This window comes from Homo sapiens, chromosome X, assembly GCF_000001405.40.
Source record: "Homo sapiens chromosome X, GRCh38.p14 Primary Assembly".
Classification (NCBI taxonomy): Eukaryota; Metazoa; Chordata; class Mammalia; order Primates; family Hominidae; genus Homo; species Homo sapiens.
In genome coordinates, this window is record NC_000023.11 from 89,135,125 (window position 1) to 89,207,213 (window position 72,089).

At 34.8% G+C, this 72,089-nt stretch overlaps 2 annotated features.

Moving 5' to 3' along the window:
* Positions 28,314–28,881: an enhancer, noted in NCBI's record as "H3K27ac-H3K4me1 hESC enhancer chrX:88418438-88419005 (GRCh37/hg19 assembly coordinates)". NCBI's record gives its function as "activates a minimal SCP1, AML or CMV promoter by ChIP-STARR-seq in primed H9 embryonic stem cells {active_cell/tissue: H9 hESC(primed)}" and the evidence as "EXISTENCE:reporter gene assay evidence [ECO:0000049][PMID:30033119]".
* Positions 28,882–29,448: an enhancer, noted in NCBI's record as "H3K27ac-H3K4me1 hESC enhancer chrX:88419006-88419572 (GRCh37/hg19 assembly coordinates)". NCBI's record gives its function as "activates a minimal SCP1, AML or CMV promoter by ChIP-STARR-seq in primed H9 embryonic stem cells {active_cell/tissue: H9 hESC(primed)}" and the evidence as "EXISTENCE:reporter gene assay evidence [ECO:0000049][PMID:30033119]".

Genomic DNA, 72,089 nt, shown 5'->3' on the forward strand with positions numbered 1-72,089 from the left:
AACTTAATTTGGCTGAAGTTTTTCTTTTATTACATAGAAACAAATCTATTAGAGTTTACACATGCTAGGGGCCACCTGTATAACCAGATATCTGAATTAACTTCCACGTAGAATACAATGTTTATGAAAGTATAAGTAATACAAACAGGCTGATTTTACAGATAGATGCACATATAGGTAGATGTAGATATATAGATATGTACTTAAAATTCAATATAAGCAGTGGCAATTGTTTAGCACTTTGACCAACAAATGCTTTTCTCTGGAAGTGTTGTTTATTGTAGACATCGTTCAGAATTGTCTTCACATGATAATAACTAAAAGCTGTTTGAATTTTAATTAGCTTTGTTTTTCCTTTATAATTATTTATAATAAACTCCCTTAGTACTTGTGTCCAGTTCAATAATTCCCACTACCATTGGTATGCCATTAGTTTGTGCAAATTTTTCTTGTGGCTATTATTATGTAACAAAACGTCTCTTTTCTTTCTTTCTCCTTCCTTCCTTTCTCTTTCCTTTTGTTTTCTTTCTTTCTTTCCTTCTTTTTTTCTTTCTTTCTCTTTCTCTCTTCCTCTCTTCCTTCTTTCCTTTCTTTCTTCCACTACTTTTTTTTCCTCTCCTAAGGATATGTTTCAGCATGTTCAAGCCCCTGATATGTCCTACAGTAAATAAACCTATTTAACTTTACATAACCAAGCTAGTTAGCACGTATTACAATACTAAACACCTGTCATGTAAAATATGATATTTGATTTCCCCAGTAACTCAATTAGTTAGATACACTATTGTTACTGATATTTTACTGATGAGTAAATTAAACATTATTGACATTAAAATTTCAAAGATTAAACATCTAGCAATTGTTTTAAATCTAGCAATTTATTTACTTTGTTAAACACTAGCCATTTCTTTCCACCACCCACAGCAGATCTGTGAAGAATCTGTGCATATCAGAGGTTAACCATGATTGAAGAGACACTGAAATCATTGTGGAAACATGATATTAGAAATAAACACTTGCATTAAAATTTCTGGAAAAGTGAAATTATAGAAGAGGGATAAAATCACTATCGATAATAATAACCATAATATAACCATAATAATCACATAACTATAATAATCACACCACATAATAAGTAGTGATCTGAGTAGGCAGATCACAGATTGCAAGAAAAGCCCGGAGATTATATGTGCCTGGCTACTGAACTCAATTCAGGAAGAAGGAGCTCTGTGGAGAAGTCTCTTGAAGAAATTGCCTCTAAGGGTCATAGTAAGTAAGTAAGGTGAGGTAGTCAAGTCCTTGGTGGCACCATTCATGAAAGGATGATACAAAATTTGAGAAGATACACCAGAAAATGGAGACCGCTAGACGTAAGTTTCCATTTATCACTTTGTCATTTTTCCAGTATTTTCAAAATATTGGTTTCTTCTTCTTTCCTGCTTTTCAAATCTCATAAAAGATCTGTTTTTGGCTAACTCTAACCTGATAAATTTTTGCAATGTGAATCTAAGACACATAGTTCCTAGCTTAGCCAAGTTGACAAAGTACAGTCTAGTATAACCCTGTGGAATGATTTTCCATGGAACATTTGTTTAAGGGAAGGTACAGTATCACAAATGTCAATTTTATATATTGTTTTTTAAAATGTTTTTCAAATCACAGACTTTATTCTAGGTCCTATCAGGTAAGTGCATTGAAATGAGCATCTTAGCAATGAGTAAACGTAAATGCTTATCCAACATCTACATTTCAATTATATTTAGTTTATTTTGTTCAAAATTTACATTATTTTTATTGATATGATGAAAACATCATTGCTTGAGGAAAATTTATCCTGAAATTAATGCGAACTGCTAGCATTTATGATTACAATAGAGAAACTAATACAGTGTAACAAAAATGGCATTTTTAACAGTTGAAATTAGTATCACGGAGAGAATATGACTAGAATAAAATTATATGTAGAATGAGAGACTATATCTAGAATGAAGAACTCAGATTAAATCAGACTTTTTTCTGTTTATCTTACAATAAAATTATCTAAAAAGATTACTCATTTTTTAAAATAATTATTGTATTTTATAGGAGAACTTACATGCTACAATAATATTTATGAACTGGCACATTCATAAGGGCCTCCAGACATATACACAAATATCATAGGTCTACTGGAATTGCTACATCTTTACTTTGAGTATGAAAGTGCCACATAGAAAGCAATAGATATCTAAACTAGACCAAAATTCTAATTTGAAATTCTAAACATATATAAAAAAATACTATGTTTTCTTGGTACAATCAATTTCCTATTTTCCTATATATCTAGAATACCATCCCATGAATGGACTTGTGATGCTGAAATAATTTCCACTTGATCAAAATTGATATGATGTACCAAGAACTATAACTGTGAGGTTTGAAAGTGAAGATAATTTATGATATAAAAGTACATATGTTAAAAACATTTTATCCATATAATGTCAGAAACAATGACTCAACATTTCTTATTAAGAAAAATATTGTATGTTTAAATGGTATGTCTAGCTCATGCCTGTTCTGACATTTTAGTTTGGAAATGCATAACTTGTTTGATTTCACAGGCTCACTTCAGGACAGGACAACAATTTGCCTCAGCATGAATCGTGCCTGAGTCTCACTTGCATGATGTTTAGAGGAGACTTTGGACTTCTAAGTTGGTGTTAGAACAAGATTCTTCAGACTATTCAGATGGAATCAGTGTATTTTGTGTGTGAAAAGGACATGAGTTTTGTGAGACAAGGGGCACACTGCTATAGTTTGAATGTTTGTCCTTCCAAAACACATGTTGAAAGTTAAGTGTCCTTGTAACAATATTAAGAATTACGGCCTTTAGGAGGTGAATGACCCATAAGGGCTCCACTTTCATGAATAGTTTAATGCCATTATTGCAGGAGTGGGTTCACTGCAAAAAGACAAGTTCAGCCCCTTTTACTCTCTCTTGCCCTCTCTTTGCCCTTTTGCAATGTGATACCTTTGTTCATGTTATGTTTGACACATCAGAAAGGCTCTTGCCAGATATCAGGACTTAGATCATCGACTTCCCAGCATCTGGAATGGTAAGAAATAAATTTTTGTTCATTATAAATTACCTACTCTCAGGTATTCAGTTACAGCTGCACAAAACATACATGATAAAAACCAACAGTAGGTTCTAAATTCACAAAAAATTAATCCATTCCATAAAATGATATCTCACATTGGTTCAGATAACAAAATTTTTCCGTTGTTTTTACACCTGTAATTTTCAAACAGCACTATGATTCAAAACATATTTTTCTTCAAGCCAACAAATAATTCAGTCTCTTTCAATTGACACAAGTGGGGGTATTTTTACAAAATAAAGAATGATGAACCGTGGGTCTGTAAATATAATCTACATGGAAACAACAGGTGGTGGTGGGATATGAAAAATTAATGTCTTTATTTTTATCTTCTTTACAGGTAGTTTTGCAAGGAAAGGAAAAGTTATCATTAAAAACTACTAAATGGAATGACACTTTTGTTCCACCAAGTATATTATTACACAGATCTCAACTATTACACGCTAAATATAATAAACTTCTAACATTCACGTGTTCACCATTTTTTCTCAATCACTTATAAAACATCCATATCTTTTATATATAGCTTTCTTATAGCTACCACTGTAAGCAAAGCATAAGCATTAAATTACTTTTATAATATAAATATTTATTTATATTTTATACATATTATATACATAGTATATTTTATAATAACGTAGCTCTTCATATTTATGCCTGTTATCAGGCTTGGGCATTTTGGAACTCTATAAAAAAATTCCTAGCCCAATAAAACTTTAGCATCTACTTATGGTCACATATTTTCATTACTGTTCAGTCAACAATGATTTTTCAAACCCTTTAAGCAAATAACAATTGTACACACCTGGAAGTCTGTGGCCTTTGTTCTCAATAATATTAAAATTCATTAAGGAAGAAAAGACAAGGAAATAAAATGATCTACATTTAAAAATTAATTGATTGCTCATAAAAGTGAATAGAAAGAGTGGGTTAGTAAGCATGCTTAAGGAATAAAGATTAAGATGAGAATTAATCACACATGTTTTGAAGGATGTATCACTTCTATTATTTAAAAGGGAATAAATTGGTATCTAAAGAACAGGTGTGTGGTGATTTTACTTTCAACTTGAATTGCCAGACTGTTCATGGCCTGAGATTCACTGGTGTGTGGATTTGTCTGGGGAAATGTTAGAAAAAATGGTGGATAGAGTTTTCTGGAAGTCCACTTGACTAGAGGTGCTAAAAAGTATCCTGAGATATATATTGACAGAAAAGTAGCTAGATATGACTATCCTGACCAAATACCAAGCCTTTATTATGAGAATTGGTGGGGGAGCATTATACAAACATCATATTATTTACAGTTGAGCTTAATTTATCTTCCCAGTTATCCATTGGACTAAAGGATGAATCATCTAGAGAGTAAGGAGACTCTAAGCCAAAACTGATAGTCATCTACCACTAATTGTTCTATGAAATACTGTGATACAAGCAAAAATGCTTTGATATCACTCTAACACTTCTAATGTGAAAGGAGAATAAAAACTATTTTTCCCTATTGCAACATGGAACACTGCAGGATTTCCATCTTGTGGACTCTGTTACTTCAGAAGCAGCAGGAGATAATGATGACCAGCAGATATATAGTCATTAAGAATGAGTTGAGTAGGAATAATACTCCATGGAAATAAACATTCTCATGTGCATATTAGATAATGCTGCAGACCCCATAAATAAACTGGGGCAATTCTGTGATTACTATTAATAATATCCTGTTTGAATGCATGAGGTAAAAAACCAATAAAATTTTGTTTACTGCTCTTACTATAACCCTTAATAATATATATATAGGTTGCTGAGGTCTAGGAAAAATTTGATTACACAGGAATAAAAAACATTTTAGTTACCACAATTTTGTTTGTGTAAATGTTGTTGTGTATGAGACAGAATGAGTACAAGCAAGCACAAAATTAAACTTTAAAAAAATTGTATGCTAGGGCCTAAAAGAAATTTAAAAAGAAAAAGGCAGAATCTGGAACCAGATTCTCTAAGGCCCAAAGTGTGGTTCTCCAGCCAGCAGTATTAGCATAACATGGAAGTTTGTTAGAAATATAAAATCCCAGGTTTAATGCCCAAACTCCTAAATTAGGATCTGTATGTTTTCAAGATCTCCAGGTGATTTATGTGCTCATTATAGATTGAAAAACACTATGAAAGCATTATACCTATTGCCACAAATTTGTGTTTAATATAAGTATTATGAATTTAATGTCAGAATTAGGAAAGGTGTAGTCATCATGTCAAAGAAGTGAAGAATAAGTGAAAGTACTCAGAGATACTATGAAAGAGATAGAAGTCAGTCAATTTTAGAGAAGAAAATGTGGTATACAAATGTCAGATGAATGGTGCATATATTAATGTTTATTCACTACTCAGTCAATTTGTAATAATCTGAAATATATGTGCCATAATTACTATGGGTAATTTCTGTGACAAGTTTTGACAAAACTACAAGAGATTGGTGGAAATATAGCTAAGCTTAATTGGGGACCACTGAGTCACTGATTATAAATGACTGATCTGGAAAAAGATAACTCCCTCCAAACAGGAAACCTAATTCAGACAAGCTTCTTTGGATTTCCCAGTAAGTTTGGTCTATATGACGTTTTAGCCTTCAGGGCATAAAAGTTCTTTGCATTTACATTCCTCAGAAGAGTTGTTTCACAAAAACTTTAGCAACTTACTCTCAGTTATTTTCGTTATTTGTACTCTTTCAGGAAACTACATCCACTATCTTTGGAGGGGAAGGAGTATGCACACACATACACACACACACACACACACACACATACGGGATTCAGATACGATACTTCATTCATCTCTTATAAACTTTCCAAACATCATTTGCATGCTGAACTTACTTGAAGAGTGAAATATCTTTTTACAAAATGACAGAATAGGCTATTTCAATTATCTCTAAAGCCTGTCAGGAAATTACAGCTTAGCCACATTCTGTCTTACTTCTCCTCCATAGGAATATGACAGTTTTAAATAGCTAAATCTCTTGAATTGTATTGCTGTTAAATGTAATTTAGCTATTTACTGCCTTTTCCAGAGATTTAGTTGATGTTTTATTAAATTCACTGATTAGCATATGTTTTATGGTTGCCGAAATATAGTCATAAATAATCAGAGAAGAGCTCTAAAATAATGATGAAACATACCTGTCTCCAGCTTTTGGAAACTTTGTCATACCAATGACTAGAAACTAAAAAAAAATTCATACTTCTTTTTGCTTCAACTGTTAAAAAGTTTTATTTACAATAAAGAGAACACTTTCATTTCATTCGAGAAGAATAATTTTACAGTCCACATAGCTGAACAGAAAAGGATTTCCTTATAAAGATTTGCCCAAGGTGATTGCAAAGACGAGAAGACAAGGTTTTTATGTAAAAAAACTATATATTTGTTTGTTATGAGTTTCTGCTTATTATAATCACAGTACAGTATTACATATTTCAGTCTTTATCATTTATAGTACCCTCAAATAAAAAGGTTTCTTAATTTCTTATACTTATTTAGATCTGAAAATGATTTCAGCAGAGAGCCTTTGCCTTTATACCACTAAAAAAGGAAAAATAAAATTTTGAGAGTATAAAAATTTGTTTGAACTAAACTTTGAAATTAAATTTAAGTAAGAAGCTATTCCTTCAGTGTAAGGGAAAAGCACTTTCTCAATCAAAGTAATTACTTTGCATTTTTATCCCTTGTTGGGAACACCTTTAAAAAATAAAAGTTTAATACATTTTACATTAGAGTTGAAATAAATATGGTGTATTTTTAGATGATATCGAATAATAATTAAATCATTATCTCTCAGTTTTAAACCCACCTTTTTATATTTGTATTCTGATGTTGTAACTGGGATTCTACAAACCACCTTTCTTTACTGGCAGGTGACTTCTTTATAGTCACTGCCAATAGGAAGTGAGAGAGACAGAGAGCAATAGAGTTGCAGGAGAGGGGTGTGGGGAGAGAAGGGAGACTAAATTACTGAAGGAGAAAAATGGTTCACATTGTTTTGCCTCATAATATCACAGCAATGTTTTCACCCTGACAATGACATTGGTTATAACATCAATTGGTTCCAAGTTGCTGTTTTCACATATCTATGACCAGGCTAACTAGGTATTTCAGAGGTACCAGCACTCATTGAGGCTGTTTGATCCTAACTTTGTGAGGGCACTCCTCCAACCTTCTAGCTTTTAATAATGTAAGTCTCTTCATTTTGTTCCCTGAGATCTAGATCTAGGAGTTGCTTCCTGAAGCTACTACTTCTGTGATACTTCATAGTCCTTCCTTTACCTTTACAGTTTTATAATACCTGGTTAACATATTTTATATTATATTATCTCTCTAAAATAATTGGTATAGTATGTGTGTACTGATTAGATTCAACCAACATATAGAGCCTGTATTCCAGTATCTAGTCCCTTTTGATAGCTCAAATCAAAATGTTTGTTACTCAATAGAATTTAAACTTTCAAGTATTTGTTGAGTTAGTTATCTTAGCAAGATATTATGCTAGTTAATAGAGAAATTAAAATCTTCAATCAACTAATGATTTTCTGGTAAAAGCAACACTATACCACAGCAGTTATCATTACCAACTTTGGAATCCAAGAAGCTTTGGTTTATTCTCATTTCTACCACATATTTTCTGCATTATAATTTTGAGTCCCTAACATTTTTTTTAAAAGATGAGTGAGAATATTTAGTAATATATAACTAAAGCATAGAAACATTTTGGGATGTCTAAAGAAAAGAAAGATCCATAGTAATATGGATTATTGACTCTAAGTCTTCACTTCTCCATAATGGGATTAAACATTTATGCCATTTGACATATAACTTTACAGTGTTCTCCCATTGTGGGGGAAGAATACTTCCCCAGCTCATTTATATTGGGCAACGCTAAGCAACTTGCATTGGTCAATAAAATGTTAGCATATAGGACAAAATCCTTACATATGCTAGCATAGTTTGACATGGCTTCTTGTATTCTTTTCCTTCACCATGACAAGAATATGTCATCAGTAGGTGTTGGTTTAAGAAGGCTAGGAAACATTTATTGCAGACCTGAATTCAATCTACAACCTGATTCCAACCCCAATGGTTCTATAGCACTAAGCATTCTGTCTAGACTGAAGAAGAGTTACCCAGTTGAGCTTAGCCTGGATCAGCCGAACAAGAGAACTATAAGAACAAATATTTGTTGTAGCAAGCCACTAAATTGGGGGATGCTTTGTTTCACAGCATTGTTTCAGAAATAGATGACTAAGGAAATCATCATGAGTTGGTGGGTTGGCGATTTTAGAAATATTACATGAGATAAAACTTAAATAGCCAGTAAATTTTGAACATGATTCATACTATATTTAAGGGTGTGTGTGTATGTGTTTGTGTGTGAGTGTGTGTGTGTGTGTGTATTTTCAATGTCTCCAATCAGGCAACAATCCTCCTTTAATGGAGGGACTGTTTCTTACTCCTGGATTTTTTAATAAACTGTTAACTAGGAATTATAAGAGGTGAATTTCAGTATCCATTTTCCCACTGACTAATCGACAAACCTTACGATTTTAAGCAAATAATCACTCTGGGCTTATATGACCACATAATCTGTACAGCCATTATCCCCACATCAGTTTATTTTTCTTTCCTTATTTTTAAGTAAATGTTTTAGAAGAACTATTATTTTTCTAGTAAATTTTGCTTGCAAATTTAATGCTGAATAGGAAAACAACATGGTTTCTGATTAAAACAGAGGTGGTAACCAGTAGCAACAGAGACACAGTTTTCAGAAATGACACTCATGTATTTCATTACATAAGCATAAATAGAGCCAGGAAAGATGAAACAAGACAGAGTAGGCAATCCACACCTACATTCTGTGGTTTAATTGATGCTACCAATCCCTCATTTCCTCTAAGAAGCCCTCTTCCATGTTTATTCTGGATCTTAACTTCCCACTATGAATATAACAAGGCTGACTTTCCAGAAAAGCCATGTTAAAAATAGGATAATTATCTTAATTGTGGTACTAATGATTAAAGCATAATACTGGCGGGCAACGATAAAAACCACATGATTATCTCAATAGATGCACAAAAGACCTTCAACAAAATTCAACAGCACTTCATGCTAAAAAGTATGAATAAACTAGGTATTGATGGAATGTATCTCAAAATAATAAGAGCTATTTATGACAAACCCACACCCAATATCATACTGAATAGGCAAAAACTAGAAGAATTCCCTTTGAAAACTGGCACAAGACAAGGATGACCTCTCTTGTCACTCCCATTTGACATAGTATTAGAAGTTCTGACCAGGGCAATCAGGCAAGAGAAAGAAATAAAAGGTATTCAAATAGGAAAAGAGGAAGTCAAATTGTCTCTGTTTGCAGATGACATGATTGTATATTTAGAAAACCCCATCATCTCAGCCCAAAATCTCCTTAAGCTGATAAGCAACTTCAGCAAAGTCTCAGGATACAAAATCAATGTGCAAAAATCACAAGCTTTCCTATACACCAATAACACAGTGAGACAAATCATGAGTGAACTCCAATTTGCAATTGCTACAAAGAGAATAAAATTCCTAGGAATACAACTTACAAGGGATTTGAAGGACCTCTTCAAGGAGAACGACAAACCACTGCTCAATGAAATAAGAGAGGACACAAACAAATGGAAAAACATTCCAGGCTCATGAAAGGGAAGAATCAATATCGTGAAAATGGCTATACTGCCCAAAGTAATTTATAGATTCAATGCTATCCCCATCATGCTACCATTACCTTTCTTCACAGAATTGGAAAAATCTACTTTAAATTTCACATGGAAGCAAAAAAGGGCCCACCTTGCCAAGACAATCCTAAGCAAAAAGAACAAAGCTGGAGACATCACGCTACCTGACTTCAAACTATACTACAAGGCTATAGTAACCAAAACAGCATGTTACTGGTAACAAAACAGATACGTAGACCAATGGAATGGAACAGAGGCCTCAGAAATGACACCACACATCTACAATCATCTGACAAACCTGAGAAAAACAAGCAATGGGGAAAGGATTCCCTATTTAATAAATGGTGTTGGGAAAACTGGCTAGCCATATGCAGAAAGCTGAAACTGAATCTCTTCCTTACACCTTATACAAAAATTAACTCAAGATGGATTAAAGGCTTACATGTAAGACCTAAAACCATAAAAACCCTAAAAGAAAACCTAGGCAATACCATACAGGACATAGGCATGGGCAAAGACTTCATGACTAAAACACCAAAAGCAATGGGACCAAATCCAAAATTGACAAATGAGATCTAATTAAACTAAAGAGCTTCTGCACAGCAAAAAGAAACTATCATCAGAGGGAACAGGAAACCTACAGAATGGGAGAAAATTTTTGCAATCTATCCAGCTGACAAAGGACTAATACCCAGAATCTACAAGGAGCTTAAACAAATTTACAAGAAAAAAACAAACCACCCCATTAAAATGTGAGTGAAGGATTTGAACAGGCACTTCTCAAAAGAAGACTTTTATGCAGCCAACAAACATGAGACAGTGCTCATCATCACTGGTCATTAGAGAAATGCAAACCAAAACCACAATGAGATACCATCTCACACCAGTTAGAATGGCGATCATTAAAAAGTCAGGAAACAACAGATACTGGAGAGGATGTGGAGAAATAGGAGCACTTTTACACTGTTTGTGGGAGTATAAATTAGTTCAACCATTGTGGAAGACAGTGTGGTGATTCCTCAAGGATCTAGAACTAGAAATACCATTTGAGCAAGCAATCCCATTACGGGGTATATACCCAAAGGGTTATAAATCATTCTACTATAAAGACACATGCACACATATGTTTATTGCAGCACTGTCACCATAGCAAAGACTTGGCACCAACCCAAATGCCCATCAATGATAGACTGGATAAAGAAAATGTGGCACATATACACCATGGAATACTATGCAGCCATAAAAAAGGATGAGTTCATGTCCTTTGTAGGGACATGGATGAAGCTGGAAACCATAATTCTCAGCAAACTAACACAGGAACAGAAAACCAAACACCACATGTTTTCACTCATAAGTGGGAGTTGAACAATGAGAACACATGGACACAGGGAGGGGAACATCACACACCAGAGCCTGTCAGGGGGTGGGGGGCTGGGGGAGAGATAGCATTAAGAGAAAAACCTAATGTAGATTATGGGTTGGTGAATGCAGCAAACCACCATGGCACATGCATACCTATGTAACAAACCTGCACATTCTGCACATGTACCCCAGAACTTAAAGTATAATTTTAAAAAGTATTAAAAAAAGCATAATATTAAGTTAAACCACATGAGATTGCTGGGTTTTTCATTCAATATATGTTTTTACCTTATGAATGTAAAGAAAAAATAAGTGACATTTTGGACGTGCATAATATGTAGGGAAAAGACATTTAGAATATAAAATCTTGATTTTGAGTATCATAAGACAAGTCCTTGGAGGAACTGATATAAAAAAATGGGCTTAAACATCAGATTTTGAAGAAATCACAATAGTATAAGTGAGCTTTATTGTTTCAGAAAATATTACTTTCAATTGAGAAAAGAAGTAGAAAGGAAGTTCATTCTTTTTTTAGTTAGTAAGTATCCTTGACAAAAGGTGCTATGCTCTTCCACTCTTCAGATGATGGGATGATAGAGGAGCATTAGAAATTACCAACCAAACTGTGAAATTTTATGGTAGAATAAAACTGGGTCTTATTTTTAAGTAAAGCCTATGAGAGTTGTCAAGTCACATAGTGTATCCTGGTGCACAGCAGAACAAAAAATAAACAAAGTAGAAATATGTTGTTGGCTTTGTTTAGGATGAGATGGCTTGAGAAAAAAAATTGTCCTGAATCTGCAAAATGAATATCTAGTATTTCATGTGTTATACAGCAGAAGTGTGGAAATTACTTTAAAAAGGAGAAAGAAAAAGAATATATTTGCAGATATATTCAAGTATTTTACTGGAGATGTGAGAAAAACATGGGGTTCCAGGAAACATTTCCATAAAAATAGTTGACTGTACATAATTATTTATTCCAGTCTGCTAAATGTCACTATTGATGTCTTAATATTTTGTTAGAATTCTTAAAATTTTTATGGATTCTAAGATTCCCTTTTTTTCACATTTTTACATATCTAAACTTTGGATGTATCTTACAATCAAAGACATTTTACAATTGTTTTTCAAGTGGCAACTCTAATACAGTAGTCATTTCCTGAACTTGTGATCACATCAGAAGGATTAGCATCACCAACATGTGCAGAGTAGATGTCAGAGGCTGAGAGCCCATAGTGGAGTGTTTAGTTTAACCCCTATGAGACAAAGGATTGTAGGAAGAGAGTAGAAGAGTTGGTGCATCACATGTGTTTAACATTTCTAAAGTGAGAATCAAAGTGATCTAACTGCACATAATTTCAAAGCTAGCATAACAGCCCAACATTAATTAATGTGGTTATTTTATAAATTCTTCTAAGAAATGTTGCATTAACCAAACACTTGATAGCAAAAATATTATATTAAAAAACATAGATTTTGATGACTCCAGGATGAAATGTTAATGAGAAGAGTGGTACCGTGTGATATAAAGTATCTTTAGAATTACTATAATCAAAATATTAATTTTCTAACTCTAAAGGCACATGCCCACATATGTTCATCATAGCACTTTTCACTATAGCAAAAATATGGAATCAACCTAAATGCTTATCAATGGTAGACTGAATAAAGAAAACGTGGTCCACATATGCCATGGAATACTATGCAGTCATAAGTAAGAATGAGATAATATCTTTTACAGCAGCGTGGATGGAGCTGGAGGCCATTATTCTAAGTAAACTAACATACTAACAGAAAACAAATAACGTATTCTCTCACTTATAAGCAGAAACTAAACATTGAGTACATATGGACACAAATAATTGAGTATATATGGACACAAAGAATGAAAGACACAGGGGCCTACTTGGGGGTTGAGGGTAAGCGGAGGATGAGGACTGAAAACCTGCTTACTGCGGACTACACTTATTATCTGAGTGACAAAAACCTTTTGCCATCAGCTGAAGATTCCTGAGACCCTCACCAGAAGCAGATGCTGATGCCATGTTTTTTGTACAGCCTGCAGAGCCATAAGGCAAATAAATATCCTTTCTTTATAAATTACCCAGCCTCAGGTATTATTTCATAGCCATACAAATGGACCAAAGCAAGAGGTGAATTGGTATAGTGGGCAAATTAAATGTGTGGAGAAGCCAAAAATCACCATTAAAACTGATGTGTGTGTATGTATGTATGTGTGTGTTTATATTTGTGTGTGTTTGATTAAATGACTCAATTATGCTTCATAGAGTGTTTACATTTTCAGTTCTTTTTCATTTCTCACTTAGGAATATATAAAACTGACTTTAGTCTCATAAGTAATGTTCAATCATTGCTCATTGTGTAGATAAACTGTGAATGTCCTGATGAAAGTGAAGTCTTTGTTTACATGTATCCTTCTACCCTTTCTGAAAAACAATATGGAAGATGTATGAACTTCTATAATTTCCACAGGACCCTACATGTAGTAAGCACTGGAAAATTATTTGTTGAATAGCAAAGTGTATTTCTAAATTAAAGTTTCTTTTGAGCAGTTAGGTTTTTTGGATAACTCTTTCAATTTTTCATTCACCTGGAATGTAAGACATTCACAATATTTTGCATTAATAACCTCATATGCTGGGTTCATACATAGAATATAGCTATTCTTCTTTATTCTTTAGTATCTGTGAAATCTTTTTATTGGAATGAGGTGGACTCACTAATCGATTTCAGAGAGGTGGGGGTTTTTATTCTACTAGAAACTTTCTTTAAGACAGCACTTTTCTCGGGACAGTTGTTTTATTATTTATTTGGCAACACTTAAATGGTATTACTATGTAAATATTAATAAAATCTCATCACTGTGTTTTGGTTTGAAGTGAATGAGTGAATATTAATGTAATAACTGAGGTTTATAAAATAATTGGGGACATTTTTATGTAATTACACTAACTGCAAACACCAAATAAGATTAAACTTCATTACTACACCCTAGGGGTTAGTTCCAGATGGGGCACATAAAACTGAGACCACTGTTTTCACTGCTTTGGGGAATCGGGATTAAAGTATACAACATTTGGCGAACATGTCTTACAGCTTATGTGTTTTAAATTACTGAATGATTTCCAAAAGAAACTAAGATACTAGAACTAAATTTTGATCTTATTGGTGAACGGTAAAATAGCATTTAATGGGCAGAATGTCATAACTAATAAGTCATATGATTGTTGTGGCATTAGTATGGGAATCTTAGATAATATTTCCTGTTAAATGATAGTGAAATATCTATTGCTGTGCAGTGTATTTTAGAATTAATTTTACCTAAACTCTTACTAATCCACTATCCTTTTCAAGACCCCACCCCTGCACCAGATTTCATACAGCATGATATGCGCATTTAATTAGTGGAGCTGGTGTTGGAATGCAGGTATCTTTTGTGTTTCAGGATATCCAAGTATCAAAGGAGCGATCTAGAACGTGAGTCCTCTGCATTTAAAATATAAATTAAAATAACTGTCAAACTAAAAATTTAGGAGCAGGCCAGGTGTGTAGTGACTGCTTCCTGTAATCCCAAAACTTTGGGAGGTCCACATGGGTAGATTGCTTGAGCCCAGGAGTGAAACCCCATCTCTATACAAAATACAAAAACTGTGCAGGCTTGGTGGCCCCTACCTGTAGTCCCAACTACTCAGGAGGCGGAGGTGGGAGGATCACTTGAGCCAGGGAGTTGGAGGTTGCAGTGAGTTGAGATCTCACCACTGCACTCCTGCCTGGGCAACAGAGCGAGACCCTGTCTCAAAATAAATAAAGTTCAGTATAGGGCCATTGCTACTTAGCTGTTCATAATAAAAATAATACATTCATTGTTGAAAATATAGATTTTTAAAAAAGTAAAATTAGCTATTTAATGTTTTAAATGTTGCTGCATTTATTTCAAGGTATAATGGAAGAATCAAAAATGGGTGCAAATAAAACGAAATGAATGAGAGTGTCTTAAAAATAAGTTCAGTCTTTGGTAGCACATGCATAATGCCAACCGAAAATACTGCAAAATCAGAGACAGAGAGAGGATAAAAAATAGTTAAATGATTTAGAGTTGGCATTTGGTAGCATGAGGATTACTTCTTTTCTTCCCTTTACTCTAGTGAACTACTACTCTGATATATCCAGGCACGGCCTGACATTTAGTTCAATTCTGAGTAAGTAAAGGAAAATGGAAAAAGAATAATTTGGTAGAAATGGTGAAAAGTTACACAGTATAAAGACAAAATCAGTAACAGTTTCTAAAGGTATTTACAGAAAATGTTACAGGCTTTTGGTAAAACACGCTTTACAAGTTAATGCTGTTATATATTTGTGTGTTTATTTATTTACTATCCCATATAATACAGCAAGGACTAAAGTATGGAAGCAACAGGAAGGTAAATTTAACTATGTCTATTAATTAGGAATTGCATTTAGCAGTTGTTAAGAGAGACCAATATATAGAGGGATAAAAATTAGAGTGGATGGCATTCTCTTTGTAAAAGATATTTGAAAACAGGCAAACCAGTGCTAGTACATAGGCTTCATAAAATCATTTGGGCCAGTTTCTTTCAGCTCCAACACACAGTTTTCATCCTTTAATTTAGGGTACAATGTGACCCTGCATGGGTGTGCCACCAGGACAGTTGCAGAGGACCATCAACTCAGAATGACCCTGTACTTGAGATTGAATGCACTGAGGTTGCTGGCTTAAAATTCTTAATATTTTAACCTTTGTATTTATTTTTTTCTAAGTTAAGACTAATGGGATATTGGAGTATGTGCCCATATGTTGGAATATTGGCCTGTAAGCAATCATAGCTATTGCCTTCTCCCTGGCTTCTGAGGACAACTTATCAGCCTCTCTTTCCCTGCCCTTGCCTCACTACTGTGCTGCTCTGTGCCCAGGTGGTGTATGGGATGCTGGGGATAGGCCCCAACATCTGGCCTTAAATTGGCCCCTAAGCTGGCCATAAATAAAATCTCTGCAGCACTGTGACATGTTCGTGATGGCCATGACGCCCACGATGAAGGTTGTGGGTTTCCTGGAATGAGAGCAAGGAACACCTAGCCCACCGAGGGTGGAAAACCACTTAAAGGCGTTCCTGAACCACAAACAATAGCATGAGCAATCTGTGCCTTAAGGACATGTTCCTGCTGCAGATAACTAGCCAGAGCCCATCCCTTTGTTGTGGCCTACACTTTGTTTCCCGTAAGGAATACTTTTAGTTAATCTATACTTTATAGAAACAATGTTTATCACTGGCTTGCTGTCAATAAATATGTGTGTAAATCTCTGTTCGATGCTCTGAGCTCTGAAGGCTGCGAGTCCCCTGATTTCCCACTCCACACACTATATTTCTGTGTGTATGTGTCTTTAATTCCTCTAGCACCACGGGTTAGGGTCTCCACAACTGAGCTAGTCTCAGCAATGGCATGCATTGGTGGGGGAAGGCCCATGTTCTTCCATTGCCCTCCATCCCAGGTGGGGGGCTTAGTAAGAGTTTGGAAAATTTTGAGGTTGAGTTTGCACCCCATGGCATCTCAGGGAGAGAAAAAACAGCAACCATCTCAACACTAGGCTGACAGCTCAACAGGCAACTCACTGGGGACTTCTTGCCTCCTCACATACCAGGTTCCAATCACAACCAGCAGGGAGGTTGCAATCCTTTGGAAGTTGCTCATCTCCCATAAGTTAGGATGGTGGGTCCATGAAAAAGGAAGATTGACTTCCTCACCCTCAATCAGGGCTCTGCATTTTTGTTTTGTACTGGACCCTGAAAAAATTATGCAGCTACCCCTGATTTAGGCATTATGTTAACAAGGAAGAAGAAGAAACTGAATATTGCATAATCTACTAGCAGTCTCCAGTGCAACACAAAAAAAAAGATGTATAAAAATTACAGCTGTCTGAAAAGTAGTGAGATTTCTGGGGAAGTAGTAGTGAGTTTTGTGCTCACTGTATGCAAACAGAGCAACTGTAACTTATACAATTGTTGTACAGTCAAGATAAAAAACAATGAGAGGTTATAGTAGTTGAGCTCTAATATCCTTTTACTTCTGAGTTTCTATGATTTTAGGTGAGAAATATAAGGTTGGTAGATCTGATTAATTTTATCTCAATTTGTCTTACAGATGTTGGAGTTGGATGTTATAGGACTTTGTATATTAGCTATATGATGTTTTAAAAAGTAATACATATATCAGTATAATATTAATTTCTTAATTCCAAGAAATGTGCTTCAATAAAAAGACCCCTATTGTTACTTACATGTGAAAAAAATATGTACAGATTTCCATGTATTATCCAAGAATAAGGAAATAATTATCTAAATATTTGTTTAAATATTGTATAAAATATTGAGTATTATTAAAATATTTATATATATAAATATTCATTATATTTAGTTTGACATAGCTCCATATAGTCAGAATGTCTCACATCCTTCCAATCTTATTAACTTAAATGCCTCAAAAGTTAAGTGTACTTTATGATTCTCCTATGTGATCCATCTATTAGAACAATCTAAATTCTATTTATATAAGTAAAAGCGTGTGTAACATATCATTTAATTTCAAGTCTATAGTCTTAAGAGTAAAGAGAGGTTGGGATTGTGGGGTTGCTCAACAGTATTCTCTCATTAAACTTCTCAGATGTCAAAGTAAAGTAAAAGGTTATGTTAAACTACTCATTATTCATAAGTAGAATATAGTTATACACTGGGAAGTGTCTTTCTCTAGGTTAGAAAGTTTAACAGCATCTGCTCCCGGCTTGATAATGAACACTTTGTCAAGGCCAGAGAATAGTTTTTATATAATAACAGAAGAAAATCACTCTGCATTGGTCCTTGCAAACTATAATCAACACAAAATAGTTATAGAAATATGACTTACCTTTCATGCTTCTGTATGTATGATGTTTTAGGGGAATAAATCTTAGAAGAACATAGGAATATTTTGATTCCCATAAAGATCTTACTAAACAGTTTAACTGTATATTGTTATCAGATGGAATTTCTGTGATTGCTATTCTATAACATAATTATATACCAGAACACCTGGATCCAAAAACAATTTTACATCTATTACCTAACTTTATGTAATGAAAGTGTGCAGAAATGAGTAGTAAAATTCTGCATAATATTCCTGTTTTTGATTGTCTTTTGCAATAGACCAGTTCCACACAATAGCAATTGACTAAAAAAATTGCCTTAGTGTGAGCATAACCTGAGTACCATGGGCAGTTTCAGGCTAATTCAATAATAGCACGATAACAGCTATAATATAATTAAAAGGTAGAATTATAGAAACTTTATATGAATATTCATGGCCTTTTAATGACAACTCTAGTTATCATTTTTTGTCTTAACAGACTGTCCTTGTTTTCTTTGATCTTCTTTTATGAACTCTTCTTGTTCTCAAATTTTTTTATTGAAGTGTAACATACATTCGGAAAAGTGCATGAGTGATGACTATACAGCTCAATGAATGTTTAGAAAGTGAACACATCTGTGAAACAACCATCCATGCCAAGAAATATGCACTACCCCAGGAGTCTCTCTCAACCTCCCTTCCAAACACTTTTCATCCCACACACAAGGGTAAGCATTATCCTGACTATCATGGCCCTTTGATTTTTCCAACTTTTGAACTTTAAATACACAATCATGCAGTATGCACTCTTGTTTCTGGCTTTAATTAAATATTATATTGTTGAGATTCATCCATGTTGCAGGATTTATTTTATTTTCATCATTGTATATTCTACTGTATGGGTATACTTTCATCTATATATCCAGTCTTTTTGTTGGACATTTCAATTGTATCTATTTTCTGTCAATTGTGAACAGTGCTGATGTAAAAATTCTTGTATATCACTTTTAGTACACATATGCATGTACATATATTGGGTTTAAACCTGGGAGTGGATTTGTTGTATTATAGGGTGTGCATGCACTCAACTTCAGTAGGCCTTACCCAGCATTTTTCCAAAGTCATTGTGTCACTTGACACTTTAAGCCAGCAGTATATGAGTGGTTCAGTTATTACTTCACATCCTCGACACCATTTGATATTATTATCTGTGTTTTTCATTTAACCAAGTAACAGTATCTCATTATAATTCAAATTTTAGTTTCCCTAATGAGAACATCCTCATATATGTTTTTTGGCATTGGAGATTTTCTTTTGTGAAATATTATAATTTTGGCTCTCCCTTTTTTATTTTTGTAAATTACATTTCTGTTATTTTCTTATTGATTTGTAGACAGTCATATATTTTGGATGTAAATATTTTGTCACATATGTGTATTGCAGTAGTCACATATATATCACATATTTGTATTGCAGTAGATTTGTCAGTAGTTTCATGGTGTTTTTGATTAATAAAATTCTTAAGAAGAATTGTAAAGCACTGCTGGGTTTTGTAAAATTATAGAATAATTTTTTCCAGAGGAAAAAATGTGTTGCTCAGAACTCTTTTTCTCACTAGAAACCTTATTCTGTCAAAGCTTTCATTTTTAATAATTTCTAGTTTTAATTTATTACAAACACATTATTATATTTCTTCTCTAAGACAGATAAATTGAAACAAAAGCTTTCTGACATAAAAACCAGGTAAGTATCTTTTTAAATTTTTTTGGATTAACTGCCAATTTTACTAAGGCTCCTAATGATTTACCAATGAAATTAATCATAGTGGTGCATGGAGATAGTCCTCCTCCTTTTTTCAGTGACAATTGATGCTTGTACTATATTTATGCAGCAGCAACTGACAAGAAATATTCTAAAATTTTGTCTTCTGAGAATACATTTTAGATGCTCAGACTTAGTATATATGTCCTGGAGACAGTTTTATGGTAGGTTTTTTCTTTTTTGTTTTTGAAAAAATAAGAGGATTTTAAAATGTCACCATAGTAGGTATACTTATGTACATTATTAACAACTCATTCAAGTAAAGTTTAAAAATAAATAGAAGTTGGGCTTCAAGTTTCAATGTAATCACTAAGCGCTTGATTCTAACAAATCCTCACTTCACAAATACTAGCAAATAGAAGTTTAAGATGAACGACACGGTCTAACATTTGGGTTTTTTAATCTACATCTCACCAATTTAACTAATTTACCTCGATTAAAAATATCAATTATTCAAATGTCAAGTAGAGGTAATCTAAAAGAACATTTAAAAATCTGAAAAGTATAACACAACTAAAGGCATCAATACAATTAATTATAATGATAGGCTCAGTGATAATGAATAGTCAGGATCCAGTCCATGGACCAATTGCCTGGCCTTGACCTAGAAAATAAAAGTCTCTAGAGGTTGAACCATTCAGGGAGAGTAGTCGAGGGCCCTCCTGAATGGCATGTCAGGATGCCCAAGGACACCAAAATCCCTATAAAGGCTAAGTCTGGCTGTCTTAATGCCAGAAATAAAATCCAACACATAAACTTTACCTATTTTCTCGTAAATGCTAGTTCTCTTACTGCACACCTTTTCTGATTTTGAATCCAAGCAATACATCATATTTTCTGCAAAAATAAACATAGTACATTTAGAAAATATGTTAACATTTTAGCAAAAGATGGCAAACAACATTCAATAGTGATACAATAAATCACTATTGAAACATACTCCATGTGAGAGGGGAACAACACACACTGGGGCTTATGTGGGGGTGGTGGTTGGGAGGAGGGAGAGAATCAGGAAAAATAACTAATGGGTACAAGAGCTAATCCCTGGGTGATGAAATAATCTGTACAACAAACCCCCATGACACAAGTATACCTATGTAACCAACCTGCACATACACCCCTGAACTTAAATAAAAGTTAAAAAGAAGAAACATACTCCATGTGGCTTAGTTAGACATAGTAAACATTAAAGTAATAATTGAACAATTAGCCACCAAATTTGATTAATATGAACAGCCATATCTTATACTTCAAGCTAAAAATGAAAAATAAAACTAGCAACTGGAAGCTTCACTAACTACTATCACTATATAAATACAGCCAGTATCTTTACAGATAATATGTGGAGAATATTAAAATTTTGGATACTTCTGTAACTTGCAATAGAGAGGAGGGCTAATAAAGTTTGGTTATTTTTTGCTTTTTCAGGTTACTGTCTACAGTGACCAAAATGTTCACATAAATGCCTACCTCTTGTTTAATATTGGCTACTTCTATTTGACTGCAAAGTAGTGTTTGACTAAATATTGTTGTAAGCTTGGATTGCCAGATAAAATACATGACTCCTGATTATATTTGAATCTTAAGTAAACAATAAATACTTTAACATAAATATATCCTATGTAATATTGGGACATACTTATACAAAAAATTATTATTCATCTGAAATTTAAATTTATCTGTCCTGTGTTTTTATTTGCTAAATCTGGCAGCCCTATTTTAGCGGAGATTTTCATTGGTCTATTCATGAGGATGATACATTGCAATGATTAGTAAAGGCAAAGTATAGGCAGAAAAAAAACATGGACTAGGATGTTAGCAGTTCTGAGTTTGTATCTAGTCTTAATCACTGTGATATTAGGCAAATTGTCTAACCTCCTAAACCTTCACTCCTAATCTATAAAATAAAGTTAATAGACTTTGCAATATCTACCTCAAGTTCTTGTGGAGCACAAATAAGTTAATATATAAGAAACCTAAATTGAAAACTAAAGTGAAAAAACATCAATGAGTATAAGGCACTACAGTCTCTTTTTGTAGTTCAGCTACTATGAACTATTTATGTTTTAATGAACCTAGAGTGAATATGTATCATGCTGTTTTTTGTAAAGATTCAATATTTGTCTTTTTGCTTAATTATATAGATATGTAGCCTAAATACCACTGAACAAATCTAATATTTTATTACATCAATATTTTGCCAAGTAAAATGCCTTTTCTTTCTTTTACCACCAGCACCACTATCATTAGTACAGTGTCTTATTTTTGTCACTTTATCACACAATATCTTATGCCACCTAAACAAAACAGTTACCATAATTTTGATCTACATACATACATATTTACATATACAAATGTGTGCATATAATATCTACATGTGTGCATTTATACACATACATACATATATGTGCATCTTTATGTGCACATATACATACATGTGCATATATACACACATATATATATGTGTGTTTGCCCCCATGTTTCTAGTGTTGAATCCTCAATAAAATTTCTATAACAAATACTGGTCACCTACATGTATTTATTTACCTTTAAATTTTTAGTTGACATGTGAAAGTTACATGTATTTATGGAATAGAAGGTGATATCTCAATGCATATATACAATGTGTAATGATAAAATAAGGGTAATTAGCATACCATTACTTCAAATATTTATTATTTGTTTGTGTTGGGAACATTCAAAATCCTTTCTTCTACCTATCTGGAAATATAAAATAAAGCATTGTTAACTATACTCACAAGATAGTGCTATAGAACACTAGAATTGATTTTTCCTATCTAGCTGTAACCTTGTATTCATTAACCAAACTCTCCCTAGCCTCTTCTTCATGCTCCTCTTCTCAGTCTCTAATAACCACAGTCCTACTCTCCTCTTATATATGCTCAACTTATCATTCACATATTACTGAAAATATGTGGTATTTACCCTTCCGTGTCTGACTTATTTCACTTAACATTATATTCTCCAGGTTTATCCATATTGCTGCCAATGACAGAAATTCATTCTGTTTTATGGCTGAATAGTATTTTGTTGTGTATATATATCACATTTTCTATATCCATTCATATGTTGATGGACACTTAGATTCATATCTTGACTATAGTGAATAATGCTGCAATAAACATGGAGGTACAAATATCTCTTCGAGATACTGATTTCTTTTCCTTTGGATAAATACCCAGTAGTGGGATTGCTGGATCATATGGTAGTTCTATTTTCATTTTATTGAGAACATTTCATAATGTGTTTTATAGTGGCTGTACTAATTTGCATTTCCACCAACAGTTTAAAAGAGTTCCCTTTTCTCTGCATCTTCACCTTCACTTTTGTCTTTTTGATAATGGCCATTCTAACTAGGGTGAGATCATATCTCATTGTGCTTTTGATTTGCTTTGCTTTAATGATTAGTGATGTTGAGCATTATATCATATAGCTGTTGGTCACTAGTATGTCTTCCTTTGAGTAATGTCTATTCAGGTCCTTTGCCCTTTTTTTAATAAAATTACTTGATTTTTTGCTATTGTTTGAGCTTCTTGTATATTTGAGATATTAGTCATTGTCAGAAGAATAGTTTGCAAATACTTTCTATCATTCTACAGGTAGTCTCTTTATTCTGTTGATTGTTTCCCTTGCTGTAAAGATTTTTAATTTGAAATATTTGATTTGTCTATTTTTGTTTCTGTTGCTCATGCTTTTGAAGTCTTATCCATAAAATATTTGCCCAGACCTATGTCCTGAAGTGTTCCCCCTATGTTTTCTTCAATAGTTTTCTAACTTTGTTTCTTATATTTAAGTCTTTAATACATTTTGAGTTGATTTTTGTATATGGTGAGAGATAGGGGTTCACATTTATTCTCCTGCATCTGATTATCCAGTTTTCCAAGCACTGTTTATTGAAAATAGTGGCCTTTCTCCAATGTATGTGATTGATGACTGTATTCAAGATCAGTTAGTTGTAAATATGTGGATTTATTTCTATATGCTCTGCATTAGTCCGTTTTTATGCTACTGAAAAAGACATACCTGAGACGGAGAAGAAAAAGAGGTTTAATTCATTTACGGTTCCACATGGCTGGGGAGGCCTCACAATCATGGTGGAAGGCGAGGAAGAGAAAATTACATATTACATGGATGGCAGCAGGCAAAGAGTGAGAGATCTTGCACAGGGGAACTCCTCTTTTTAAAACCATCTGATCTCATGAGACTTATTCACTATCACAAGAACAGCACAAGAAAGACCTTTCGCCATGATTCAGTTACCTCCCACTGTGTTCCTCCCAAAAAATGTGGGAATTGTGGGAGTTACAATTCAAGATGAGATTTGGGTGTGGACATAACCAAACTGTATGATGCTCCATTGGTCTATGGGTCTATTTTTAAAACAAAACCATGGCGTTTTGGTTACTATAACCTTGTAATATGGTTTAAAGTCAGTTAGTGTGCTGCCTCCAGCTTTGTTTTTTTTGCTCCAGATTGCTTCAGGTATATGGGCTCATTTTTTGTTCTAAAGAATTTTGGAGATTATTTTATCTGTTTCTGTAAAGAATGTTACTGGTATTTTAATGGGGATTTTATTGAATTTGTATATTGCTTTGTGTAAAATGTTCCTTTTAAGAATATTAATTCTTCCAGTCCATGAAAATAGGATGTCTATTCATTTTTGGTGTGTCTAATCTTCAATTTTCATTTTCATCAGTGTTTTTTAGTTTTCATTGGAGAGATCTTACATGCCATTAGCTAATTTCATTTCTAGGCATAATGTATTTTTTATAGCTATTAAAATCATATTGCTTTCTTGATTTCCTTGTCAGTTAGTTTGATATTGATGTATAGGAATGTTACTAATTTTTGTATGTTGATTTTCTGTTCTGCAATTTTACTGAATTTATTTATCAGTTTTGATGTGTTTTTTTGTGGGATATTTAGGTTTCACAGATATGAGATCATATTATCTGTAAAGAGGGACAATTTGACTTTCTCTATTTTAATTGTGGAAGCCCTATGTTTTCTTCTATTTCTTATTGGTCTGGCTAGGATATTCAGTACAATGATGAATAAGAGTGGTAAAAGTGGGCATCCTTGTCTTTTTCCAGTTGTTAGAGAAAAATTTTTCTACTTTTCCCCATTTAGTATAATTTTTGCTGTGGGTTTGTCAAACACAGCCTTTATTGTGTTGAGATATGTAACTACTATGCATAATTTATGGAGTTTCTATCATGAAGGGAAGGTGAATCTCCTCAAATGTGTTTTCTGTATCCATTGAGATGATTGTGTGATTGTTATGTGATATAACACATATCACATCATGTAGTTGCTATATGATATATCACATTTATTCTATTGATGTGATATATCACATTTATTGATTTGAATATGTTGAATCATCCTTGTACTTTTGAGATAACTCCCACGTGATCATAGTTTATTATATTTTTGATGTGCTGTTTGATTAGTCTTATAGTATTTTGTTGAGAATTTTTATTTATTATTTATTTATTTATTTTTGAGATGGAGTCTCTCTCTGTAGCCCAGGCTGAAGTACAATGGCATGATCTCGGATCACTGCAACCTCTGCCTCCAGGGCTCAAGCAATTCTGGTGCCTTAGTCTCCTGAGTAGGTGGGACTACAGGTGTATGCCACCATGCCCGGACAATTTTTTTCGTATTTTAGTAGAGACGGGGTTTCACCATTTGCCCAGGATGGTCTCAAATTCCTGAGCTCAAGAGATCCATCTACCTTGGCCTTCCAGAGTGCTGGGACTACAGGTATGAGCCACCATGCCCAGACTTGTTGAGGATTTTTACATCTATGTTCATCAGGGATATTGGAGCCTATAGTTTTCTGTTTGTTTTTTTGTTTGTTTGCATCCTTGTCTGGTTTTCGTAAAAAGATAGTGCTGTTTTTGTTGAATAAGGAAGAATTCCCCCTTTTTCTATTTGTTTTTAATAGTTTGAGAAGAATCAGTATTAGTGCTTTTTTAAAAGTCTGGTAGAATTCAGCAGTAAATTTTAATAAAACTTTGTTAAAATTTGTTTTCTGACCAAACATATGGTCTATGCTAGAGAATGTTTCATGTGCTGATGAGAATAATGTGTATTATGCAACTGTTGAATGAAATGTTCTATAAATGACAGGTTCGTTTGGTTTACGGTGCAAGTTAAATTCAATGTTTCTTTCATAATGTTATATCTAGATTACACTGTGGTCTGAGAGACTGTTTGTTATGATTTCAGTTCTTTTGCATTTGCTGAGGAGTGTTTTACTTCTAATTATGTGGTCAATTTTAGAAAAAATGCCAAGTGGCATTGAAAAGAATGTATATTCTGTTGATTTGGAGTAGAGAGTTCTGTGGATGTCTACCAGGTCCCCTTGATCCAGAGCTGAGTTCAAGTCCTGAATATCCTTGTTAATTTTCTGTCTCATTGATCTGTCTGATATTGACAGTTTGGTGTTAAAGGCTCCCACTATTATTGTGTAGGAGTCTAAGTCTCTTTGTAGTCTCTAAGAACTTGTTTTATGAATCTGGGTGCTCCTGCATTGGGTGCATATATATTCAGAATAGTTAGCATTTCTTGTTGGATTGTTCCTTTTACCATTATGTAATGTCCTTCTTGTCTTTTTTTATCTTTGTTGATTTAAAGTCTGTTTTGTCAGAGACTAAGACTGCAACCCCTGCTTTTTTTCTGCTTTTTGTTTGCTTGGTAAATTTTTCACCATCCCTTTGTTTGAGCCTATGTGTGTCTTTCCATATGAGATAGATCTCCTGAATACAACACACCGATGGATATTGACTCTTTCTCCAATTTTCCAGTATGTGTATTTTAATTGGGGCATTTAGCCCACTTACATTTAAGGTTAGTATTGTTATGTGTGAATTTGATCCTGTCATCATGATGCTATCTGGTTATTTTGCACACTAGTTGATGCAGTTTCTTCATAGTGTCATTTGTCTTTATATTTTGGTGTGTTTTTGCAGTGGCTGGTACTGGTTTTTCCTCTCCGTATTTAGTGTTTCTTGCAGGATCTCTTGCAAGGCAGACCTAATGGTAACGAAATCCCTCAGCATTTGCTTGTCTGGAAAGGATTTTATTTCTCCATTGTTTATGAAGCTCAATTTGGCTGAATATGAAACTCTGGGTTGAAAATTCTTTTCTTTAATAATGCTGAATATTGGCCCCCAGTCTCTTCTGGCTTGTAGAGCTTCTGCTGAGAGCTCTGCTATTAATCTGATGAACTTTCCTTTGTGGGTGGCCTGGCCTTTCTCTCTGGCTGTCCTTAACAATTTTTCCTTCATTTTGACCTTGGAATATCTGATGATTATGTCTCGGGGTTGATCGTCTCATGGAGTATCTTAGTGGTGTTTTCTGTATTTCCTGAATTTGCATGTTGGCCTGCCTTACTAGGTTGCGGAAGTTCTCCTGGATAATATCCTGAAGTGTGTTTTCCAGCTTGCTTCCATTCTCCCCATCTCCTTCAGGTACTCCAATCAATCACAAGTTCAGTCTTTTTATGAAGTCCCACATTTCTTGGAGGCTTTGTTCCTTCCTTTTCATTCTTTTTTCTCTAGTCTTATCTACATGCCTTATTTCAGCAAAGTGGTCTTCAAACTGATATCCTTTCTTCTGTTTGGTCAATTTAGTTATTGATACTTGTATATGATTCATGAAGTTCTTATGCTGTATTTTTCAGCTCCATCAGGTCATTTATTTTCCTCTCTAAATTGGCTATTCTAATTAGCAGCTCCTCTAACTTTTTATCAAGGTTCTTAGCTTATTTGCTTTGGGTTAAAACATGCTCCTTTAGCTCAGTGTAGTTTTTTATTACCCATCTTCTGAAGCCTCCTTCTGTCAATTCAACTATCTCATCATCCGTCCAGTTCTGCACCCTTGCTGGAGAGACGTTGTGATAATTTGGAGGAGTAGAAGCACTCTGGCCTTTTGGGTTTTTGGCATTTATTTTAAATTGTTGTTGATTCTTTCTCATCTTTGTGAGTTTGTCTAGTTTCAATCTTTGCGGCTGCTGACCCTTGGATAGGGTTTTTTGGGGCCTTTTGTTGTTGATGTTGTTGTTGTTGCTTTCCGTTTGTTTGTTTTTCTTTCAATGCTCAGATCCCTCTTCTGTAGAGCTGCTACAGTTTTCTGTGGGTTCACTTCAGAGCCTATTCACCTGGTTCACTCCCACGCCTGGAGATGTCACTTAAGGAGCCTGGAGAACAGCAGAGATAGGTGCCTGCTCCTTCTTCTGGGATATCTGACCTCGAAGGGCACCAACCTGATGCCAGTAGGCTCCTGTGTAGGATGTCTAACAATCCCTGTTGGAGGGTCCCACCCAGTTGGGTGGCACGGGGAACAGGACCCATTTAATGAAGCACTTTGTCTGTCCCTTGGTGGAGGGGGTGTGCTTCACTGGGGAAAAACCCACTAGTCTGGGCTGCCTGGATTCCTCAGAACTACCAGGAGAAAAGGCTATGTCTGCTGGTCGGCAGAGACTGTGGCCACCCCTCCCCTGGAGCCTCAGGCCCAGGGAGATCCAGGTTCTCTCTCTGAGCCTCTGGCTAGAGTTATTGGAGTTCCCAATGAGGAAGGATGAGTCAGAGTCAAGCCTGAAGAGGCACTGTGGTTTCAGTCTGCCACAGTCAGTGTGTTGGGCTGTGGGGGACAGGTCTTTTGACCAAGTGGTCCAGCCTCCCTGGCTCCAGCAGGGGAAAAGCACAGCCTGGAGCTATAGAGATGGATGCCACCCTTCCGTTGCCCGGGGAGCTTAGCATGTTAGACAGTTGTGAGTCCCAGTGCTGAGTGCTTCCCGTCCCCTGAGGAGCTCAAATGGCTTAGACAGCAGGCAGCCGCAGCTGTGGTGTTGGTCACCCCTCCCCCCAGGAGCCTGCTAGGCTTAAGCAGATTCCAGCTAAGAGTCTGTTGAGAATCTGCAGGGGTCTGGGGTTGGGACGTTAGTTCCCTGTGGCATGGGTTCACGAGTGGGATCTTCTAATCTGTGGGTTGCACAGTTCTGTGGAAAAAGCACAGTTTCCCTGGCTGGGTGGCATGCTCACTCACTGCCTCCTTTGGCTGGGGTGGTGGGGGCTCTCTTGCCCCATGTGGCTCTCAGGTGGGCCACAGCACTACATTGCTCTTCCTTGCTCTCCGTGGATCACGCCAGCCTCCTAGTCATTTCTGATGAGAGAACCTCGATACCTTGGTTGCTAGTAAAGGATTCACATGCTTACTATGGTTCGTTTTGATGGGAGTCTCTGAACGCCACTGTTTCTAGTGAGCCATCTAAAAACCATTATATATAAAGTTTCGGTGCCGCAAAAGAAATAGCACTCGAATATAAAATTTTATTTTTAATTCTCAGCAAGGCAAGGTACTTCTATAGAAGGGTGCACCCTCACAGATGGAGCAATGGCGAGTGCACACCTGGACAAGGGAGGGAAAGGGGTTCTTATCCCTGATGCACGTGGCACCTGCTGCTGTGTCATTCCCCTATTGGCTAGGGTTGGACCGCACAGGCTAAACTGATTCCAACTGGCTAATTTAGAGAATGATGGGGTGAGTGCCTTGGTGGGAAAAAAAAAATGGTTATGCAGGGTGGAGAAAAATGAGTCAGGGTGGAGCAGGTAGCAGGTAACCGGAATAAGTCAGGGTGGAGCAGGTGATCGGAATGAGTCAGGGTAGAGTAGATAATGGAAAAAGGTTGCTTTATGTGGAAGTTAAGTTTAAAAATACAAGGCAAAGAACTGAACATACTGACATATTAATTCTTTGAAGACAAATTTAGAATTCATATTTAACATTTCTTTACTTAAAAAGACTTTTCAAGTTTCTTTGACAACTATACCCTTAAAGTATTTCTAAATTAAATTAAATGATAGGTATTTATCTTAATTCTAAATCATTTTTAATTAAGATAAAATGTGTTGCCAAATAATAACTAAGATAACTAAAAGTTAAACATTCTAATTACTATTTTATGTAATTATGTAATTAAAAACTAAAACTAAAAAAAAGATAGTATACAAAATTTACAAAAATGTAAGATATGTCTGTTTGGAGAAAGGTAAGAAAAAGGCATGAGGATGTGGTTTTTGTTAAAGAAAACGTAATTTTGTCTAGTTTACCTGGTATTTAAAAGTTGTTTCAAATTTTTTTAATTAAAAATTATATAGATAAACTAAAATGAGTACAAATATTATAAAGATTTATAAAATAAGAAACTTACAAAATAATTTATGTGTGATCAAACTAACTAAAATTAATAAATTTATTATAAGGATTTTTAAAAATGAGCATTCATCAATGACAGATAGCAGGCAGGACTAACTTGTAGCTCCCACTCGGATGGACAGAACAGCATATGGAGCATCGTGAACTTTTGTTCCAAGCACTACTGCAGGAAAGTATCAGGAAAACTGAAAGAATTCACAGACCCACTGAAAGAAGTGGCTTGCCACTGCAAACTCCATAATAAAGACAAAACACTGAGACAAAGCAAGCCCCACCCAAGGAGAGTAGGGCTCAGACATGCCTTGCCCTACCCCAGCTGATGTTCTTTCTCTACTAGCCCTGGTAGCCAAAGACAAAAGACATAATCACTTGGGAGGTCTATGGCCCCACCCATCACCTGAGAAACCCGAATATCTATCCAGGAAACCTTAGAGCAAGCTTGTATGCCTCCTATACTACTGCAGCTAACGCTCTCTTGAAAGTTTCACCTCCTGGCTGAAGGCCAACCAACTCAACCCATTACAGCAACTCATTGAAGAACAACCCTGCTTCAAGAAAGGAGAAGACAACAGCTAATTCCACTGCAGGGAACATTCTGTAACCAGAGGTCTTGAGCCTGTCCACATGACAACTTCACTGCTAGCACAACCAGCACTGGGGAAAACCAGCACACTAAACAAAACTACATCCAAGGACACTCACAGAGTCCACTTTACTCTCCTGCTACCTCTCCTGGATCAGGTGGTGGTATGTATACCTGAGAGACCAAAAGATAGATCATACCATATGACTTTTTGCAGACACTACCCTGTACCAGTCCAGAGCCCAGTAGCTCTGCTGGGAGGCTAGACCCAGAGGAGCAATAACAATCACTGCAGTCCAGCTCTCAGGAAGTCCCATCCTTAGGAGAAAGGTGAGTGCACCACATCAAAGGATCACACCCACCCCATGGGACAAAAGAAGCTTACCAGCAGCCTTTGGGCCCCAGATCTTTCCTCTGACATAGTCTACCTGAAAGAGAAAGAAATAGAAAAACAATTCTGATAATATGACAAAACAAAATTTGTCAACACCCCCAAAATTACACATTAGCTCACCAGCAATGGATCCAAACCAAGAAGAAATCTCTGAACTGTCAGAAAAATAATTTAGGAGGTCAATTATTGAGCTACTCAAGGAGGCACCAGGGAAAGGTAAAAACCAGCTTAAAGAAATTAAGAAAACAAAACAGGATTTGGAAGAAAAAATCTCCAGAGAAATAGATAGCACAAATAAAAAACAATAAAAACTTCTGGAAATGAAAGACACACTTAGAGAAGAGCAAAATGCACTGGAAAGTTTCAACAGTTGAATCAAACAAGTAGAAAAAAGAACTTCATAACTCAAAGACAAGGCTTTCAAATTAACCCAATCTGATGAAGAGAAAAAAAAAAGAATAAAAAAATAAACAAAGTTTTTAAGCATTTTGGAATTACATTAAATGACCAAACCTAAGAATAATTGGAGTTCCCGGGAAACAAGATAAATCTAAAAGTTTTGGAAAATTATTTGAGGAAAACTTCTCTGATCTTGCTAGAGATCTAGGCATCCAAATAGAGGAAGCTCAAAGAACAGCTGGGAAATTCGTCACAAAAAGATCATCACCTAGGCACACAGTCATCAGATTATATAAATTGAGATGAAGGAAAGAATATGAAGAGCTGTGAGGCAAAAACATCAGGTAACCTATAAAGAAAAACCTATCAGGTAAACAGCAGATTTCTCAGCAGAAAGCCTACAAGCTAGAAGAGATTAGGGTCCTACTTTTAGCCTCCTTAATCAAAACCATTATTGGCTAAGAATTTTGTATCCAGCAAGACTAAGCTTCACAAATCAAGAAAAGATAGTCTTTTTCAGACAAACAAATGCTGAGAGAATTCATCACTACCAAGTCAGCCTATGAAAACTGCTAAAAGGAGCTCTAAATTTTGAAACAAATCTTCAGTATACACCAACATGAACCCGCTTAAAGCATAAATCTCACATGACCTATAAAAGGATAACACAATGAAAAAACAAACAAACAAAAAAACAAAAAGCATTCAAGCAACAACTAGTATGATGAATAGAATAATATCACACATCTCAATACTACCATTGAATGTAAATGGACTATATGTTCCAATTGGATACATAATGGCAGAAAGGATAAGACTTCAACAGCCAAGGATCTATTATCTTCAAGAGATTCACCTAACATATAAGGACTCACATAAACTTAAGGTAAAGGGGTGGAAAAAGATATTTTATGCAAAATGAAACCAAGAACTAGCAGGACAAGCTGTTGTTATATCAGACAAAATAGACATTAAAGCAAAAACAGTCAAAAAAAAAAAGAGAGACATTATATAATGATAAAAGGACTAGTCCAACAGGAAAATATCACAATCCTAAATATAAATGCACCTAACACTGGAGCTTCTAAATTTATAAAACAATTACTCCTAGACCTAAGAAATGGCATAGATGGTCACACAATAATAGTGGGGGACTACAATATTCCTCTGACAGCACTAGATAGGTCATCAAGACAGAAAGTCAATAAAGAAACAGTGGACTTAAACTATATCCTAGAACAAGTGGACTTAACAGATATTTATACAACATTCTACTAAACAACTGCAGAATATACATTCTGTTCATCAGCACATAAAACATTCTCCAGGATAGACTTTATGGTAGGACACAAAACAAGTCTCGATAAATTTAAGAAAACAGAAATTTTATCAAGTACTCTTTCAGACCACAGTGGGATAAAATTAGAAATAAACTCCAAAAGAAACCCTCAAAACCATGCAAATAGACACAGATTAAATGATCTGTTCCTGAATGATTGTTGGGTCAACAATGAAATCAAGATGAAAATTAAAAAAAAACTTTGAACTGAATTACAATAGTGAAACAGCTTATTAAAACCTCTCAGATACAGCAAAAGTGGTGCTAAGAAGAAAGTTCATAGCATTAAGTGCCTCCATCAAAAAGTCTAAAAGAGCTCAAATAGATAATCAATAGTCACACCTCAAGGAACTAGAAGAAAAGGAACAAATCAAACCCAAGCCCAACAGAAGAAAAGAAATAACAAAGATCAGAACAGAACTAAATGAAATTGAAACAAAAAAATACAAAAGGTAAATAAAACAAAAAGATGGTTCTTCAAAAAGATAAACAAACTTGGTAGACCTTTAGTGAGATTAACTATAAAAAGAAGAGAGAAGATCCAAATAAAGTCAATTGGAAACAAAACAGGAGATATAACAATTGATACCACAGAAACATAAAAGATCATTCAAGGCTACTATGAACACCTTTATGCACACAAACAAGAAAACCTAGAGGAGATGGATAATTTTCTAAAAATATGCAACCCTCGTAGATTAAACCAGGAAGAAACAGAAACTTAGAACAGATCAATAGCAAACAATGAGATTGAAATGGTAACACAAAAATTAGCAAAAAATGTCCAGGACTAGACATATTCACAACTGAATTTTATCAGACATTCAAAGAATAATTGGTACCAATCCTATTGAAATTATTCCAAAAAACAGAGCAAGTGAAAATCCTCCCTAAATCATTTTATAAAGCCAGCATCACCCAAATACCTATACCAGGAAATAACATAACAAAAAGAAAACTACAGACCAATATCCCTGATGAACATAGATGCAAAAATCCTCAACAAAATTCTAGCTAACCAAATCTAAGAGCGGATTAAAAAATAACCAATAAAAATAAATGGTTTTATACCAGGAATGCAAGGGTGGCTTAGCATACATAAGTCAATAAATGTGATACACCACATAAACAGATTTAAAAACAAAAATCATGTGATCATCTCAATATATGCAGAAAAAGCAAGAGACAAAAAACTAGCATCACTTTATGATTAAAATCCTTAGCAAAATCGGCATAGAAGGAACATACCTTAAGGCAATAAAAGCCAAGGATGACAAACCCACAGCCAACATCATACTGAATGGGGCAATGTTGAAAGCATTTCTCACAAAAACTGGAACAAGACAAGTACGTGCACTCTCACCACTTCTTTTCAACATAGTACTGGAAATCCTAGCCAGAGCAATCAGACAAAAATAAATAAATAAATAAAGGGCATCCAAATCAGTAAAGAGGAAGTAAAATTGTTGCTGTTCACTGATGATATGATTGTATACCTAGAAAACATTAAAGACTCATCCAAAAAGCTTCTAGATCTGATTAATAAATTCAGTAAAGTTTGAAGGTACAAAATCAATGTACATGAATTAGTAGCACTGCTATATACCAACAGTGACCAAGCTGAGAATCAAATCAAGAACTCAACCCCTTTTATAATAACTGTAAAACATAAATAAATAAATAACATACTTAGGAATATACCTAACCAAAGAGGTGAAAGACCTCTACAAGGAAAACTACAAAACACTGCTGAAAGAAATCACAGATGACAAAATCAAGTGTAAACATAGCCCATGCTCATGGCTTGGTAGAATCAACATTGTGAAAATGACCATACTGCAAAAAGGAATCTACGAATTCAATCCTCATTGAATTAGTCATCAAAACACCATTGTGATTCTCCATCAAAACACCAATCCTCATTGAATTGGTCATCAAAACACCATTATGATTCTTCACAGAACTAGAAAAGACAGTGCTGAAATTCATATGGAACCAAAAAAGAGCCTGCATAGCCAAAGTGAGACTAAGCAAAAAGAAGAAATCTGGAAGAATCACATTTCCCGACTTCAAACTATACTATTAAGGCTATAGTCACCAAAACAGCATGGTATTGGTATAAAAATACACATATAGATTAATGCAAAACAACAGAGAACCCAAATATAAAGCCAAATTCTTACAGCCAAGTGAACTTTGACAAAGTGAACAAAAACATAAAGTGAAGAACGGACACCCTATTCAACAAATGGTGCTGGGATAATTGTCAAGCCACATGTAGAAGAATAAAACTGGATCCTCATCTCTCACCTATTGAAAACTCAACTCAAGATGGATCACAGATTTAAACCTAAGACCTGAAACCATAAATATTCTAGAAGATGATAAAATTGGAAACACCCTTCTTGGCTTAGCAAAGATTAGGCAAAGATTTCATGACCAAGAACACAAAAGCAAATGCAACAAAATGCAACAAAAACATAGATACATAGATGGGACTTAATTAAATTAAAAAGCTTCTGTACAGCAAAAGAAATGATCAGCAGAGTAAACAGACAGCCCACAAAGTAAGAAAAAAATCTTTGCAAACTATGTATCTATTAAAGGGCTAATATCCAGAATGTACAAGGAACTCAAATAATCAAGAACAAAACAAATGATTCTATCAAAAAGTGGGCTAAAACATGAGGAGAGAATTATCAAAAGAAGATGTACAAATGGCCAACAAGCATATGGAAAAATGCTCAACATCACTAATTATCAAGGAAATGCAAGTCAAAACCACAATGCAATACCACCTTACTCCTTCAAGAATGGCCATAATTAAAATAATAATAGTAATAGATGTTGGTTTGGATGTGGTGAAAAGAGAAAAATTTTACACAGCTGATGGGAATGTAAACTAGCCCAATCACTATGGAAAACATTATGGAGATTCTTTAAAGAACTAAAAGTGGATCTACCATTTGATCCAGCAATACCACTAATGGGTATCTGCCAAGAGAGAAATAAGTCATTATATGAAAAAGGCACTTGCACATGCATGTTTATAGCAGCACAATTCACAACTGCAAAAACATGGAACTAGCCTAAATGTCCATCAATCAACAAGCGGATAAAGAAAATGTGGTATATAAATGCCATGGAATACTACTCAGCCATTGAAAGAATGGCATTCACAGCAACCTGGGTGGAGTTGGAGACCATTATTCTAAGTGAAGTAACTCACGAATGGAAAACCAAACATTGTGGATTCTCACTTGTAAGTTGAAGCTAAGGTATGAGGATGGAAGGGCATACGAATGATACAATGGACTTTGGGGATTCAGGGTGAAGGGTGGGAGAGGGTTAGAGATAAAAGACTACACACTGGTGTAGCGTACACTGCTTGGGTGATGTGTGTATCAAAATCTCAGAAATGACCTCTAAACAACTTATTCATGTAACCAAACACTAACTGTTCCCCAAAGACCTATTGAAATAAGAACAAACATAAAAAAATATATAAAATAAAAATTTAGAAAATGAGCCTTAATACAACTGATATAAAACTAAAATTTGGTCTTTTTAAACTGAATTTTTTATATAGTATTAATAAAAGATAGTAAAATATTCACATTTTGATTAAACTGCAAAAAGAGAGAGTGATATGTTATCAAAAATTAAATATTAAGAATTAAGGTTTTGCTTTTCCTATGTAGCTTCCTTTACTTGCTTTTAAAAACTTATAATTATCACTTTGTTTAAATGGATGACTATTATTTTGCAATGACCTATGATCCTCTTTTGATCAAGTGTTTTAAACCTTTGATATATTTGACAGTCTTCCTAAAATCAAATTCCAAATTCTAAATTTAGTCTATTTGACCACAAGCTAACTTTTGGACAATCTAGAAGGGCCCGTGGAAAGAAAAGAGAGACTTATTAAACTAATTGGCTTACTTAACATGTTAAAATTATATGGAAAGCTTATCAAATAAGAAATGATGTTTAACTCTGAGTCATATTTGTATAAATTTGTTATTAATATTTGATCTGAAATGTATGAGATTCCTAGAAATCTGATAAGTCTTTGCGTAATGGCTAATATTGAGTGTCAACTTGACTGAATTAGGAGATGCCTAGATATCTGGTAAAGTATTGTTTCTTGGTTTGTCTGAAGGTGTGTTTAGAGGGGATTGACGTTTGAGTCAGTGGAATGAGAGAAAAAGACCACTCTCAATATGGATGGACACTACCCAATCAGTTGCCAGCATTGCTAAAACAAAGCAGGTGGAAAAAAGGGGTTAAGTAGCTTGCTGAGTCCTCTCACTCTCTGTCTCTTTTCAGGCCAGACACTTGCTTCCTCTGCTCCTGCTCTTAAACATCAGACTCCAGGTTCTTAGGCTCTGGACTCTGAGACTTTCGTCAGTGGTCTTCCACTTGGGCCTTTGGCATCAAACCAAGGGCTGCACTGTCGGCTTCCCTGGTTTTAAGGCTTTCAGAATTGGACAGAGCCATGCTACTGACTTGCTTCTCTCTTTGCCCAGCTTGTAGACAGTCTATTGTAGGTCTTTGCCTTGTAATAATGTTAGCCAACTCTCCGAAATAAACTCCCTTTTATATATATACATATATCATATTGGTTCTGTCCCTTTGGAGAATCTTCACTAATGTACTTGGTATACATTATCAGTCATAACTCTAATGTAAATTTGTTGTGTGCTATAAAAATAACCAAATTTCCATGTTGATTATATTATTGTTATAATGAATTCTCATCAGGCTTTTAAGAATGTCCATTTTAAGTCTTGTGCATAGTAAATTGCTTTATTCTGATGCATTTCTCTTAAAACTTGTTACAAATTTTAAAGTATTGTGTTTTCTAGAAGGTATGTAGGAAAATAATTTTAATATTCTCATAAGTACAGGTTTCTAACATGTTTGAATTTATAGGATTTGACTAAATTTCCAGAATTCTAATAAAAAAGAAACAAAAACTGGACCCATAAAATTTCTATCCCAACACTAAGCAGAATAAGAATTAATTACATAACATTCAATTGATAAAGAAACTATATTTTAATAATGTTTTATTGAAAACATTGCTGATTTTTTAAATGATTTGCTTTTCAAATGGAGGGAAACATTTTTTAAACTATATATAGCTTGTAGCAAATTGAAAAAGCATACTTTTGTGAGTAGAACTGAATTATTTACTTTCATCCTAACTAATTCTTTCAGAATTTGAAAACTATTTATAAATATTCTTATTTTATGACAATATAGTAATTTTCATAAGTTCAAAAATATCTTCTCTTTATAACAGGACAATTGGGGACACTGGTGGTACTATCAAGGCTTTGACTGGAATGTTATATTTCACATATGACCAGTTGGCTTTCAGAAACTGAGGTTGGATTTATGAAGCCAATTAAAACCTTTGAAAACCTGGTCTGGTATTTTGTCTAGACAGGCTGGCCTTTTAGTAAGTGAAGAATGTCAGTTTTGACATGCCCAGGATTTTAAGTTATTTGGGGACCTCAAGAAAAGAGGTATTCAACCAACTGATATACGTAATATAGGCACAGTGATGTTACATTTTTGCTTTGGCTTATTAGCCTCAAATGGCTTTTCCAAAAGTGTAGTCTGAGGTTTCTTATGAAAACCTCTCAACAAAGCTAACTTTAAAAAGAGCATATATTATCAATCACCAATCTTGCTACACTTACATAATCAGTCCAAAAGTGAAGCTCATTTAGCAAACACGCCATTCTGACAGTGACCATCTTTGGTTAAACTATGGGGGATTTAGAGAAAAAAATGTTTTAGACAAAACCTATAATGCATCCATTATTAGATTCTATATCTTTTTTTTAGGTTTGTTATTTACCTGCAATTTGGACTGAATCTTGAATTATTTACTGTCTTTGAGAATCTAAACCAAGGTTTTCAATTATTTGCCTCTTCTTCTTCTTCTTTTTTTTTTTTTTTTTTGAGATGGAGTCTCACTCTGTCGTCCAGGCTGTAGTGCAGTGGCATTATCTAGGCTCACTGCAACCTCTGCCTCCCAGGTTCAAGAGCAATTTCTCCTGCCTCAGCCTCCCGAGTAGCTGGGACTACAGGCGCCCACCACCAAGCCCAGCTAATTTTTATATTTTTAGTAGAGACAGGGTTTCACCATATTGGCCAAGCTGGTCTCAAACTCCTGACCTTGTGATCTGCCCACCTCGGCCTCCCAAAGTGCTGGGATTACAGACATGAGCCACCACGCCCAGCCCTATTTGCCTATTCTTCTTTTTTGGAATCACTGGAAATTAAAACTGCCTTTATCTTGAGGCCCTACAAGCCAAAGCAACACAATTTGGATTTGAAGAAAAATCACCACAACAGCTTACATTTGGACAAACTTAATAACATGTAAACTGCAAACTAAAAGAATCTTTCAGATAGACACTGCCTGCTTCTGCTCGAATTGAAAATGAACCTCAAATGCGAAATCTAGACATTTTCTCTACTACTGGACACAGAAACCACTTAATAAACTACTCCAAATATTACTCTTTGTTTTATTTTCATTTCCATAGAAATGCCTCTTACTAAAACCTGTTTGCCTAGACCATATAGTGGCCTAGCTTTCAGAGACGATCTGCAATGCCATCTTCTAAAATGAGCACACTGTTTTAATTGGACTGACCTATACCTAGGAATGAGAGACTGGCTTAATTGGATACTTCGCACTCGGCTATTAACTCTATTGTCTGCACAGCTACCAATTTAGGGTTTGTTTGTTTGTTTGTTTTTGACAGAGTCTCGCTGCTCTGTCACCCAGGTTGGAGTGCCCTGGTGCGATCTCGGCTCACTGCAACCTCCGCCTGCCAGGCTCAAACAATTATCCTTTTCCCCATCTCCCTTACCCCTATGTAGCATTGTGTATAAGCATGTGGGCATCATTGGGTTATTGGGTAATCATTTTTCTGAAATTATCCTATGCTTATGCATATTAAATAAATGTGCATACCTTTTTCTTCTGTTAATCTGGCTGCTATCAGTTAACATTCAGTAAACCTTTAGAGGGCAAAAGGAAAGCTTTTCCCCTTTAAATAAACCATTATCCAATTCTGCGATAAAACAGTTCGTGTCATTGATGAATGAGTGAAGTTCCAACATGCACCTTTATTGTTTCATTGTTGTCTCATTCATTAACCTAAACAAAAATGTCAACCAACATTCATGGCAAAAGTACACTCATTTGTCAATTATAATAAGTAGGATATGGCAACAAGAGTTCAACAAAAATTTCAAAAATATTCTGTAATAATCAATTGGCAATATGAATTTACAGTAAAGTTTTTTCTTTATTACTTTGCATTGTGTGCTACATATCTTTTATGTTAGTAAAATTATATATATATATACACATATATACTTCTTTTCCAGAAACTGATTGTTAAACACTTACAAGTAAATAATTGAGTATAATTGTACTGTTCTACTTATATAATGGTTGCGATTTATTTCATGAGATTATTTTTAAACGGTATAGCTATGTTTAATGCAAATATAAGACTTATTAAGATAAATGGGCTTAAAAATTAAACCAAAAGGTAAATATTTTTTATAGATCACTCTTTTAAGGTGTACTACCCAGATAGAGCCTGAATTCCTTACTATTATCAGCCCCAATTTATTTTAATAATGATTTCATAGCTAGAATTGATTATTAGACTTGTTTGATTATTAAATCAGTTTGGACTACCTGAGGTAATTCAATGGATGGTCTTAGTTTATCTTTCTAGCATTGTAATTAAATCGTGTGTGTGTGTGTGTGTGTGTGTGTGTGTTATGGTGGGTAAGAGAGAGAGAGAAAATGATAGAGAAAGGGAAAACAAAGCAACAAAAAGTATTATTTTTTAAACATCAAGCACAAGTCATTTATGACTGTGCCCCTAATCTGAGGGGAGCCATTTCCCACTTTTTAAAAGTGATAAACATGTTTTTTTCTCCTCATATCATTAATTAATTCTTTTTCTAAATGGTTCTTAAAATTTAAATATAATAGCACATTTATTAGCAGTAAAAATTACCTTAAAAACTAGCTACTCTTTGAAAACTGCCTTCTTAGAAGTCATCAAAAGTCTTTCATTTTAAAAGAATCCTGCTTTAAAATAAGCTTAAATAGAAAACCTAACAAGGTCTTTAAAAATGATTTAAAGAAATTTCATCTATCACAAAGGCTTATGATTGCTTTACTTTATTCTTTGTAGAAGATTCTACATATGAGTGTGAGAAAGATGAATTATACCTCTGTATGCATGGGAAATACCTTGATCCACTAAATCCATAGTATAGGGAAGCAATTTATAAGAGGGTTTCACTATTCTGGTTTTCTATTATCATCAGAATATTGTAATCTTTCTGAAGTGTCTCTGGCATTCTCTATGCGACATCTTTAAATCTACCATCACAGTATCTGTCTTTGTCTTCCTTTTATTTGAAAAGCAAATAAACTACCAATTGTTTTTTAATTAATATGATCAATGATATAAAGCTCTTCATTTAGTTTCTATCTGTGTGGAAACTCACCCACAGCATCTTTTGCTTTCATGTGATTCCAGAAGCAAATTTTATAATAAAGTTTCCCTACAGGTTTTAAAATGATCAAGTTTATATTCTACCTGATTTTCATTGTACTTTATTTCTCCCTATATAATTGGAAAAAGATATTAGAAGATACATTGATTTTATCTGCCTCTATATAGGAAGTCTATAAACCAGATGACTGAAAAGAACAAAACGGAAAACACTTAAACTTCACTGATTATCAGAATCAGGAAAACAATGGTTTAGGAAATAATAGCATTCTGCAATCCACTGAAGACATGCTGAATCAGTTTCTTCTAGGTCTGGAAACAAGAAATTTATTTTTTCTCAGCTGTTGAATTATTCCGATGTAAACAGGTTTAGTGCTTAAATTTGGAAATCAGTGTCATAGATGAGTGGTTGTCAAAATGTTGTTCATAGACCAGCAGCATCAGCATCACCTAGGAAAATGTTAGAAATGCAAATTCTTGGGCCCCATCACTCAATCGCTGAGGATGGGACACAGGTGGTTCTGATGCATGCTGATGACTGAGAATCACGGTACAGAATATACTGATGCAGGATTTTCTGCTCCTTAGCTCACCTAAATCCGGGATCTTGTCTCATCACCAGGAAGTAGTAGGCACACGGACACAATGAAGGGGGGTGAGGGCAGAATTTATTAAGTGAAAGGAAAGCACTCAGTAAAGAGAGGTGTCCTGCACACAGGCTTCCACCTCACAAATTTGAATACCAGGCCACCACGCATGAGTTGCAAAGGTAAGGCTCCTCCCCCACAAAAGGTGCAAATTCCTGGGGGTTTGACCCTATTCTCTCAGGGTGCATGCCGACCCTTAGTCTGAGCCACTCCACATTGATTTATTTCCATTACTGTGCATGTGTTAAGGGATGGAATTTTTGAGTGTGGGCATATTTAGGCAACCCCCATGTGTGGAATGATTTGGGCAGGTTGGAGGTTCTTTGAGGGCCCTTCCCTATCTGCTAGGCATTTGTCAGCTTCCTGCCTCTATCATTCCCGCTTCTAAAGAGGTACATCTGACTGTGTTAGAATACGGATGAAGACTGATCTTAACTGCTTCCTGCTGACAGGGGGCGCTGTTTTGGGAAGATGGCAGTCATGTCTCCCTCAGAGGCCTATCTAAGGGTCCCCAGTAAAAAGAGCCATCATCAGAGGCATTGTTTGCATGACCATTTAGAGTTTGGTGGCCTGAAGGTGAGAAGAGACAAACTGGGTTATTAGAATACATGTATCAAAACGAAACAAAAAGGGGTGGGTAAGGACAGCTCAAAAATCCCAAGACTGATGGCACACCCAGATAGCTGGTGGCTACAGTTATGCCTGCCAAGATTTGGGTGCATGGGACTTGGCTTTGATTAGCTCCCTTGGTCTTATTTTCCCGTATAAAGAAACCTCCGGGTTATGGACAGCCTATTTACTCGTATCACCTTGCAGGGTTTGTAGGATAATTGCCCAGAACTAGAATATTAATCCAGACTTTTACATTACGCATCCCTTCTGTTTCTTCTGAACTGCAGCTAGACATCACTGGTTGATCCATGAAATAAGCAGGGTTAGTTCAAAATGTGGGTAAAAAGCTTAAAAACAACTGAGTCTAGAATTTAATGACAAATGTATGGTAAGTTTTGAAACTTATCATACAGTGGCATGCTCTCAGCTCACTGCAACCTCCACCTCTCCAGTTCAAGTGATTCTCCTTCCTCAGCCTCCCTAGTAGCTGAATTACAGGTGCACGCCAACATGCCCAACTAATGTTTGTATTTTTAGTAGAGACAGGGTTTCTCCACGTTGGCCAGGCTGGTCTCAAAATCCTGGTCTCAAGTGATCCTCCCGCCTCAGCCTCCCAAAATCCTGGGATTACAGGAGTGAGCCACCATGCCTGGTCCATTCTGTTAACACTTGTTCTGTTTGATATTTCTGAACATTTCAGCTATTCATTAATCCTGTATGTTTTTCCTTATTCCAATGTCATAATCTCCAAAGTTATCAGAAACCTGAATTTGAGAGCACCTGTCGAAGTCTTATAGCTGATTATAAATCATCTTTTGAAGAGGATCAAGATGAGACAATTGTCTGTGAATAACAAAATGTCCAGGGTAGTTACAATTAAATACACAATTGACAAGAAATTTGGTTATCACTTTGGTTTACAATAATTTAACCTTAATTATGATTGATAGCAGCATATACTCAGACATTCGAATTTTAGAAATCCCATATAATTTTGGAACGTATATTAATATTATTCACTAAAATGTAACCTGAAGAAGACTGAACATCATTTTAGTAATCTCACGTAACTAAACTTGTCAAATAATTCTGTTTACCTCTCTTTTGGATGCTCCAAGAGCCCTCTGTAGCATCCAAAAGCCAGGGGTCAGGAAAGACAACCCTGAAGCTAAAATTTGATTTTGAGAAGCCTGTTTAATGTTAGAGTTTTAAAACATTTAATGTCATGAAATAGAATTCCAGATTACCATGAATTAGTTATTTTGCCAAAATGATGACTCAAAAATTATAAAACAAGGTAAAAACCTTTACTCATTAAAAGGGAAAACAGCTTTGCAAACAATTTGTCTCCTTTCTTCTCTTTCTTTGTCTTGGCAGTTTATCTGCAAGGCAAATGGAAATTTTTCACTATTATTTACTATTACATGAAAATCTTGTACAAGGGAGAGAAAGCCAAATTTTACCCTTACATTAGTTTACTATTAATGTCAACCCCAATTTTTTAAATGAAACATTATAGGCAATTCTATCCAATCTTAACCAGTTTGACTATGAGGTAAGATTCTTATAAGCCTTTCACAACCCTTTACAAATTTTGCTGAAGAGCAGATTAGTGCCTTAAGGAAACCTTGTTGTGCTTTTATTTCAATGCACAATTTACAGAAAAATCATATAATACCCGTTTGAATTTAGCTAATATGTTCACACACAGACTTTCTTTTCCAAGATTAGTTTTTACAATCCCTCCACAACTTGTTTAAACCTTCAGTTTTATCTCATCTAATTCAAAACAATCCTTTAACCCTAGGCAAAAAATTACATTTCTATACCTTCTTATAATTTTTTACTAAAAAAACACATTTTACTGTCCTTACACACCTTCCATGTAAATCCATTTTCAGTGGTCTCAATTACATATTATAATGTTAACTCTCAGCAATTTTTAACTTTAATGTAAAATCTGGTAAGTTGTTTTAATTACGCACTAGGTGCCAATAAAGTTTGAATCCTATCAGCATAGTTAAGGGAGTGGTTAATTCCATATGGCTCCAGGCCTTACCAAGTTGTAAAGCAGGCAAGTCGAACAGTTATCAATGCCAAAGAAGCAGTTTACAACCATAAAACACTTAGCAAACCTAGTATCTGACCTGCCTAAGTTAGACCACCTTTTTTATTTTAATGACATTTGCATTTTACCAATAATCTTTAAGACTGTTTTTATTTCTCAAAGAATAAAGTTACGTGAACTAAAAGGTATTACAGCTTTCACCTTTCCTTCAAAAAATAGTTGATTTAAGTGTTTCGTTTTCTTTAAGCCAATTAATTAGAGCTCTTTTTTATAGACAGTATACACAACACATATATAACTACACAGACAGATAGAAAAAGATCCAGTAGTTACAAGATTTTTTGTTTGCCAATCTCCTAATTGGATTATTGGCATCCACGTGGAGCCCTTTAAGAGCAAGGCTAGGAAAACATGCAGTTTCTAGGGCCCAATAAGCAGGTATAGCTGAAAGACAAAAACAGATGTTGAGAGTCATGTATTTGCTGTCAACCAATTCCTGTGGTTCCCTAAGGAAAACAGGTTTTTCCCAAAGTGGAATCCATGGTGCCTTTTCTGTTTTTCCCAGGGATTCCCAGGCCATCAGAAGTTATCTTAGGGCCTCACATGTGTACATTATGAATGGCAACACAAAGTGGAGAAAAGTAATTCAGTCGACTGAGAAAAAAACCTCTTTTCAGAAAAACAAGATCCAAGAAGAGAAACAAATGTAAAGGTCTTTTAAACATGCCTATAACTTGAATATCCACTTTTAATTAAGCCAAGCTCTCTTTAAGTCCATTTAAATCACTTATTACCTGACTTTAGACATGCAAAGTGGCCAATATTTCCGGCTTTTGAACTCTACCAAAGGTAGCCTCCCAGGTGCCCAGGGGAAGGAAAATTCAAGATGGTTCATGGAGGGGAGGAGAATCGACAAATGGTAAATGTCACACAGATATCAAACCGGAAAGGACTCCTTACCTATGCTGAGAATTGAACTTGGGCCACCACTATGAAAGAACAAAGCCTTAGCTACTGAGCTATAGCACTGGGCAGTCTTCATTCCCTTTCCCAGAAGGAGTCTAGAGTAGGTAATTTTGGGTTTGCAAAGACTTTTAACTACTTAATAATTTTTAGAGAGAACTATGCCATGAACCCCAAAATTCCTGTTCCCTGGAAGGTGTAGACCAAGAAGAAGTACCACCATGTGATTACAAGGTCAAGTTCCTCAGGACATAAAACAAGATGGAGACTTCATCCAGTTTGTTTGTTTGTTGAACTGTGGCAAAGTTTGTTGCCGACCAACCAGCTTGCTGGGTCATTTTGAACAGCAAGCTTATGGGGTCCTTAGCCTGTGTTCTATCCTAAGGAACCCCTCTTAATGACAGAATGACACAGAAAGACAAATTTATAGCACAAAATAAACCAGATTCACTACAGCTTAAGATCAACCTCATAAATCCTTTTTCATTAATGAAAACTTTACAGAGGATATAAACAGTGATCCTTACCATTCCTTGTACTGGTTTGCACAGGGAGAGAGAGGCCAAAAGTCTGACTTGTGAAAAAAAACTTTTACCCCTTTGCTGGCCTGTCAGACTTCTGGGTTCCCTTCCCGTAAACTCAATTCTAAGTCAACCAGTTTAAGGTTTGGCAAATTAACTTTCCCTAGTTTGGAGGATTCATCTGAGGGGAGTATCTTGTAGTACAGGGACAAAATTACCCATCTGTAAAGAGAGGACAGAAAAGGAAAAAGGAAAAAAGAAGGCATCTTTTTTTTCAAAGGAGTCAAAGGGGTTCAGGATGCATTCGAAAGTGGTACAGACTGAAAATGGATTGACTACTCATATAGAAAGAGGGGAGCCAGGCATCCCTGGTTCCTTTTTCTTCCTAGCAAATACCCATGATACATGAGGGAGAAAAGGAAAAGCATCCTCTTTCCTTCTTCCATCCTTATATCCCCGAGTCTTGGTGATCTCGACAGGGTGCTGCCATGGGTTTCAGAGTGGCTTTCACCCATGCTAACCGGGGGTCTAAGAGTGGGATCATACACTCTGACCCATGTGTTGCCTTTTCCCTCTGCTGTCAGTAGTCTTCAAGTTCCCTAGACCTCATTAATACCATGGATACTAGCATGAGCTTTATCCATGAAATGGGAGGCTTGGCTTAATCGGCAGGAATTAGTCATGCTTACCTGCACTGTGCATTTTAACTTCAGTTGTCATCTGCCTCCGGATCAATCAGATCCAGTTTTCTTTCCTAGATTTTCAACCTGAATCTTGGAATTGAGTTTGGGACAAAGCAATTGCCTTGGGGGTACATAAACTCTTCAAGCCCCAGGTGTCCCTTGCCAGACTGACTGTTGCCTCCTCAAATAAGGGAGATAAATGGGTGTCTTGTAAATGTAAATAGGGGTCCTGACCTAACAAGATGTCTTCCAAAGGACAAAAAAAAAACAAAGAAACAAAACCTCTCGCATAAAAGCTAACTCCTGACAGAGTGAAGAAAAGAAAAAAAACATCTTAAGTCTGGGGCAGGGAAGATGACTGAGTGATAAAACTTTTTTTTTTTTTTTTGAGATGGAGTCTTGCTCTGTTGCCCAGGCTGGAGTGCAGTGGCATGATCTTGGTTCACTACAACCTCTGCCCCCCAGATTCAAGTGATTCTCCTGCCTCAGCCTCCTGAGTAGCAGAGATAACAGGTGTGTGCCAACACGCCCCACTAAGTTTTGTATTTTTAGTTGAGATGGGGTTTCACCATGTTGGTCAGGCTGGTCTCGAACTCCTGACTTTGTGATCCACCTGCCTCAGCCTCCCAAAGTGCTAGGATTACAGGTATGAGCCACCACACCGGCCTAAGATCCTCTTATTCTTATGCAAATAGGTTACTCCAACAGAGAGAAAAACTTTTAATTGCTGTTGTACTGAGCTGGACCCCTGGGCTGGAGGAGGGGACGGCTCCTTGGATGTGAAGCAGAGAATGCTGGTTTGCCAGCCATGTGGGGCCTGTGGCCCCCGAGACTGCCCTGAGGCCCAGGCAGTGGCTATGGCTCAGTTACGCCCTACATGGCTGTTTGATGCTTCACGCACAGCAGACACTGCCATGCATGCCAGCTGGGAGAGGAGGGGGAGCAGGAAGGGGCTGTTTGCCCATCCTTCCTGCTTGTGTGCCTGTGGCTGTTGGGGTGGTGGTGGAACACCCCTAATACCGTAAAAGAAAATATAAATGCCATTGCAGTCCTGAAAAAAAGAAAGAAAATGCCATAGAAAAGACTCAGTTGCACTGAGGCCGACATTCCTGAACCCTGAGAGCGACGTGGAAGGGCAGTTTCCCTGCCCTCGGACTAAGTCTAAGGTTGAAGAAGCTTAGAAATGAAAGGGAAAGAGATTTTTGGGTCCACATTTTACTTACCCTTCCTCATGGCCCTGTACAGGCCACAGAAATGATGCAGGATTTTCTGCTCTTTAGCTCAGTTAAATCCGGGATCTTGTCTCATGACGAGAAAGAAGTAGGCATGTGGACACAATGAAGAGTGAGGAGGATGAAATTTATTAAGTGAAAAGTAATCAAAGTTGAATACCAGGCCTCCACACACAGGAGCTGAAGAGACCAGGCTCCTCGTCAACATAAAGCACAAATTCCTGGCGGCTCCTCCCCATTCTTTTAGTGCCCATGCCGGCCCTAAGTCTGAGCCACTCCATATTGATTTACTTCCCTTATTGCACATGTGTTAAGGGATGGAATTTTTCGCTGTGGGCATGTTTAAGAAAGCCCACTGTGTACAACGACCTGGGTGTGAAGGAAGTTCTCTGGGGAGCCTTCCCTATCTGCTAGGCATTTGTCTGCCTCCTGGCTCTATCAATACCCATACAAGATAATCAACTTTTGGTTAGCATAGTGTACCTTACATATTTGGTACCTTATTGATAATTTTAATATTCACAAATATTAAATATTCATAGAAGCTACTCTGTATCTTTCTTCTCTAAAGTGTAGTTTTTATTATTTTTTGTTGCTCTATAAAATCTTTGGGTGCAGTTAATTTTCAAGAAAATTATTCTTCAATGAGTATAGGTAAGATGAAAAGACCATTCATTCTTAAGAAAAAGAAATCCTGATCTCTGCAGAATCATAACTGGAATCTAGCAGACTTTTTTTTTCTGTGAACTTGTGTAGAGAAGTATCTAGCAGACTGTTTTCACAAAGAGAGCCCTAGTCTGTCATGATTTTGGTCAAGGAACTAAAGCTGCAAAGGAATTATTATAACATTTATTGGATAATTATTGTATAAAAATAAATGAGCAGTTGATAAAAATTTTTTCTATAACCCAAGTTTTATGAGATTTCATCAGATATCAAATTCATATTTATTAATACTTACACAAATCATTTTATTCAGTTTCCTCAAGAAATGTGTGGCACCTCTGATATAATTAATTAGAAAGATTCTTTCAATTTTAAGGAGAACGAGCTTTTAAAATGAAGCAGCATAATTTTTTTTGTTTGTTTTGACCCTCATGCTTTTTATGCCTTTCTTACCTTTATCAATTTAAAATGTTGAAAACTTGTCTTAATCCTTATGTATTTGTTCCTAAATTCTCACTAGAATTAAAAATCAGTGACTTTTTAAGGCATAGAAGACAATGTAAAGATCATCCAGTCCAACTCCTTGTTTCATACATGAATAATCAAATTAAAGATAGGTACAGTCCATAAATTGCACATAATTCAGTATCTTAAAACTGTTAGTATTAATAATAATATGAGGACAATAGTGAGGTGAAGAAGAAGGACAAGTACACTGGCTTCTAGAAAGGTATTGGGGATAATTTTAGTACAGTTTTCTGTTTGCATTCAGACATAACTAAACCGTTTACTTTCATATTTTATTACTGGAGCCACATAAACAGAGGGCGAAACAATTTCGTAAAAACTCAAATTTGAGATCATAGAACATGTTAAAGATATTTGGTAAATGAGACTCTTTAAAAGTGAACGCTTCCCTCATCTTTTCAAACTAATTTATATTGCAACTTTGGAAATATGTTTTAGAAAATCTCAGAAATCCTTCCTGAGATTAATTTCTTTTTTTGTTCCAATATCAAATGAAAAGTAATTTTCAGCTCTAAATTTCCACTTATCGCTTTCCTTTGTTTTCTGTCCTTTATCAACTTTTCAATTCAATAGTTCATTTATCCTCCTTTTCATGATTCCATACCCTTGACATTAACCTTTGATGTGTAAGCCTGATGAATGCTTTCTGAAAAAACATGTAACATTATTTCAAAGTGTGTCTACATTGCAAAAGTGTCTTCAAATATGTTCAGTGTTTTTCAGTCACAATCTTCAGTTGTGAAAGCATTTTCGTTGTTGATCAAACTATGTTTCTTATCCCAAAATGTTCCTCAGTTGATGCTTGCTTTTTTTAAAGGCTTGAGAATTTCTCTTTTAGTTATGTCAAGCTGATTGAGTTACAACCAAAATGAGGTCTTTTTGGAGTAAGTGAAATAAATGTTTGTGGCTTCACTTCAAATATAAATAGACCTTAAAAAATCCATCGTGCCATTTAGGCTAATGTGAAGGTATGTTCATGTATATAGTTAGGTATTCAAAGATAGTCACTCACGTTTACATATATTTTGAGAAAGTATACACTTAAATTTTTATATATACCTCACAAAATATCTACCTCTTTTTAATATATTAAATATTACAATATTAAACATTAACAATCTTCTACAATATTAACATAAATGATATATAACTTAACAGATTATTGCATAATAGCAAGTTCACTTTAAATCATATTAGTGTAGCTTAGATAGAAATTTGAGCTTAAACAGAAACTGATTTCAGTACATAATTACCAACAATTCTCTTGTACTTGAACTGTTCCCTGAGTGTAAATTAGGTTGTAAACAAGATAGCTCTGTTAGAGGAACCCCTAAGTACCAGGCCTCTGGTTTAATAAATAGCCACATTCCAAGCTGACAACCACTTATAATTACAGAATAATTGTGGACATACAGAGCATCTCCCACCAAGCCTGCCAAGTGTCCAGATGTCCTAAGATGTAGCCTTCTGTACTTAAAGACAAATTAATGAGCAAGCTTAGGTTAAAAGATTAATAGTCATCAATATGGTCATTGATAACACCAATAGCCCCTACCTTTAGTGAGCGTGTAGACACATTCCAAGTTTAATTATATATCCTTATAGATTCTTTTAAGTAGAGGCACTAACAAAAGATGGGGTATTCCTCTTCTTACTTTCTGAGGACTCCCCACTTTGTATCAGAATAATTTCTAATAAAATTTCTTCTTTCACTGTGCTCTGTGACTTGGTCTGAATTCCTTCCTGCATGAGATCCATGAACCTGCTCTTGGGGACTGAATTGGGACCATGTTTTTAGGCAACACCTCTAGAAACAGCACTAACTAATTTGTGAGCACATTAAAGCAGAGTGGTTTTTCTTTTTTCTTTTTTTTTTTTTTTTTTTTTGAGGCGGAGTCTGGTTCTGTCACCCAGGCTTGAGCATAGTGGCATGATCTTGGCTCACTGCAAACTCTGACTCCCAGGTTCAAGCAATTCTCCTGCCTCAGCCTCCTGAGTAGCTGGGATTACAGGTGCATGCTTCCATGCCTGGCTCATTTTTGTATTATTAGTAGAGACGGGTTTCGAGAGGCTGGTCTCGAATTCATGACCTCAGATGATCCGCCTGCCTTGGCCTCCCGAAATGCTGGGATTACAGGCACAAGCCATCACGCCCAGCCAAAGCAGAGTGTTTTTGCAGCGAGTCTCATAGAACTGTATCCTTCTATTGGAGCCTGTTAGGATTTTATGGGATACTTACAAGTAGCAGTGATAATTCAGTTTTGAAATTTGAATAAAAACCAAATCACTTCAGCTATACCCTAGCCATAGACTGACACAGGTATAAAAATATTTACCTTCTGTAGGTTCATCTCTGCACAATTTCTCAATTAATGAGAGTAAAACCTTGAGGTTTTTTTTCATGAATACACAAGAGTTTTGAATGAGATCATGGCCTCAATCTCAGGGCATCTGAAGTCATAATCTGTGCATATGCCGCAGACAGCCTTCTGTCTAACTTCTACTGGGTATATTTAGTTTAACCAACTGAGCTTCTATCTTAGTTTGTGCTTCCCAGTTCCCTAAATTACTAATTATCTCCCAGGGCATTGATTTATCTTTTCTACAGCAGGAATCTTTTTCCTGTACCATCTGTGACAGTTCTTTCCGGAAATACAGTCATTTTTCACACTTAAAACTGAAAAACCAAAACAAGTCAGAGAAGCCTAGAATCCTTTTGGCCTATCCTTTAGCCCTTTATTGCAACCATGTTCTTCATTTTTCCCACACTCCTTTTGAACCATTTGTATAATGATATTAAACTGGATGGGAATTCATTTTCTGCAGCCCCTGCAGATTAAAATCTGCAATGTTAGTCACTCCTTGTGAGAATACAGCCAAACTGTTCCTGGATTATTCTCTTTTTCAAGCACATAGATATATATGTAATCCCCAAGTTCTAAGCAGAAGGAACTGGGATACAATACCTGGCACTTTACATGCAATGTGTCATTGAATTGATCAATAACGCTATGTAGGTAGGTGTGTTTGTCTGTTATATTTTCGAAATGAGGAAACCAAGACCTGGAGATGTGAGGTAATTTGCCCAAAGTCCACAGATACTAAATGGAAGATATCGGATTCAGACTTATATTTTGGGATCCAAAAATCCATGTCCTTCTTATATATGACACTCAGCCTTATGAGTTATAAAAATCTGTATATAGAAAATATGAAATGGCGAATCTTCATACCTCTCCTCAATCTATTGAACATTCTAATTATACTAATATTCATTTGGGGCTGCTGTTATTATAATTGTTATTGTTTGAGGAAACGAAACGGGATATTGGATTTAATTATTTCAGTATTGTAATGAGAGAGCCAAACTTGAGGACACAAAGCAAAGAAGGATAACATATACAAATGATCCGAACAGAGCAGGCATATTGTTATTCTCTATTACCACATGAGCAATTACATAATACTTACACCTGGAAAACCAAGAGCCCCCATACTTCCCATACCTCATGATGTTCCCTTGGGTGTTAGGAAATGATGTGTTATGCTGTAAACTCTTTCTTGAATGTAGACCTTTGATTTCCTAATCTTCTTTAGGAAATCAAAAAGAGATTCTACGACAAACATTTATCCATTTTGTGGATACTGAGCTTTATTTCTTATTTTGTTAGTAGCCCAAAATATTTTGAACACAGAATTAGTAACTCATCACCTCTCAAAGAGTCAGGCATATGAAAGAAGTATAGCAGTCTGTCCGATAGGGCTCTTTTTAAGTTGGTAATTTGGTTACAGTTGCAAAGAACTTTCTATATAAACCAGCAGCTAGTCAGTGGCTTTGGTCATACTGATTCAATAATTTTGACTAGGTTACTGAATTATTATTTGCTCAAATTCAGCAGGTTATATTGAAACTCCTTTGTGAGTAAATACACAGCTTTTGAAAACAGGTTAATAGTGAATTTGGTAAATATAATAATTGCTATATTTATATAGGTGCAATGTTAAAAGAAAATAATGGTTCTTAAAGATCAAGATTGAGTACTGAGTAGAAAAGTTTTATTTCCAACCTGGAAACCAATCCAGCACAGTATAAATAAGCTCTAGAGCTAGGAGATAGTACTTAGGAAGGAGGAATGGAACAGGTTTTTAAAAGCCAAAACCCATCTGCCTTTCTTCCTGAATAAAGCAATCTAAAAGCCATTAGGTGGGGCCAAACAAGGCTGTCATCTGTGCAATTTTGAGAGTGAGAGAAGAGCCATGCAGAGATCTGACAGACTATTGGGATCCATGCATGGGGACAAGGACATAATGGTACTGGGTACTGATGCCACATGCTGGGCCATTTGGTATCATAATTTGATGATCAAATTATGGCCATTTGGTATCAAATTATGATACCAAATGGCCCAGCATGTGGTATCCGTACCCAAGTGGGCAAACAGGCTGGAACGTGTGGTGGGTGGACAAGGGATAAAACGTTAGAAGCAGTGATTGGTGATTACTTATACAGAGAGCAGATTAAGCAAACAAGTAAGTATATTTAAGATAACAGAAGTCATAATTTTCACTGTCAGAAAAGGCAGTCACAGATATGAAAAGGCAGAACATTAGAATGAACACTGTGGTTTTATATTGAAATTAAAGTTATTGGCATAAACTCTAATCATTTTCAATATATAAAGAGATGGAGTAGAGGTAGATAAAAGTTTAGGTACGTGTGAGTTTGCACATACATATATTTCCTATCTTTGTCTGGGAACGGTGCTACCTAATAGCAGTGAGCATACCTGCACCCAGATCTTGCTTTCTAAATGCCATTGTCCACTGGCAGAAAGAAGGGCTTATTAGAAAAAATGGCCAATTTCAAAACTGAGATGGGGTTAAAAAAAAAACAAGATGAGCCTGGAACATTGCGTTACGCTAGAAAGCAAAGAAGTACTCAAATAATGATGGGAACATGTCAAGAGAATATAGGAGCCAGTTTGAAGGAGCTTCACTGCCAAATTAGGTATAATTTGAGCATCAAAATAAATAACGATAATAATAAATTTAACCCATTGAATATTCATGAGCCCATAGTGATATAAATAAATAAATGAATAAATTAATCAGAGAGGGAAAAATCTCTTTTTTAACAGTAGAAGATCAACTAGTGAAAATGTAGACATAATATTGGAAGTGAAAATCACCTTTTTATTGCCATGATATTAATAATTATTTCAGCCCCAATTTTAAAGCTGGTGGAGAAAGTTTTCAAAACGGATCTTTCCACAGTATTAATGCATCTCCCCACAAAACACCTGTTTATTACAAAAGCAAACAAGTAACTTTGCAGTGGAGAAAACTGGCAGATATCACCTCAATCAAGTAAGTAAAAGGAACATTATCAGGAATGGGATAAATCAAAATTCTGTGCACTGAAGATGAACTAAGAAGAATGAGAAAAATATGACTTCAGTAATTTTTCAGCCAAAAATGTATAACTTGAATCACACAAACCCAAATTAAGGGACTGCATTAGTCTTCTAGGGCTGCCATCACAAATTTTCAAACCTCGATAGCTTAACTCAGAAGAAATTTATTCTCTCACAATTCTTAAGGCTCGAAGCCTGAATTCAAGGTGTCAACAGAGGCATGCTTCCTCTGAAGGCTCTAGAGAAGAACTCATTCTTGCCTCCTTTAAATTCCAGTGGCCCCAAGCAATTTTTGGTGTTCCTTGGCTTGTAGGCCCTTCACTCCAACCACTGTTAACGATCTTCGCATAGCCGGCTTCTCTGTGTCTTTGTGTGTCTTTTTCTCTTCTTTTAAGGAATTAGAACCCATCCTAATCCAGTATGATCTCATCTCAATCCTTAAGTCATTACATCTTCAAAAATCTTATTTTCAAATAAGGTCACATTCTGGGGTCCCCAGTGAACATGAATTTGGGGGAACACTATTCAACCCACTATAGAGACTTTCTACAAAATTTCTGGCCTGTAATCTTCCAATGTGCAAAGGTAATGAACATCAAAGAAAGATTTAAGAACTCTTCAAAAATAAAGGAGAGTAAAGAGACATGTCAATAAAGGAAACAAAAATATTTTTGTCCAAAATATTGGGGATTATTAAATTAAAGACATTTGAAAATGCAGGGGAACGCTCTGCCTCAGCATTAATATGACTACAGGTAGGACATAAATCTTTCTTTGCTGAAGACAGCACTTGCTTATCTGCCTAGAGAAGGCACTAGAAGCACCAGAGGAATCTGGAAACTGATTTTACTATATTTACACATTTTTCCACCATTTAAAAGACTGCAACTGCTATATTCTTTGTCTTCTCACTATGTAGGATTTATGGCTCTTTGTTAAAATACTATTTAATTAAGGCCCTTAAGCAGCCACTTTGAGAGAGAAATACTTTTGAACTGTGGCCTTTCTCATATGATGGGAATGATGGGATTAATAGCACGCATTAATCAACTTTACTTGTTTTTCTTTTATTAATTAGACTTTTATTAATTTTCTTGTGTCTCGACTAAGGAGTCCAAAAAAGGAAAGGAAAGAAATTGTTTTCTCTCCTACACCAACTAAATGTAACACATGAACTTAAATTGGATCTTTCTATTATTAAGCATATTACTGAGACAACTGATGAAACTTGAATGAAGTCTGACAATAAGATGACAGCAAAGTATCAGTTTTAATTTCCTGATTTCTATGCTTATATTGTGGTTATGTAGGAAAATGCCCTTGCTTGTAGAAATTTCACACTAACACATTCAGCAATAGTGAGGCATTATGTTGGTATTATGTTGTAGGGTACTTGCAATGTTTTTATAAATTTATAATTATATATATTTTAAAAAAACTGAAATCAGAAACTGTCTCTTTCTCATTTTAGGGGAGCAAACATTCTAAGTGCTGTTGATAAAGTGTTTGTCAGTAAGATAAGAAGTGTGAAAGATGGTGGCAGGCCTCTGAGCCCAAGCCAAGCCATCGCATCCCCTGTGACTTGCACTTATAAGCCCAGATGGCCTGAAGTAATGAAGAATCACAAAAGAAGTGAAAATGCCCTGCCCTGCCTTAACTGATGACATTCCACCACAAAAGAAGTGAAAATGGCCAGTCCTTGCCTTAAGTGATGACATTACCTTGTGAAAGTCCTTTTCCTGGCTCATCGTGGCTCAGAAAGCTCCCCAACTGAGCACCTTGGGACCTCCACTCCTGCCCGCCAGAGAACAAATCCCCTTTGACTGTAATTTTCCTTTATCTACCCAAATCCTATAAAACGGCCCCACCCTTATCTCCCTTCCCTGACTCTCTTTTCGGACTCAGCCCACCTGCACCCAGGTGATTAAAAGCTTTATTGCTCATACAAAGCCTGTTTGGTGGTCTCTCCACACAGACACGAGTGAAAGATGGCTGCATACATCTGAGGTAATTTTGAAGCTTATGGCATCAAAATGCCGCTGGTGTTTATACATCTAGCTTTCCTGATTTGTATGTTGGATGCCCAAATTGAAAATATATTACTGAGTCATGGCTATAGCAGTGTCATCAAGCTAAGTCGGACAGTTCAGGGTTTATCAATAGACTTTGATAAGTGGAAAAGATTTCAGGTAAGATCTAGAAAAAAATCTTGCCATGTGGCCATTTAAATTATATATATGTACAGCATTTTATTTTACATAAAATAATTTTCCTCATTCATAACTTTTTTCTATAGAGAATTGGAAACCTGACCGGGTGCAATGGCTCACGCCTGTAATCCTAGCACTTTGGGAGGCTGAGGTGGATGGATCATGAGGTCAGAAATTCGAGACCAGGCTGGCCAACATAGTGAAACCCTGTCTCTACTAAAAATATAAAAATTAGCTGGGCGTGGTGTCACGTGCTTGTAGTCCCAGCTACTCGGGAGGCTGAGGCAGGAGAATTGCTAACCCAGGAGGTGGAGGTTGCAGTGAGCCGAGACTGCACTACTGCACTCCAGCCTGGGTGACAGAGCTAGACTCCATCTCAAAAAAAAAAAAAAAAAAAAAAGAATTGGAAGACTGTTAAACTGAAAACAGGAGGAGAACTGGTTACAGACCCAATAACAATAATTAGTATTTAGTATAGACATATTTTCTCAATATTTAAAAAGTATTTTTGAACATCTATGATTTTCTTACCCTTGAAATATTTTTGTTAAGAATGCCCATAAAATAGAAACACAAATAAAATATTGTAAATGTTGAAATGAATTTTACCTTGCTGTACTCAAGTATCTTCTTTTTGTATATATCATTATATTCAGTTTTTATTTCTGTGGATGAATTTATCAACCTTTAATAAATGTTCCTGTTCATTGTATAGTCTTTTTATTAAGCCTTCCATTGAGTCCAGCATTTATTTACTTGTAAAATAGGGAGTAATTTCAGTGTTAATGGAATTGAATATGAATAAAAGGAATGATGCTTTCTCTTAAAGGAATCCACATAGAAGCAAGTCAAAACAAAAATCTATACACCAGGTTTTCCAATGAATAGGACTAATTGGTTGTTTAAAAGATAGATATCAATTAGGAAACATTATTTGTCTATACTTTCCTTGGCAACAAAATAAATTGCTACTAATTATTTTTCACAATACTACAGTCTTTCTAAAGTACTCCCAATCATATATACATACAGTGCATTTCAGTAAAATAAAAAAAAAAGAAATATATATACACACACATAGAAGCAGCCTCATTTTTGACAAAAGGTCACACAGTTCATCAATTATAGCTTACAAACAACGTAGTCTACTTAAAATATGTATTATTTTCCAGTCTGTGGCTTGTCTTTCACAGAGCACTTGTTAATTGCAATGAATTCCAACTGCATCATTTTTTTGTTTCCTGAATATGTCTCTAGAGACTTACCAGAGGCTATTGCTAAACCTAAGATCACCTAAACTTTCTCTTGTTACCTTCTAGAATGTTTAAAGTTTTTTTGTTTTGCATTCAGGTCTATGATACATTTCAAATTAATTTTTATGCACAGTGTAAGGTCTGTGTCAGAAAAAGGGAATATTCTTTTTTATTAATTTCTAGGTTCACAGATGAGGCCATTATAAAAAAAAACACATTATCCAGAGAAAAGCATACAAATATTTTGCCCTGCTTCTACGTCTTTTGTGCTTTCATACAAATTTGAAATCAATATGTTACAATCTATAAAATATCTTGCTTGGGTTTTGATTGGGATTACATTGAATCTACAGATTTAGTTGGGAAGAATTGGTATCTTGACAATATTGAGTCTTTCAACTGATGAACGCAGCATATTTCTCCATTTATATATTAGTTGATAATTTTCATAAGGGTTTATAGTTTTACACATGTATATTCAATATACATTATGTTAGATTTATAGATAAGTATCACATTTTCTGGATTCTATTGCAAATGATATTATTTTCTTCTAATTTTAAATTCAAATTTTTATTGGTGCTATATAGGAAATTAATTGACTTTTGGATATTAACCTTATAACCTGTGACCTTGCTACACTTGCTTATTAATTACAAGAGTGAATTTATTGATTCTTTGAGATTTTCTGTGTCAGGTGGCCTGAAAATAAATACAGTTTTCTTTCTTTCTAATTCATATATATTTTATTATTGTTTCATTCCTTATTACAATGATGAGGACTTCTGGTAAAATGGTGAATAAGAATTTTGAAACCTGACATTTTAATTTTATTTCCAATCTTATAGAAAAAGTGTATAGTTTCTCACAATTAAATATTGTTAACTGGAGAATTTTTGTAATGGTTCCTCATAAAATTGAAAAGTTCCCCTCTATTTCTGGTTTGTTGAATTTTTACCATTAATGGATGATGTATTTTGTCAAATGTTTTTCCAGTGTCAATTGAAATAATCATATGATTTTTCTTGTTTAGTCTGTTAATGTAGTGGAATACATCAATTGATGTTTGAATGTTAAATAAGTGTTGCATACCTAAAATAAATGCCACTTGGTTTTAGCATATAATTCTTTTATATATTGTTAGATTTTATTTGCTAACATTTTGTTGAATATTTTTGTATCTTTGTTAATAAAATATGGGTCTATAGTTTTCTTTTCTTGTAATGTCTTTAACTGAGTTTGGTATTAATGTAATGCTGACCGCATGGAATGAGTGAGGAAGTATTCCCTCTGCTTCTATTTTCTTGCAGAGAGTGTGGAGGATTTGTATCATTTCTTTCTTAAGTGTTTGGTAGAATTCACTGGTAAAACCATCTGACCCTAGTAATTTCTTTTTTTGAATGGTGTTAATTAAAAATTTATATTATTTAACCACTAGGGTTATTCAGGCTATTTCTCCGTGTGAGGGTTTTTGGTAGGATGTGTCTTTAAATGAATTGGTCAATTTTATCTAAATTATCAGACTTAAGCCCATACAGTTTATGATGGTTACTGTTATGTGTCAGCTTGGCTAGGCTATAGTACTGAGATATTGGTTCAAACATTATTTTAGATGTTTCTGTGAATATTTTTAAAATGAGATTAACATTTAAATTGGTAGACTTTGAGTAAAGCAGATTATACTTCATGTTTCTTTTTCAGATTTAGTTGATTTTAATTGAAAATTTTAAGTGATCTTATTTTATCTCTTCTCTTAAAAAATCAAGTGAACTTTTTAGTTATTTCCCTGAAATTTAAAATATACATTTTTTAACTAATCTAAATTCATCTTCAGTTTGTAGAGCAAGCTGGCCAACTAGACACAGACAGGAGAAACATCGGCTAATTCAGACAAAAACAAAGAAAAGTCAATGAAGAAGAATGAACAAAACCACTGAGAAATATGGGATTATGTAAAGAGACCAAATCTATGACTCATTGGTGTCCCTGAAAAAGAGAGCGAAACCAAGCAACTCAGAAAACATATTTCAGGATATTGTCCATGAAAATTTCCCCAACCTCTCTACAGATGCCAACATTCAAATTCAGAAAATGCAGAGAACTTCTATGACATACTATCCCCAGGACACATAGTCATAAGATTCTCCAAGGTAAAAATGAAAGGAAAAAATATTAAAGACAGTTAGACAGAAGGGGCAAGTCACCTGCAAGGAGAACCTTACCAGGCTAAGAGTTAAATTTTCAGCAGAAATCCTACAAGCCAGGAAAGACTGGGGGCTTATATTTAGCATTTGTAAAGAAAATAAATTCCAACCAAGAAATTCATATCTAGCCAAACTAAGCTTCATAAGTGAAAGAAAAATAAGATCCTTTTCAGACAAGCAAATAGTAAGGGAATTTGTTAACACCAGACCTGCCTTGCAAGAGGTCCTGAAGGAAGTGCTAGATATGGAAAGCAAGGATCCTCACCAGCCACTACAAAAACACACAAGTACATAGAGCATTGACACTATAAAGCAACCACACAATCAAGTCTGCCTAATAAAAACATTATGACAGGATCAAATCCATGCATATCAATACTAACCTTGAATGTAAATGGGCAAAATGCCCTGATTCGAAGTCACAGAGTTGAAAGCTGGATAAAGAAGCAAGATCGGCATTGTGCCATGGCTTACGCCTGTAATCCTAGCACTTTGCGAGGCCGAAGCAGGTGGATCCCCTGAGGTTGGGAGTTCAGGACTAACCTGACCAACGTGGAGAAAACCCGTCTCTACTAAAAATACAAAAGTATCCAGACATACCTGTAATCCCAGCTACTCAGGAGGCTGAGGCAGGAGAATCGCTTGAACCAGGGAGGCAGAAGTTGAGAGCTGAGATCGAGCCATTGCACTCCAGCTTGGGCAATGAGAGAAATTTCATCTGAAAAAAAAAAAAAAAAAAAAAGAAGCAAGACCCAATGGTATGCTGTCTTTAAGAGGTATATCTCACATGTAATGACACCCACAGACTCAACATAAAAAGATGGAGAAAAATATACCAAGAAAATGGAAAACAGTGAAAAGCAGAGGTTGCTATTACAATTTCAGACAAAATAAATGATAAACCAAAATAAATAAATAAATAAAACAAAGAAGGGCATTACATAATGGTAAAAGGATTCAATTCAGTAATAAGAGCTAACTATCCTAAATATATATGCACCCAACACAGGAGCACCCAGATTCAAAAGCAAGTTCTTGGAGACCCATGAAGAAACTTAGATAAGCACACAATAATAGTGGGAGACTTCAATACCCCACTGACAATATTAGACAAACCATTGAGGCAGAATACTAACAATGATATTCAGAATCTGAATTCAACAGTTGATCCAATGGACCCAATAGATATCTACAAAACTCTCCACCCCAAAACAATACTAAGAAAATCACTTAAGACAATATAATTACCTGGAAATTAAAAACAACGTGCTCATGAACGACTTTTGGGTAAGCAATAAAATTAAGGAAGAAATCAAGAAGTTCTTTGACACTAATGAGAACAAAGGTACAATATGCCAGAATCAACTTAAAATGAATTAAAGATCTAAATGTAAAACCAAAACTATAAAAACCCTCGGAGATAAACTAAGAAATATCATTCTGAATATAAGATCTTGCAGAGATTTCATGATGAAGACTCCAAAAGCAATTGCAACAAAAATGAAAATTGACAAATAAGACCTAATTAAAGAGCTTCTGCACAGCAAAAGAAACTATAATCGACGGAGTAATCAAATGATTTACAGAATGGGAGAACATATTTGCAAACTATGCATCCAACAAAGGCCTAATATCCAAAATCTATAAGAAACTTAAACAAATTTACAAGCAAAAAACAAACAACCCTATTAAAACTGGGGCAAAGGACAGGAACAGATAATTTTCAAAAGAAGACGTATGTATGGCCAACAAGCATATGAAAAAAATGCTCAACACCACTGATCATTAGAGAAATGCAAATCACAACCACAATGGATACCATCTCACACCAGTCAGAATGGCTACAATTAAAAAGTAAAAATATAACAGATGCTTACAAAGTTGCAGAGAAAATGGAATACTTATACACAACTGGCAGGAATGTAAATTAGTTTAGCTTTTGTGGAAAGCAGTTTAGCAATTTCTCAAAGAACTTAAAACAAAATTACCATTTGACCTAGCAATCCCATTATTTGGTATATACAAAGGAATATAAATCATTCTACCATAAGGACACGTGCATATGATTATTATTCACAGGAATACTCACAATAGGAAAGGTATGGAGTCAACCGAAATGCCCATCAACAGTCAATTGGATAAAGAAAATATGATACATATGCACTGTGGAATACTATACACTCATAAAGAAGAATGAAAATGTGTTCTTTGCAGCAACATAGATGGAGCTGGAGGCCATTATCTTAAGTGAACTAACACATGAATATAAAACCAAATGCCACATATTCTCACTTTTTACCTGGGAGCTAAACATTGAGTACATATGGACGCAAAGAAGGGAGCAACAGTCACTGGGTCCTACTTGAGGGTGGAAGATGGGAGGAAGGTGAGGATCAAAAGACTACCTATCAGGTACTGCACTTATTACCTGGGTGATGAAATTATCTGTGCACCAAACCCCCACCTCATGTAATTTGCCTATATAACAAACCTACACATGTACTGCTGAAACTAAAAGTTAAATATCAGTAACATAAAAAAAGAATTCACCTTCAAATACCACTATATAGTGCTGCTTATTGACTATTTGTATAACATCTATTATGAAAAAGCTCTTTAAATATTTTGCCCATGTCTTTTTTATAAATTAAATAATATTAATGGATTTAAGTGTTTAATATATTACAGTTAGAACTCTATTATCATATATATACACATATATGTGTATGTATATTTTTTACAATTATTTTCACTTAATTTTCCACGTATATTTCCTAAGACATCAATATAATTTAATGACCTAGAAAAAATGATTCATTAAAGTGGGAAGAAGTTTAATGTTTTCAAGTGCGGATTGTTTAAACAAAAACAATGTTAGATCACTCTATGCATTTCTTATGTTATTTTTCACATATGAAGTGGTTGTCAATTGTTTCTAAATTAGGCATTTGGTGACCACGTGAATTAGACTGCATTTTAAGTGACTTGTTAACTAAACTGAAATTGTCTAACTAGACTATATTTATATAAACAGATTCTGAGAGCTACAAGAGACTTCAAAAGACATTTTACCCAATAGTTTTTATTTTATTTTTATTATTTATTTATTTATTTTTTGAGATGGAGTCTCGCTCTGTCGCCCAGGCTGGAGTGTAGTGGTGCGATCTCGGCTCACTGCAATCTCCGTCTCCTGGGTTCAAGGAATTCTCAGCTGGGATTACAGGTGCCCACGACCACACCCGGCTAATTTGTTTCTTTTTTTTTTTTTTTGTATTTTTAGTAGAGACAGGGTTTCACCATCTTGGCCAGGCTGGTCTTGAACTCCTGACCTTGTGATCCACCCACCTCGGCCTCCCAAAGTGCTGGGATTATAGGCATGAGCCACCACGTCCAGCTTACCCAATAGTTTTTAAACTCTGTGAGACTTCAGCATTTTATACTGTTCTAGTGGGCTAGGGAAAAGCCATGTGTGATAGCACTGAATCCTACATCTCCCACTTCAAACAGAGCAGCTCAACTTTTATTTGTTTCTGCGTATATTGGAGGGTTGTATAAGGTCTGATCAAAAATCGGAAGGCTTCTGCTGTTAAATTTTGAAAACCAACTTACTTATGTTAATTGAGATATAAATCATATATAATATAACTAACCCTTTTAAATTGTACATTTAAGTGGCTTTTAGTATACCTACAAAGTTGTACAGCCATAATCACAAGTTAATAGCAGAACAACTTTGTCATCCCAAAAAGAAACTCTTTACCCATTAGTAGTAAAGTAGGTGCCATTCTCACCCTCACCCAGACCCTGGCAACAACTAATCTACTTTCTGTTTTTGTGGATTTGCCTATTCCAGTCATTTCATGTAAATTGCTAAATGGACTAGATAGCCTTTTGTGTCTAGATTATTTTACTTCTTATATTTTTATGTTTATTCTTATAGTAGCATTTATCAGTACTTCATTCCATTTTATCGTTGAGTAATATTCTATGGTTTGTATAATAAAATATTTTGTTTATCCATTCTTTAGATGGACATTTGGGTTATTTCCACTTTCTTGCTCTTATGAATAATGTGGCTATGAATAATTGTGTATAAAGATATTGGGTAAAAATATATTTTCAATGCTCTTCGAATATAGCTTGGAGTACACTTGCTGGGCAATATGGTAACTTTATGTTTAACTTTTTCAGGAATTACCAAATTGTTTTCCAAAGTGGCTGCAAAATTTGCCATTTTCACTAGCAACATATGAGCATTCCAATGTCACCATATCTTCAAAAACAAATTATAATTTTTTTAATTAAACTCATTATTATGGCTGTGAAGTTTTGCATTGTAGACTTGATTTGCATGCTCTTAATAACTAATGATATTAAGCTTATATTTTGGGCTTATTGGCCATTTGTATAGCTTATTTGAAGGAAAACACTTTGATTTTTTTATTGGATTGACTACTTATTGTTGAATTATACGTTCTCTATATATTCTGTATATCAGATCCTTATAAGACATACGGTTTACAGATATGTTCTCCCTTTGTGTAGATTGTATTTTTATTTTCTAGATGCTATTATTTGTAGTATAAATGGCTTTTACTTTAATAAAGCTTTATTTATTTATTTTTTTATTTGGTTACTTGTGCTTTCACCAAACTATTCTGACTCTATAATTTTATGTAATAAGTAATTGATGCCAGAGTGATCTAATAAAGTTCATAATTCTAGTTAAGATTCTAATTAATTGTGACATAAAACTTGTACTATAAATTATTGAGCCCACATTTCAAGAAGGTTTTAAGACTTAACATACTTATACACTTTCTAACACATAAGTGCTATTGAGAAAAAATTATCTGAACTATCGTGAAAGAGGGCCAAAGACACACAATCCTATGCGGAAGGCTGAAAAACTAAACTTAATTATTCCTAGACATATTGAACTATGGAAATTGTCATGTGCTATAATTATTATGTTTTAAAAGTTCAAGAAACTTTGTAAAATATCAAAATCATATACATTATGCATATATATATATGAAGAAATTATATACATGCAGTTTTGGATATATGTGCAAAGGAGAAATTATATGATATGTACATATGCACATATATTATATATATTTTTATATATTCATACTGCTTACAAACAATATATGCAGTTGGCCTTCTGTATGAGTGGGTTTTGCAGCCATGGGTTTCATGTCAGTGAATTCAACCAAATCAGAAAAACAAATATTCAGCAAAATACTCCCACAAAGTTCCAAAAAGCAGAAGTTGAATTTGCCACACTCTGAGTACTATCTTGGATCCATGTGAATGACGTGATGTGTAGGCATTGTATTAGGTATTATAAGTAATCTAGAGATTATCTAAAGCATGTGAGAGGATGTGCATAGGTTATATGCAAATACTTCATCATTCTATATAAGGACTTGGGCATTCACAGATTTTATTACTTGAGGGCCGCCTTAGCACCAATTATTCATAAATACCAAGGGACAACTGGACATTTATGATACAGAACACAGGATCATAAGTAGTTTTGAAATTGTATTGAATATTGAGCAAAAATAAAAATATGCATTCTATAAGCTCTGACTTTGTTGAGAAATTTATAATCATAAGCTTACAAAGTTTATAGGCTCTAAGGAGTTACTATTCATTTCCTCCTTTTACAGTTGCCTCACAGAGTGCTTCTGTCCACAGCATATATTTATATATTATATTTATATATATTATTAAATATATATTTATATATTATATTTATATATATTATTAAATATATATTTATATATTATATTTTATATATTATTAAATATATATTTAAATATTATATTTTATGTTATTAATATATATTTCTATAGTATATTTTTATATGTTATTAAATATATATTTATATAGTATGTTTATATATATTATTAAATATATATTTCTATAGTATATTTTTATATGTTATTAAATATATATTTATATAGTATGTTTATATATATTATTAAATATATATTTATATAGTATATTTATATATTATATTTATATATTATTAAATATGTATATATTATATTTATATATATCTTTATGTATGTATATATTATATTTATATATCGTTAAATATGTGCATATATATTATATTTATATATCGTTAAATACATATGTATATATTATATTTATAGGTGTTGTAAAATACCGACGTATATATTATATTTATAGGGGTTGTAAAATACCGACATATATATTATATTTATAGGGGTCGTAAAATACCGATGTATATATTATATTTATAGGGGTCGTAAAATACTGAAGTATATATTATATTTATAGGTATCGTAAAACACCGATGTATATATTATATTTATAGGTATCGTAAAATACCGACGTATATATTATAGGTATCGTAAAATACCGACGTATATATTATATTTATAGGTGTCGTAAAATACCGACGTATATGTTATATTCATCAGTGTCGTAAAATACCAACGTATATGTTATATTCGTAGGTGTCATAAAATACTGATGTATATGTTATATTCGTAGGTGCCGTAAAATACCGACATATATGTTATATTCGTCGGTGTCATAAAATACCGACGTATATCTTATATTCGTCAGTGTCGTGAAATACCGACGTATATCTTTTATTCGTCAGTGTAGTGAAACACCGACGTATATTTTTTATTTGCTGGTGTCGTAAAATACTGACGTATATCTTACATTAGCAGGTGTCGTAAAATACCGACGTATAACTTATAATCGCAGGTGTCATAAAATACTGATGTAAATCTTATATTCGCTTGTATCATAAAATACTGACTTATATATTATGTTTATAGGTATCGTAAAATACCGACGTATATATTATATTTATAGGTATCGTAAAATACCGCCGTATATATTATAGGTATCGTAAAATACCGACGTACATCGGTGTCATGAAATACCGAAGTATATCTTATATTCGTACGTGTTGTGAAATACCGACGTATATCTCATATTAGTCGGTGTCGTGAAATACCGACGTATATCTTTTATTCGTTGGTGTAGTGAAACACCGACATATATTTTTTATTTGCCGGTGTCATAAAATACCGACGTATATCTTACATTCACAGGTGTCATAAAATACCGACGTATAACTATTCGCAGGTGTCATAAAATACCGACGTAAATCTTATATTCGCTTGTGTCATAAAATACCGAAATATATGTTATATTCACAGGTGCCATAAAATACCGATGTATATGTTATATTCGTCGTTGTCATGAAACACCGACGTATACCTTATATTAGTCGGTGTCGTGAAATACCAACGTATATATTATATTTGTAGGTGTTGTAAAATAACGTCATATATATTATATTTGTAGGTGTCGTAAAATACCGACGTATATAGTATAGGTGTCGTGAAATACCGACGTACATATTATATTCCTGGTGTCGCAAAATAACGACATATATATTACATTTGTAGGTGTCGTAAAATACCGACGTATATAGTATAGGTGTCGTGAAATACCAACGTATATCTTATATTCGTAGGTGTCGTGAAATTCCGTCGTATATGTTATATTCGTCGGTGTCGTAAAATACCGAAGTATATGTTATATTCGTCGCTGTCGTAAAATAAGGACATATATGTTACATTCGTCGGTGTCATAAAATACCGACGTATATGTCACATTCGTCGTTGTCGTGAAATACCGACGTATACCTTATATTAGTCAGTGTCGTGAAATACCGACGTATATATTAAATTTGTAGGTGTCATAAAATAACGTCATATATATTATATTTGTAGGTGTCGTAAAATACCGACGTATATAATATAGGTGTCGTGAAATACCGACGTATGTATTATATTCGTAGGTGTCATGAAATTCCGTCGTATATGTTATATTCGTCGGTGTCGTAAAATACCGACGTATATGTTATATTCGTCGGTGTCGTAAAATACCGATATATATCTTAGATTCGTCGGTGTCATAAAATAAGGACGTATATGTTACATTCGTCAGTGTCATAAAATAACGACGTATATGTTACATTCGTCGTTGTCATGAAATACCGACGTATACCTTATATTAGTCGGTGTCGTGAAATACCGGCGTATATATTATATTCATAGGTGTCGTAAAATAACGACATATATATTATATTTGTAGGTGTCGTAAAATACTGGCGTATATATTATAGTCTTCCGTGTCGTAAAATACCGACGTATTTGTTATAATCGTCGGCGTCGTAAAATACCGACGTATATGTTATGTTCATCGGTGTCATAAAATAGCAACATATATATTACATTTGTAGGTGTCGTAAAATACCGACATATATAGCATAGGTGTCGTGAAATACCGACGTATATATTATATTCGTAGGTGTCGTGAAATACCGACGTATATATTATATTCATAGGTGTCGTAAAATAACGACATATATATTATATTTGTAGGTGTCGTAAAATACAGACGTATAGAGTATAGGTGTCGTGAAATACCGACGTATATATTATATTTGTAGGTGTCGTGAAATACCAACGTATATCTTATATTCGTAGGTGTCGTGAAATTCCGTCGTATATGTTATATTCGTCGGTGTCGTAAAATACCGACGTATATGTTATATTCGTCGGTGTCGTAAAATAAGGACGTATATGTTACATTCGTTGCTGTCATAAAATACCGACGTATATGTTACATTCGTCGTTGTCGTGAAATACCGACGTATACCTTATATTAGTCGGTGTCGTGAAATACCGACGTATATATTATATTCGTAGGTGTCATAAAATAACGTCATATATATTATATTTGTAGGTGTCGTAAAATACCGACGTATATAGTATAGGTGTCGTGAAATACCGACGTATATATTATATTCCTGGTGTCGTAAAATAACGACATATATAATATATTTCTACGTGTCGTAAAATACCGACGTATATAGTATAGGTGTCATGAAATACCGAAATATGTATTATATTCGTAGGTGTGAAATTCCCTCGTATATGTTGTATTCGTCGGTGTCGTAAAATACCGACGTATATGTTTTATTCGTCGGTGTCGTAAAATACCAACAGATATCTTAGATTCGTCGGTGTCATAAAATAAGGACGTATATGTTACATTCGTCGGTGTCGTAAAATACCGACGTATATGTTACATTCGTCGTTGTCGTGAAATACCGACGTATACCTTATATTAGTCGGTGTCGTGAAATACCGGCGTATATATTATATTCGTAGGTGTCGTAAAATAACGACATATATATTATATTTGTAGGTGTCGTAAAATACCGACGTATATAGTATAGGTGTCGTGAAATACCGACGCATATATTATATTCGTAGGTGTCGTGAAATACCAACGTATATCTTATATTCATAGGTGTCGTGAAATTCCGTCGTATATGTTATATTCGTAGGTGCCGTAAAATACCGACGTATCTGTTATATTCTTCCGTGTCGTAAAATACCGACGTATCTGTTATAATCGCCGGTGTCGTAAAATACCGACGTATATATTATAGTCTTCCGTGTCGTAAAATAACGACATATATATTATATTTGTAGGTGTCGTAAAATACCGACATATATAGCATAGGTGTCGTGAAATACCGACGTGTATATTATATTCGTAGGTGTCGTGAAATACCGACGTATATATAATATTCGTAGGTGTCATAAAATAACGACATATATATTATATTTGTAGGTGTCGTAAAATACCGACGTATATAGTATACGTGTCATGAAATACCGACGTATATATTATATTCGTAGGTGTCGTGAAATACCAACATATATCTTGTATTCGTAGCTGTCGTGAAATTCCGTCGTATATGTTATATTCGTCGGTGGCTTAAAATACCGACGTATATGTTGTATTCGTCGGTATCGTAAAATAAGGACGTATATGTTACATTCGTCGGTGTCGTAAAATACCGACGTATACGTTACATTCGTCGTTGTCGTAAAATACCTACGTATACCTTATATCAGTCGGTGTCGTGAAATACCGATGTATATATTATATTCGTAGGTGTCGTAAAATAACGTCATATATATTATATTTGTAGGTGACGTAAAATACCGAAGTATATAGTATAGGTGTCGTGAAATACCGAAGTATATATTATATTCCTGGTGTCGTAAAATAACGACATATATATTATATTTGTAGGTGTCGTAAAATACCGACGTATATAGTATAGGTGTCGTGAAATACCGACGTATGTATTATATTCACAGGTGTCGTGAAATTCCGTCGTATATCTTATATTCACTCTTGTCGTAAAATACTGACGTATATCTTACTTTCGCAGGTGTCATAAAATACAGGTGTATAACTTATAATCGCAGGTGTCGTAAAATACAGACATAAATCTTATATTCGCTTGTGTCATAAAATACCGAAATATATGTTATATTCACCGGTGTCATAAAATACCGACGTATATGTTATATTCGTCGGTGTCGTAAAATACCAACGTATATGTAATATTCGTAGGTGCCGTAAAATACTGACCTATCTGTTATATTCTTCGGTGTCGTAAAATACCGACGTATCTGTTATAATCGTCAGTGTCGTAAAATACCGACGTATATATTATAGTCTTCCGTGTCGTAAAATACTGACGTATTTGTTATAATCGTCGGCGTCGTAAAATACCGACATATATGTTATATTCGTCGGTGTCGTAAAATAACGACATATATATTATATTTGTAGGTGTCGTAAAATACCGACGTATATAGCATAGGTGTCGTGAAATACCAACGTATATATTATATTCGTAGGTGTCGTGAAATTCCGTCGTATATGTTATATTCGTCGGTGTTGTAAAATAACGACATATATATTTGTAGGTGTCGTAAAATACCGACGTATATGTTATATTCGTTGGTGTCGTAAAATAAGGACGTATATGTTACATTCGTTGGTGTCATAAAATACCGACGTATATGTTACATTCGTCGTTGTCGTGAAATACCGACGTATACCTTATATTAGTTGGTGTCGTGAAATACCGACGTATATATTATATTTGTAGGTGTCGTAAAATAACGTCATATATATTATATTTGTAGGTGTCGGAAAATACCGACGTATATAGTATAGGTGTCGTGAAATACCGACGTATATATTATATTCCTGGTGTCGCAAAATAACGACATATATATTATATTTGTAGGTGTCGTAAAATACCGACGTATTTAGTATAGGTGTCGTGAAATACCGACGTATGTATTATATTCGTAGGTGTCATGAAATTCCGTCGTATATGTTATATTCGTCGGTGTCGTAAAATACCGACGTATATGTTATATTCATCAGTGTCGTAAAATACCGACAGATATCTTAGATTCGTCGGTGTCATAAAATAAGGATGTATATGTTACATTCGTCAGTGTCGTAAAATACCGACGTATACCTTATATTAGTCGGTGTCGTGAAATACCGGCGTATATATTATATTCGTAGGTGTCGTAAAATAACGACATATATATTATATTTGTAGGTGTCGTAAAATACCGACGTATATAGTATAGGTGTCGTGAAATA